Source organism: Apodemus sylvaticus, chromosome 21, assembly GCF_947179515.1.
Source record: "Apodemus sylvaticus chromosome 21, mApoSyl1.1, whole genome shotgun sequence".
In the NCBI taxonomy this organism is placed as follows: domain Eukaryota; kingdom Metazoa; phylum Chordata; class Mammalia; order Rodentia; family Muridae; genus Apodemus; species Apodemus sylvaticus.
In genome coordinates, this window is record NC_067492.1 from 4300871 (window position 1) to 4361818 (window position 60948).

Below are 60948 nucleotides of genomic sequence, written 5' to 3' on the forward strand. Positions count from 1 at the left end.
AGCACACATACACACACATACACACTACCATCAAAGGGAAAGGACAATCTTTTGCCAGTTTGAAATGCAACTAAGAGACAGGCAGTGGTGGCACATGCCTTTAATCCCAGCACTTGGGAGGCAGAGGCAGGCAGATTTCTGAGTTCAAAGCCAGCCTGGTCTACAGAGTGAGTTCCAGGACAGCCAGGGCTACACAGAGAAACCCTGTCTCGAAAAACAAAAAGTAACAAAGACTACACCATGTATGGGGCAAAAACAGTTTTGTCATGAAGCTGAGGCTTTCTCCTTGACAGGAGAACTTGAGAAGCACATGTGTCCCAGGTCATATCCTGTGACTCTGGAATATCGTTTATATCACTAGGGAACATACCTCACCCATACTGACACAGGAGTGAGCCCTGGAAGTGAAATAGTTCTCAGATAACCTAGAGAGCTATGCCAGCCAGCATTTCCAAGAAGCAAGATGAGAGTTCATATCAACAACTGCCCCCCCCCATGTAAGGCTTACATATAATAAATAGAGCCATTTCACTGTGCATACAGCGTCATGCCTAGAGCTCACAACACTACCATAAACAACGTTTCCTCAGAGGGTAGATTTTGTGATATGAGTGCACCAATAGAAAAAAAGCACTGGCAGGGCCAGTGAGATGGCTCAGCAGGTAAAGAGGGCTTGCTGCGAAATCTTGAGGACCTGAGTTCAATCCCTGGAGCCCACATAAAGGTAGAAGGAGAGAACTGATTCCACAGAGTTGTCCTTTGACCTTCACACATGTGCTACAACATGCATAACTGTATACTCTCATTCTCCCAATAAAAAACTTTACAAGGAATTGATTCAACAATACCAATAACAACAAAGGGGTCAGGCGGAAACTCAGGGAGGAGATGGGGCTGATGGTGGTGACTTCACAGGTGTATAAGCATCCCCAACTCATCAGATGTGTGCACTAACATACAACTTTGCATGTGTGAGGCATGTATGTGTGTGTGTTTATACATGTCTCCGTATGTGGACATGGGAGTCCAGGTACACTGGACCCTAGATCGCATTCCACTCTACTGACTGAGCCCGGCTGGCTTGCTGACCCCCAAGCTTGCTGACCTGGTCTAGCTACCCAGCTTTCCCTGGGGATCCTCTGTCTCCCTCTCCTGAGAGCTGGGGTGTGGGTGTGATGAGATTAGCACCTCAGCTGTGATCTCCACACTTGCACATTAGCTGTGGCAGGTACACTACCCACTGAGCCATCGTCCCAGCCACATACAGGGTTGCATACCAATCCTCCCCAAGGAAGCTATACTCAGGGTGAAAGAGGACTGTCTTCCTGAGACTTCTCTGTGGCCCCAGCCTCCTGTCCTAGACTCCCATCACAGACCTAAGACAGCGAGTGAGAGCATCTCTCTCCCTTCTGCTTGAGCCCGGTGTCTGCCTCAGCCTCTGGCACCTTAACAGTCAGAGGATGGGCACCCCCCCCCTTCCTGACTCTCTCTGCTTCTCTTGGTTTCTTTCCTCTGCAGCACGCTGGGAGTTGCTAAAAACATGCGAGACCAAGTCACGAGCCTAAAAGCCAGTGGACGGCCTCTCCGCTGACACCGATTGTCACACTTTATTTATGTGCTAGGGAAAAGATTCCATGCCCTTTAATCAGATTAGCTCTAGAATTTGCCAGCGTTCTATGAGCGTTCCATCTGTCTCTCCTTGTTAGCCCGCCCCTTAAAGATTCCCCTGGAGAGATTAATGGAGTGCAGGTTTTCCTCCTTCCAGCCGAAGTCACATGACACAAGATGGTAGATATTCTTCTATAAGACTCGAGAGTGACTCATTGTGCTGGACCTTGGACAACGGAGTGTGAAGAGCTCAGGGGTTATGGGCAGTGATGACCCTGGACAGAGCAGACAGAATGTCTCATGTTAGTACCAAAACTATGCTTTGCACTGAAGAGACCTGGTACTCAGACAAGGGAGATGGGGTCTGCAACCTCTCACCCGACACAGACCTGTCTCCTCTCTGGAAACTGATGGTCTCCTCTTTGGAGCTCAAGGGGGTGTGGCACTAGCAGAAACCTCCTGATGGGGGGGGGGAGGGCACGCACTGGCAATCTGAGGTTTGTAAACTTCCTCAGGAAAGTGAGAAGGACATTCACCTGGAGAATCTGTTGGGGGCTACAGCTTCCCAGACAGACTCTCACAGAAGCCTGGCCATTCCCCTCACAGAACGGGCTTCTGCAGGAAGGCTTGGCATGATTAGCCTGCAGCTGACAGAGGAGAAAGCATAGAGGAAGATGGCTCTGTGTGACCTTAGGGAATGCTATTAAGCAGCTTTTCCCGTTGCTGTGATCAAAGACCTGACAAGAAACAACCTAAGAGAAGGCAAGGGTACTCTGGCCCAGGGTTTGAGAGCACAAGTCTTCCCCTGGAAGCCTCCAGAGATCATCAGCTCGCCTCTGGAACCTCTTCGGTGAGCTCCCTGCATCCCCAGAACCCAGTTTAGCATCCTCAGACTCCCCAACTTTACTGATGCCCTCTTCTTTCCATTAGAAACCCCTACAATTACTTTGATAAACCCAGGTGATCTGAGACACACCCAAAAAATGATAGGTTTAGACTTAACCACATCTACCCTTCCTGCTCCTCCAAGCCATGTATACAGATGCCAGGGCTTTGGACACAAGCGTCTATGGGGAACCATTGTTCTGACTCCTGAAACTATCTTTGGGAGAAGGGGGAGGGGAGAGGGGGGATGAAAAAAGAGGGGGATGATTCAGAAGTTAAGATCACTGACTGCTATTCCAGAGGTCCTGAGTTCAATTCCCAGCAACCACATCTATACTCACAACCATCTGTAATGAGATCTGGTGCCCTCTTCTGGTCTGCAGGTGTACATGCAGGCAGAACGCTATATACATCAAATAAATACATAAATCTTAAAATAAAAAAAATACCCTGACTAAAAGCAAATGAGGGGAAGAAAGGGTTTATTCCTCAGGTTATCATTGAGGGAAGTCAGGGCAGAAATTCAAACAAAAACTTGATGCAGAAATCATGGCAGAAGGTGACGGCTGGCTGGCTGGCTCACAGGCTCATGCTAACTAACTTTCTTATATAAGCCAGACCATCTGCCTAGGGAATGGTGCCACCCACGGTGGGCTGGGACTACCCACAACAGTTAACAATCATGTCAGTCCTTCACAGGCACACCACGGGCCGGTCTGAGTTAGGCAATCCCTCACTTGAGACTCCCTTCTCAGGTGACAGTTACAGTAGACCAGGACAGGCACAGCCCATCAAACAGGCAAGGAAGGGTGGCAGGAGCTTGGGCAGCTGGTCACATGGCATCCACAGTCAGGAATCTGAGAGAGATGAACACTAGTGCTCAGCTTGATGTCTCCTGCCTGGGCAGCCTGCATCCCCAGACCATGGAATGGCAGTGTTTACAGGTAAGGCGATTCCACAACTTCCAAACCTAAAAAAAACATCTATAGGCTTGTCTCTTCTCTTCAGTGATTCTAGATACCACCAAGTTGACAATCAATATTCACCATCGCAGATATTTTTCTGTTTGATTCCTGTAGTGTCACCGCAGGCATGCCAAGGTTGGCAGTCAGATGGCAGAGGCTTATATCTCAGCAGTCAGATGGCAGAGGTGTAAATGTGACAACACACCCTGGAGCACGGTGAGCTCACATGACATGCCCTCCAGGACCCTATGCCAGCTGAGCCAACGATGTCACTTTCCCATGTTAATACACCCCTGCTGCCACATAGGGACCATCAGCCAAATCCCAAATGCTACCTTTCAGGAGACGACGTCCCTGGACTGAGAAATTAGAATATCTGGGGCCACATGCCCCATCCCATGGAACCTCACTGGCATAGTCCCAGACTGTGGCCCACCTTGACTATGTGACGTCGCCTTATATTGTCTACTGTCACCCCCGTGACAGTTTTATAAAGCAAGCATGCCGTGCTCAGCACATGGACAGAGGTTAGAATCAAATAGCTCGTCCCCCACCCACACAGCTAGTGAGTGACAGGGGCTGGCGGAGACTTGGAATCTAGTCATCTCTCCTCAATAGTCCTGGCAAAGTGCTGACTATGAGGCCAGCTTTGTATAGATTGTATGGTCATCCCTAAAAGCACAAGGACGCTAGCTGGGGCTCTTCCCTTTCATTGCTGGGAGAACTTGGACAGAAAGTCCCCTGGCCCGGAAACGCTACTGTTCAGTTTGTTTGTATGCTAGTTGCTGCCTCATTCAAAGAGGGGTGGGGGCAGACCATGGCTAGGTCTGAGGGGACAATGGGAGCGCATGGCTGCTCTGAAGCCAGCATTTCCTGTGGGTCTTCTGTGGCCGAAACAAGAAGCCCTTTGACTGTGGCTCCTGTGGGGTTCCAGGAAGCAAGCTGGCCTTTTCTGCACTGAGAGGCCTTTGACAATGCGGAAGGAACACCCTGAGCATGGGCCAAGTGGGCTGTCCTGTGGCCGGTGTCACAGAAGTGGTAACAGTTCGCAAGCAGCAGCTCCAAAATTTTACCCAGAGCCTGCGGGGCTCTGAGGGAAGGCAAAGGCGGCGCGCCTCAGTCCCAGGGTTGGGCTGCGAGCTTTAAGTAGTGGTTTTATTGAGTACCTTCAAAATGTGATCACTTCTCACCCTGTAGCAGCAAGTCTTCTTCGGGGTCAGGGCGCCCTCTGTAGGTAGGAAGTTGCACCTGCAAGAATGCTCTGCCAGGAGAAGCCGGCTTGTTGGTCCCGTGGAGAAACCAAACACAAACACGGTGTCCTAGCAGAGGGCCTTGTACAGACGCGACTGCACGGAGATGAAAGCTACACTCTGCTGATGCTGGGGTCTCCACGAGACCAGTGCAGGCTGCACGCGAAGACCTCGGTTTGTGTGGTCAACCTACCCCATCACCACCTGGACCAGTGACTTGCAACGCTGAGATAATGCCACTAGCCAAAAACTTCTTCACAGAACTGTTGCTGCTGGCCGCTCTGTTGCATTCAAAGGAAACTCCATTTCTCCACGTTCTGGTGGTTAAACAAAAGCCAGCATTCCCCAGGAGCTCCTGCAGACCCTCTACCAAAGGGGCCATTTCCATTTTCCCTGGCAGAAGGATAGAGGGCATTCAACACCCTTCTTTAGGCTCCACACACATGCGCAAGTATATACATTCAAACATACATGTGCATATACACATTCATACACACAAACCCACACATACACACTCACAAGCATATACATCCAAATATACATGTATATACACACACATTCACATACACACACATTCGCATACAAACACACATGCACACCTATATCTTCTCTCCTTCCAAGATGGTCCCAAGGGAAAAGAGCCTGTGACAACCCCCGCCCACATGCCACAGTAAACAATAAGGAGGCCAGAGGGCAGCTTCCAGTATTTGGGGGCCAGCGTATAGGCTTACCTAAGAATCTGGCAAAGAATATCAGTCTTGCTTAATCCACCCCTAAGGGCAGTCTTCAGGGTGCTCCATTTTTAAATATGCCGCCATGGGCAGCAGAGAGTACCAGGCACCTCCAACCTTTCGACTCGCAACACAATCTCATCATCTGTGATGCTCACTCCTGAGAAACACACAACTGACATGCTCCTCCTTCCAAAAGCAATCCTTACAGTGTTTTAAATATGTTCAACAATTTATATCGTGATGCACTCATAGCTGTCCTTGGCTGCATGGAGCCCAAGGGACACAGGTCAGACACACCTGCATGACAACAGTCAAGTAGGTGTCCTTGAATACAGGAATGAACGCAGAGGAAGTCATGGGGGCAGTGTTGTCTTTAGGAGGAGACATGATAAAACAGAGGGGTCAATAAAGATGAGGTAACTTAAAATCCTTCACGGATTGTTTAAACTGAGTGTGTATTGTCCGTCCCAAGCACAGCAGTGGACACTTCTGTCTTTGCACTCCACCTGGCTGTGATACCAAGAGCTAGAGAAATATTAACAACAGCCAAATGTGCAAGATTATTCTTCAGAGGTCCTATGCTCACAAAGCAGCGTTCATGGTCCTAAGTTCCCAGATATAAGAGAAGCCAAATTTATATCTGTATGTTGCCTTAGCTGATCACTGGAAGGTCTTCCTCCCCATTGCTACTTAAGTGAGGTGCTTTAATTACAAAGGCAACATATGTGCATACACACATGCACACACATGCTCACACACACATGCACACACATACATGCACACACAGACACACATGCACACACAGACACACATGCTTGAACACACATACACATGCACACACATACATGCACACACATACAAACACATGCACATACTCACCTGCACATGTACACACATACATGCATGTATAAATGAACACACATACACATTCATGCACACAAACACATGCACACACATACACAGACACACACAGACAGACACAAACATGCTTAAACACATATACATGCACAAATATATGCACACATACATGAACACACATGCACACAAATGCATGCACACACATACACATACATGCTTAGACACACATACACATACACAGATATACATGCACACATACATGAACACACATGCGCACATGTGTGCATGAACACACACACACACATGTCCCTGGTTTGATTCTGCCCCTTGTCCTATCCATCCATTCACAAGTCAGGAGGGTAACAAGTGTAAAAGGGAACAGTTAGGTCCGAGTGCCATGGAATAAAATTTCAATTCTAGTTCCACAGTCAGGACACAGTTTGTTCACTGCACTGTGGAAATCTCACCCTCTGGCCTCTGAAAGCATCCACACTCTCCACAAAGCCACCCATCCGCAAGCCCGCACTGTGACGCCCGCACGTTTGTCTGCCTGGGTAAGCATGGTCATGCTCAGGATTAATATCAGTCCCAGATGCTACGATCCCAGAGCTGAAGTGGGTGCTTGGCTTTCAGACTGGAACCACGAGGACGGCAAAAGGAAGCATCATGTGACAAGGAGACGGTAAATGCTCACAGCGGCTGAACCCCTGCTCCTCCAGGACATCAATCACAGGGAGCCAGGGAAGGTCCTGGGAAGCATCCCACACAGCCTTCCTCCCCAGAACAGTCCTTCCCTTACACCCTCCCAAGGCAGCTACCGCGCTCACAGTCCTTCAAGCTACCCCACTGCATGAGAAAACAACCACTAGCAAGTTTTCCACCAGCACGGCGGATCTCAGCCGTCCTAAAACAGTTCCTTACATTGTGGTGACCCCCCCCCCAACCATAAGGTTATTTTTGTTGCTACTTCACTACTGTAACTTTGCTATGTGTTATACATCATAATATGAACGCCTGTGTTTTCCGGTAGGTGACCCCTGTGAAAGGGTCATTCAGCTCCCAGAGGAGTCACAACCCTAAAGTTGAGAACTACTGCTCTAAATGAAGCTGCAAAGCTGATGTCTTCTGATCTGTGAGTGTAAATCTATTCAGATTAGAAATCAAGTAGATACTCTGAATGTTACATCAACGAGTAAAGAATGAACAGAGGCATCCTTTGGTTTGGCCATGGTTTTGTCTTTGAGACAAGATTCCACTCTATAGTCCAGGTTGGCCTTGAACTCACAATCCTCCTGACTCAGCCTTCTAAGTGCTGGGACAACTGTGCCAGAACAACCACACATACAAAGACATATGCAGACATGCACGCAGACACACACACACACGCACACACACACACATACACCCAGACTCCATGAATTTAAGTGGTGGCACACGCCTTTAATCCCAGCACTTGGGAGGCAGAGGCAAGTGAATCTCTGAGTTCAAGGCCAGCCTGGACTACAGAGTTCCAGGACAGCCAGGGCTATACAGAGAAACCCTGTCTCGAAAAAACAAAAACAAAAGAACCTACGCCTTGTCAAACAGTGTTGGTGTATGCCTTTAATCCCAGCCCTCGGGAAGCAGAGGCAGGCCAATCTTTGATGGACCCACAGCTGAAGTTAGTTATACACCTGAGGTCACTGAAAACTTAAGACTACTCCCTACTGTGTACTCAGCCTGATCGTTTAATCTGCTTTTAGGAAAACAATTTAACAATCCGCCTTACTTGCCTTGGATTTCCCGTGTAATCAACTTTTACAACCTAAGCTAATGCATAGCTGTAATCTTAAGTCGTGTGCTCTTCCATGCCCAAGACCCAGACAAAGCCTGGGCATTGTTTGCTGAAAGCAGTCTTCTAAAACGAACATGCAGTTGTGGATATCGACTGAGAAGCAGAGATGCCTGTACTGTGTGCCCTGTGATACGGCTGGGGGTCATGTGGCGCCGATGACCTAATCCTTGAAAAACATAAAGATTTCAGTCCTCAAGTAACGCTTTCTGTGCCGTTCAATAGAGACACAACAACGTCCTCTGTTAGGAACACACATACGCAGGGACAGACACATGAGGAGAGGGGTGGGAGGGAAGGAGGAGAGGAGGAAGAGAGGGAGGGAGATAGAAAGAGGTGGGGAGAGAGACAGAGACAGAGAGACAGAGAGAGAAGACAATTCCCAAGACGGCCTCTAGGCAAGCAGAGATTCAGACTTACTTGACAAAGCTACCGGAAGCATGCAGATGATAATTTGAATCTGGACTCTCTCTTGGTTAAATGACTCCAAGGGCGAGTGCTTTTCTTTCTTTCCTTAATGTAATATTGATGCATTATTGGTGACTCAGAGTTAATCATGAATGCATTTAATATATGCAGAAGGGCTGCAGTTTCCTCCCCTAATCAGATATCTAGACTCATAGTTCTTAATGTGGGGTACAGTGGGGTATACCTTACTCAACCGGTACTGTAGACACTCGGGAAACTGAGTCAGGAAGATCGTGAGTCCAAAAGCAGGTTCGCTTACATAGAAAGATGGTCACACTCACAGTTTCTCTTGCACATACAGACACACACACTCACTTTTATCTGTAGCTCTACTTGTTGAATGAGGACAACATAGGCTTTCCTACCAGGACACAAGAAACTTAATGTATGTGGAATTGTGTGTCTGTGTGTGTGTGTGTGTGTAAATGTGTATATATGTGTCTGTGTGTGCATGTGTGTATATGTATGTGTATGTGTGCGTAAATGTATGTGTATATATGTGTCTGTGTTTGTGTGTATATGCATGTATGTGTATGTGTATATGTGTTCTGTGAGTATATGTGTGTGTGCATGTACATGTATGTGTGTGTCTGTGTGTATGTGTCTCTGTGTGTGCATGTACGTGTGTATATATATGTGTGTGTCTGTGTGTATGTGTCTCTGTGTGTGCATGTACGTGTGTGTATATATGTGTATGTCTGTGTGTATATGTGTATGTATCTGTGTGTGTATGTGTTTTTGTGTGTCTGTGTATATGTGTCTGTGTGTACATATGTCTGTGTATGTGTGTATGTGTGTATGCATGTATCTGTGTGCATATGTGTGTCTGTGTCTGTGTGTGTCTGTGTGTCTATGTGTGTATGTGTTTATGTATCTGTGTGTATGTGTGTGTGCATGTATATATATATATGTATGTGTGTATGTATAATGTGTGTATGTATATGTCTATCTATGTATGTATGTGTGTGTATGTGTATATGTGTATCTGTGTATGTATGTGTGTATGTATGTGTGTGGGGTGAGGTTGCAAGTGTTCATGCATGTGTGTGCAGGGCAAGCAGTTGCCACCAGGTGACTGTCATACTGCACCTTGTTTTCTGAGGCAGGAACTCACTGAACAGGGAGCTCAGTGGTTCAACTAGGCAGCCGGACCAGCGAGCACCAGAGACCCTCACGTCCCTGCCTCACCAGTGCTGGAGTTACAAGGATGCACAGCCACTCCTGGCTTTTTCTTTTAACATATCTTCTGGGGGATCAAGCAAAGGGCTTTGTGCAAATACAGTAAGCACTTTAGCAAGTGAGCTATATACCAGCCCGACAGTTGAAAGCTCTGTTCAGCAGGGAGCTGAAGATTTCTGGTTACTACCGTCGATGGACAGGGATCCGAAATCTTAGGGAAGACACACCCATTTCCTGAACTATGACAAGAGGCAAGTCACCAAAAGAGATGGCAGTGGGAAGAGAGACTTTAGTGAGCCCCTGACCACCTCCCAAAGCCAAATACCAGCATCTCACTGGAGAAGTTGCCCCGGCTTCCCTGCCCTGCCCTCCTCTGCTTACTGAGAAAGGTGAGAGCTGGCCACACACCTGCAGCTGGCCACACACCTGCAGCTGGCCACACACCTGCAGCTGGCCACAGACCTGCAGCTGGCCACACACCTGCAGCTGGCCACACACCTGCAGCTGGCCACAGACCTGCAGCTGGCCACACACCTGCAGCTGGCCGCAGACCTGCAGCTGGCCACACACCTGCAGCTGGGGGCTCTGACTCTGAAAGAAGACACGCATTCTGAATGGCTACAGCATCAGGTTTAGAAAGGATGCAGAGAGGCTGTCCCCACAGCGCCACTAGAGTTGAGCCCAAGCAGCAGAGGACTGCCTGGAGCTGAAAGCCGTCCTTACTAAAGGGACAAATGACATCCTTAAGTTCCCAACACAGTGTGACCGCCCAAGGCTTGTGGATGGCATGGCTCAGGCAAGGTTGCATGGGAACAGAACATGTAACATGGATTGTCATCATTATAAAACAAAGAATCTAATTCTTGTCAAGTGGCCCTAACCTAAAATGTCACCCAGTCTCACTCTCTAACGTGGCTACTCCTAAGATTTTTAAGATTTATTTTACTTTATGAATGTGAATTCTCTGTGGCTGTCTTCAGACATACCAGAATTGGACATCAGAGCCCATTTGGTTGTGAGCCACCATTTTTTTTTTTTTTTTTTTTTTTTTTTTTTTTGGTTTTTCGAGACAGGGTTTCTCTGTATAGTCCTGTCTGTCCTGTAGACCAGGCTGGCCTCGAACTCAGAAATCCACCTGCCTCTGTCTTGAAAGTGCTGGGATTACAGGTGTGCACCACCACACCCAGCGGGTTGCTGGGAATTGAACCCAGGACCTCTGGAAGAGCAGTCAGTGTTCTTAACCACTGAGCCATCTCTCCAGCCCCCTTGAGACCTTCCAATGTCAATGTTACCCATTAGTTCTTTGTTCTGAAGGTTAAATTGAAACCATAAATCCTGACATCTACAACTGAAAGTCTATTGGTTTTTCATTCAGAATGTTAAGATTGTTTTTAGGGGCTGCAAAGGTGGCTCTGCAGTTAAGAAAATGTGCTGATCTTCCAGGGGACCTGAATTCAGTTCCCAGAACCCATACGAGGTGGCTTTGAACACCCTACAACTCCAGCCCCACGAGATCTGATGCCTCCTTGGACATGTGCACGCATATACACGCATTCACAGTTGTTTTTAATTAATTAGTAACAATATTTTTAATGAGCGCAGGAAGTTGGCTTTGTCCTATATAAATATCTTCATGCTTGAGCAATGAGCAAGTATCACTTTCATCACTTAACAAAAGCAGTAATAGCGTGCTTCCCATTTTTGAAACACACATGAATCGTGGATATAACACAGAAAGAGACACAGGGACAGAGGCCTCAGCCTGTCTGCTCTGCTCTGGTGAGCCCATGGCTTTAATGCTCAGTTTCTCTTGTTGAACTATATCTAGTTCAGAGGAACTAGGAATTCATTTTGAAACAAAGCCCCAGCCTGAGCTCTCCTCTCTGAGACTCCCTCCCTTCATCTTGGGTAGCACTGAGGTCCCTTAGTCCATGCTAGGGCTCTAAACACTGCAAAGTGACTGACTGGCCAAAAATCTCCCCCTCACAGGTTACCCTCCCGCCTCCAGCAAGATCACATGTTAAAATCGAGCGTCCACTAGACCGAACTTTGAGATTTGGATGAAGATCTCATAATGCATTCTTTCAAAGTTTAATACCATTTTACTTAAAAATTTTTATAATTCATTGTTCTTCTGCAAGAAGATATCACAAAATAGAACTTTATAAAATAAAGATGAAATTAAAGTATTCCCAAAGTTCTTTCTGCAGGAGGCAGAAGGGGTGGGGAGCTCGGTTTCCTTTAATGGACTAGCCGCTGGGAGTGTGGCCATGCTCCAGTGAGTGTCTGAGAAACACGAATTGAACTTGGTGATATTTGTTTGTTGGGGGCAGGGAGGCACAAGGGTGGGAGGGTGGACCTGGGAGCAATAGGAAGGGAGTGGTGTGGGCCACATTGTATTTGTATGTAATTCTCAAATAATTAATAAAAGTATTACATTGAGGGAAAAATCAAAGTTCTTTCTGTGATTTACTCTTACTTTTTTAGGGTCTACAAATATGAAAAATGCCAGCTAAAGGTTTGACTGAGTGCTGAAGTGTTTGCCAAGCACCACACAAAGCCCTGGGTTTAATCCCTAGTACTGCTGGTAGGTAGGTAGGTAAGCAGATGGCTGGAGATAGATAGATAGATAGATAGATAGATAGATAGATAGATAGATAGATAGATAGATAGATAGATGATAGGAAACAGGTAATATATAGATGATAGATAAGAAGGTAGATAGATAGATAGGTAGATAGGTAGGTAGATAGGTAGATAGATAGGTAGATAGGTAGATAGATAGATAGATAGGTAGATAGATGATAAGTAGATAGATAGATAGATAGATAGATAGATAGATAGATAGATAGATAGATAGATGAAAAATAGGTATAAAAGGCAGAAATAGACCAGGTATTACCTTTGACCAGACAAAGGTCCACCCTCAACCTGGGCTCCACCTGATGCTGTCCCTTCAGCCAGTGATTGGAGACACCTGCACCTGGTTTCTGAGCCTCAGTCCTTGTTTAACAACCAGGGCCACAGGCAGGTGACTCCAACCTTTGCCACATCCAAGGGAGGATGAGGATAGTAGCACCAGCCCCTCACAGGGTGAGGAGGACTTCATTGAAGGGCAGAAGCAGGTGCCCGTCCCATGCGCCCTCTGCAAAGGTGGCACCTGTTGTGTGCAGGCTGTCACCAGCCCCAGTTTCAGATGTTCTGCCTGCCATCCTAGCACAACACTCTCAGTGCAAAAGGTAACACTTACAGCCCAGGTGCTTTCTCTTTCTTGTAAACAGAAAACAAGGGCGTGGAGAGAGAGCTCAGAAAGCAAGTTTCTCATCCAGGGTTCTCTTTGCTGTGGGCAGAGTCCTGGCTGAACCTCAATGGTCTCCATGTCAGATGTCTTTTCGAATACCCTGTAATTCAGATGCTAACCAACTCACTGCCATTCCTGTATTGCCCACAATTATTTAGATCTTGCAAGGTCAAAATAATACTTAAGGACCTGTGCATAGTGGAACACATCTGTAATCCCAGCACCTGGGAGGCCAAGGCTAGCCAATTGGAGACCAACCTGGGGTATGCAGCAGATTTAAGGCTAGCTTAGGCAACTAAGAATTTTGAGAATTTGCTATGTATACCAGACATTTGGCCAGGAGTTTCATGTCCTCCTACCACATTAAATCCCTTTAAACAAACAAACAACAAAAACTCAGCTGAGTAAGGAGGAAAATCAGCTTCATTTTACAAGTTGAAAAACTGAGGCATGCGCACGTCTGGGATGCAGGTGCAGGAGACGCTCACCCTACGCCTACCCACCAACCCTGTATTTTCCAACTCCCAATTGCAACGAATGCCTTCATAGAACCTAGTTAAGGAGACAGGAAAGCTAGTGATTAGGGTTCCTTTCACAGACGGGTAGACTGAGGCCCCAACAGCTAAAAGAAGTGCCTAGATCCTTTGCCTTCTCTCCTTCAGCACAGCATGCTGAAGCAAACTGCAAAGCCCTGTCTGGAGCAGGGCTCTGTGCTTATTTTATTTTTCGTTGTTCTGTTTTGATTTTGGTTTTGAGATAAGAATCCCATTATTGTAGCCTAGGCTGTATTAGAAAGTCCCTGCAAGCCTCCTGTTTCAGTCTCTTGAGTGCGCCATCACGTTCATTTCCTCGGTTTTTCTGACAGTGAGTTGGGGAGGTCATTGTTGAATAGTGGCCACCCACTTAACTCGATGTCATCACCAGGGTTGGTAGGTGGCCCAAGCTAACGGGAAATGGAGTGGGTCCCTTCACCCTGCCCTGCCCTGCGCGTCACAGCCCACACTCGGAAGCAGGCGGCAAGCAGCCCCACGGGAGGTGCGGGCTGCAGTTCCCACACCTCTCCCAACCTCGCCCTGCGTCCACGCAGGGTCCGCGCCGGTCACCCGAGAGAGTCCCGGGACCCAGCCGCACTCGTGCGCCGCGGATGCCTGCTGTGGCCAACCGGGACCCCGCGGGGAAGGAGTGCGGGCGCGCCCTCCGCCAACTGCGCCTCAGGGCGGCAGGGCTCCCAGGGCGGGGACGCGCTTGGACAGGAGCTGCAGTGGCAGCTGGAGACGCGACCGCCCTCACCCTGCACGCTCCGCTCACTGCCTCGGTTTCCCTCCCCTGAACTGGGATGCGCCCGGATCTCGGCAGGCCGCGCTCGCCCTCCTCCAGACCCCAGGGCCCTACCTGCGCCGTGGCTCGGACCGTGGATCGGAGCGCCCCGCGGACCCCCGCCCTGCATCGTGTGGCCGGCTGTGCCCGGACGGCGGTGACTGTGGTGATGGTGGTGGCGGCGGCCTTGGAGGCGGCGGGAAACGGGCAGGGGGCCGAGCCGAGGGCTGGCTCCTTCCTCCTGCCCAGGACCGCCGCTTCCTCTCCAGCCTCGGCCCCTCGCACACGCGCGCCGCCCCTCGCGGCTCCCAGACCGCAGCGCAGAAAGTTTTGCTTTTCCCTTGGAGGAAACCAAGGAGGGGAAGTGCGATGGGGCAGTGTGACCGGGGACCGAAAGACTGGGCGCTTCCCAGACCCTGGGAGTGAAAAGCAGGGTGGACAAGAGAGGGACTTCTTCCTACCAAGTCGGGTGAAGCGGGGAAGGAAAGTGACAGATGACAGGTTGGGGGTTGGGAGCAGCTGTTAAAAATGACTTGAGAATCGCTGGCAGAGCTGGGCTGGCCAGGAGCACACAAGCCCTGGCCTGTGCCAAGCTCCTGGCAGCTGGCTCACCTCCACCATCCCTTCCCTTTGGCTGCTTCAGTTAGCACCTGCCACAGGACAGTGGGTACAGGAAGTGCCACTCAGGGGCCAGGCCCATCATATCCTCCCCTCTGGACCCGGAGGCAAAAACAAACCTACAAAACTGAACTGCATGGTGTAGTCAGCCCGAGGCCCGGAGGCCTGGCTGTGGGTGGAGCATGGCACAGTGGGAAGAAGCATGGGAGAGTTTCTGCAGGAAGGGAAGAACCTGTGACCATGAGAAGAGAGACAAGGCACTGGAGAGGTGGGACAGGGCAGTTGCTTCTTACCAGGAACCTTCCGGGTCAGCACAGGTGGATGCAGCTGAAGTTGATAGAGACACGGGCAGACAGAGTCTGGATTTAGTGCAGTGGGTAGCAGGGTTGAAAAAGGCGCTGTGTTGGTGTCCTAGTTAGCTCTACCTGTCAGTGTGACCTAGCCTAGGGTAACGGGAGAAGAGGACTTTAGTCCACCATTGCCTGGATCAGATTGGCCTGTATCAGTCTCTAAGAAATGGCTGGACAGTTAGCAGGCCTTTGAAGACCCAGCCCACTGTGGGTGGTACCATTACCCAGGTCTTGAACTCTCCAGGAAAGCTAACTGTGCTGCAGCCCATGTACCAGCCGGCTGGTAAACAACATCCTCTGTGGTTCCTGCAGTACCTGCTTGGCAGTGCAGAGAGCTCTTGGTTGGAGGTTAACGCTGTGTGCTATAGCAAGCAGGCCTGCCTTAGGTTCCTGCCTTGCCTCCCCTCAGTGATGGCCTGGGATCTGAAGTGGGGGGCCAAAATTAACCCTCTCCTCCCCAAGAAGTATTCCATAGTACATACAGCTAAATCGGCCGGCCTGCCATAGGACACTCTCAGGCCTATCTGACTCACACTCAAGGACAGCTAGGAATACCCCTGAATACATAACATAAGCTGTCTTAAAAGGGGGGCTGGAAAGCTGGCCCGACAGCTAAGAGCACATGCTGTTCTTGCAGAGGACCAGAGTTCAGTTTCACAGTCTCAACCCTGAGCAGCTCATGGCCACCTGTAATGGCAGCTCAGAGGACCAGACACCCTCTGCCTTTTTTTTTTTTTTTTTTTTTTTGGTTTTTTCTAGAAAGGGTTTCTCTGTGTAGACCAGGCTGGCCTCGAACTCAGAAATCTGCCTGCCTCTGCCTCCCAAGTGCTTGGACACCCTCTTCTGGTTATCAGTATCAACACACACACACACACACACACACACACACAGAGAGAGAGAGAGAGAGAGAGAGAGAGAGAGAGAGAGAGAGAAAGAGACAGACAGACAGACAGATGGACAGACACATACACAGAGACAGAGAGAAAGACAGAGAGAGACAGAGACAGAGGCAGACAGAGACAGACAGACAGACACATACACAAAATGAAAATAAATGTTTTAAAATTTACAATACTGGGGGCTGGAGAGATAGCTCAGTGGTTAAGAGCACTGACTGCCCTTCCAGAGGTCCTGAGTTCAATTCCCAGCAACCTTGTAGCATCTGTAGTGGGATCCGACGCCCTCTTCTGGTGTGATGGAAGACAGCGGTGGTGCACACACATACATAAAAGTAAATAAATAAATCTTTAAAAACAAACAAATAAAAACAGCCGGGCAGTAGTGGTGCACGCCTGTAATCCCAGCACTCTGGGAGGCAGAGGCAGGCGGATTTCTGAGTTCAAGGCCAGCCTGGTCTACAGAGTGAGTTCCAGGACAGCCAGGACTACACAGAGAAACCCTGTCTGAAAAAAACCCAAAAAAAAAAAAACAACAACAAAAAAAAAAACAAAAAAAAAAACACCTTACAATATTATCAGAATCAGATTTTTTAAAAAGATTTATTTATTATTATTATATATAAGTACACTGTAGCTGTCTTCAGAGGCACCAGAAGAGGGTGTCTGATCTCATTGAGGATGGTTGTGAACCACCATGTGGTTGCTGGGATTTGAACTCAGGACCTTTGGAAGAGCACTCAGTGCTCCTAAGTGCTGAGCCATCTCTCCAGCCCCCAGAATCAGATTTTTTAAACTCAGTTACTTGCCACTTTGTTCTTAAGGCCTGTACACATGCGTGCTCACAAAAGTGAAGGTAGTTTTGTCTCCTGTGAGTGCTCACCAGGAGGTGACCTCAGAGAGGGTGGCATGGTCTGAGGACCGCAGCCAGCCTCTTTCTCCAGCTGCCCTGTTGTTGCCCTCATGGGTTCGTGAACACGGTGGCCAGGGCAGGTAGGGATGGATGTGGCTGTGAGCTCGGCAAACTAGACCTTTATCCACCCAAGCCCACCCAGCCCAGGCAGCAGTCGCTCTGCCAGCAGGAAAGAAAGACCAACGCAGAGACTCGACACAGCACTGCTCCCTGGTGGCCAGCCAGCTTCCTGGTGGCTGCCTCCTTCCTTCCTTCCATCAGCAAAGGGGCAGAGCTGGGACCTTATATGTTCTCTCACAGTACATTCATGCTAAATCCCATGGTCCCTGGTTCGTGCCTTGTAATCCCAGTACTTGGGAGACTTACTGCCACAAGTTCAAGGCCAGCCTGGACTGCAATTATTTGTATGTTTTAAAATAAGTTAGCTGGTTGAGACCATGGATATCTGAGGCCTTGCAGAGGTCCCTGTCCACAGTCACAGTGTGCCACACTCCTCTGCTCCCAGAGTGGGAGTGTCACAGTAGAGCACCGTGGCGACGGGCCACACTCACAACAGTCCCATCATGCTGACGTTGGTGACAGTAGGATGCCCTTCTAGAATCTCCATTACAGCCTTAGGCTGGTGCTCTGCCAAGACCTGAGCCAGTCTGAGGACGCCAGAGGCCCCAGCAGCCGTATCCATGTTGCTTTTCTGGTGACTCCTGCTTCTCGTCACTCCTGACCTCACAGGTGTCTAACCCAGCCACATGGAGACTCACTTGGAGCCAACTCCAGACCTCCAGGAATGAGATCCTGTGGGCCCAGTGGAAGTCAGAGCCTACAAACCATGTCTCCATGGTACCTAGCACAGGGGTGAGGGCTCTCTGTGAGCAGGGCAGCCATCCTAAAATGCATCTATACTAAATGTCATGGTGAGGACCAGCTTGTTACTTGCAAATAAACAAGGGACGCCTTTAGTTTTGTCTGTTTTGGACGCATGTTCTGGATGCTGAGTTGTGTAAATGTCTCCACACAAAGGCTTACTGAGCACACAAAAAGGAGATCATTGCTCTATCAATAATTTAAATATTACTGGGAAGCTCTTTTCCTTTCTTCATGAGAACACAGATAAGACAGCCTCAAAGAACTGGATGATATGTAAGGCCCAGAGTCTGTATCATCACTGGCCAAATCTGCAGTTGCTCTGTGTATAGAAATAGTAAATCATATTTGCAGGGACTGAGCATATTAAAATCTATGGCATGCATCTGAAGCCAGAAGCCAGGAGCTTAGAAGACAAAAACGTAAAACTCCTCTTCTCCAACTCAATGAATTTTGAAAATCATGATAGAGAATACAGGACTCTCTTAGGCGTTATTAGATAGCAGGTTGCCCTTGCTGAGTACCTCCTGCAAGCCAGGTACAGCTTGCTCTACCCGGATCAAACTTGTAGAATTTGTTTCACCTTTACAGACAACTGGGGCAGGGGCCTAGAGCTTGCTGGAGGTCTTGTAAGAGTCAGAGCAGCATGTGTCAGCATGTGTGCCCGGAGAGTACGGACAGGAGAAGAAGAGCCGGGAAGGGCCTATGAAGGGAGCCAGAAACTCCTCCCACCTACACACCACATGACCAACAGAATGTGTGCTGACAACAAGACATGTGAGTCGTCACATAGAAAGCATGGCCTAGGAACAGTCGTGAGCATCACAGCTGCCGCTTTTCTTCAGTTTGTCCCCATTTTCACGGGTATGCTGTCTTTCCTCTGTTTCTTTTCATTCATTCATTCATTCATTCATTTGTTCATTCGTTCATTCATTTTGGGGATGTCAGGGCACGTACATGCTGCAACATGCATGTGGAGGTCAGAGAACAACTCTCAGGAGACAGTTCTCTTCTGACAGGAAGACAGTTCTTCTCTCAGGAGACAGTTACCAACTGCCTGCCTCTCCGGGCATAAACCATCTCTACGATTCCGTTTGTTCCTGGTGCAGCCCTTTGTCCTGAAGCACAAGCACCTGGAAACTTCAGCAGGTGCCCCTGGCTTCAGATCAGTCCCTGTAACCCAGAGCTTCAGACGCAGGCAATCAGGCTGCGGAAGTTAGGTGCCCAGCCGGCAGGACACACTGGAGAGCGAGCAACAATGGTGTCTTGTATTTGCTTCTCTATAGTGAGACCTATAGGCTATACGTCAGTCACACAGATCCTGCATTTTCCTATAGAGCATCCCCTCCCCGTAGCTGTGCCCCACCCACCCTGGTGCGAGGAGACAAGGCGGGTGGCGAGAGCCAGGCCTGGCAGGTGATAAATTCACTTTCCTCCTGGGGTCTAAACTCTGTGAGAAGCCTTTCGCCCTCTTCATCCCCGCAGCCTCCAGCTGAAGCCCGCAGGGGTGTGCTAGCTAAATTGGGATTGTTATCGGAGACAGATTTATTATCCCTCAAGGGTCCTGTGCATCCTCAGTCCAGCAAGCACAGATAGCCCGGGGCATTCCCAGCTCACGGCCTGGCTGGTGGAAAGAAAGCTCCTCACGGAGAAAAATAGCAAAGGCCTAGACACAGTTCTGGGGAATTTAACCATTAAAGGAGATCGTTTCTTTTTTAAAAAATAAAATAAGATAAACTTGAATGAGTTGGAGAAGAGTAATCTATCCTCAACCCAGGAAACAGCACAGACAACAAGAGGACTCTTATCTGATAACACCCGGAAGGAGGAAGTGCTTAGAACACATCCGACAAAGACACACCAAAGGACACCGCACCCACGGGAGCGAACACAGCACCGAAACAGCTGTCCCATAGCGTTGTCAGAAATCTGTCTTAGAAAGACGAACATGGCCAAGTGGTGGTGGCACACACCTGTAATCCCAGCACTCTCGGAGGCAGAGGCAGGCAGATTTCTGAGTTCGAGACCAGCCTGGTCTACAGAGTGAGTTCCAGGACAGCCAGGGCTATACAGAGAAACCCTGTCTCAAAAAAACCAAATCCAAAAAACCAAAAAAAGAAAAAAGAAGAGAAGAGAAGAAAGAGAAGAGAAGAGAAGAGAAGAGAAAAGAAAAGAAAAGAAAAGAAAAGAAAAGAAAAGAAAAGAAAAGAAAAGAAAAGAAAAGAAAAGAAAAGGAAGATGAATGTGTCACCCTGAGGAGGCTGTGGGACTCCCAGGCACCCACTCCACTTCCACGTGCAGGCTCATCCCCTGGCTCTGCCCGACACCATCAATTGGCTGAGGCTGCTGGGGAAGGATTTCTCAGATTTTTTGTTTTTTCTCAAGATAGGGTAAAATTACAGTAAAGGGTACTACATACAATGAGAAAGGGTAAGGAGACATTTAAAGTGATTGTTGTTAGACAACCTTATCTAACTCAGAAGATACATAAAACTAAAGATCCACTTCCCAGACTTTTTTGTTTTGTTTTGTTTTTTGTTTTTCCAAGACAGGGTTTCTCTGTGTAGCCCTGGCTGTCCTGGAACTCACTCTGTAAGACCAGGCTGGCCTCAAACTCAGAAATCTGCGTGCCTCTGCCTCCCAGTGCCACCACTGCCCAGCTTCAAAGCAGCATCTTACCCTATTAACCCAGGCTGGCTTAGATCTCATCATGTTTCCCAAGGTGGTCCGCTGTTACAGTCCACAGTGGCCTTGCTTCCTACACCTGGGACTAAAACACAAGCACATTCTTATAATATTCTGTGTGTGTGTGTGTGTGTGTGTGTGTGTGTGTGTGTTTTATGAAACAAAAATCCCAGAATTCTTTAAAAATGTCACTATATAAGTCTGATGATCTGAGTTCGATTTGAACTCAAAGCAATTCTCCTGCCTCAGCACCCCAAGCACAAAGATGAAGTTTCTATGTGTACTTTTAAGTTTTTTGCTTTTTTTCTTCTTTTCTTCATGCAGTGCTGGGGTCAAGTGTGTGCATGAGTGTGTGTGTGTGTGTGTGTGTGTGTGTGTGTTATGGTGAGTGTATGTGCATATGTGCATTATATATATGTGTATATATGCATGGAGTGTGTATATGTGTATATGTGTGTATGTATGTATATCTATGTGTATGTGTGAGTGTGTGTATATGTGTGTATGTGTATATGGGTATGTGTATGTGAGTATGTTATGGGGTGTATATGTGTATAAATGTGTATGTGTATGTGGGTGGATGTATGTGTGTATATGTGTGTGTGTGTATGGGGTATGTGTATGTGTATGGTGTGACATGTGTATGTGAGTATGTGTATGTGTGTATGTGTGTGCATGTGTGAATGTATATGTGTATGTGTGTAGGGTGTATATGTGTGTATTGTGTGTATGTGCAAGTGTGTGTATATGTGTGTATGTGTATATGTAAGTGTGCATGTGTAATTTTTTACGTTTATTTTATCTGTAGGGTTGGGCCTGTGTGCTATAGAACTAATGTGGAGAGGAGGTAAATTTGCCAGGGATCAAACTCAGGTCATCAGATTTATATAGTGACATTTTTAAAGAATTCTGAGGTTTTGGTTTCATAAACCACAAACACACACACACACACACACAGAAATATGGAAGTGTGGCTGCTTCGGACTGTAACAGTGGACCATGATCTGCCTTGTGCACTAGCAGAAGAATGCATTTGCCGACTGCAGATAGTTTCTGCCATTGTGTGGTGTTTGGAATTCTTGGTACTTTACAAAGGATACAGAAATGCTAGGGCTCCCTAGAGGTGTGGTCGGAGGTTATTGGTGATCTAGGGGGTTGGTTGAGGTTTGTCAGTAGTTGTTGTCAAGGAAAAAGTCAAAAGGAAGGAAATCAGATTCAGGGATTTTCCTAATTCCTCCCTCTCCTCTACCCTTGTTCCTCCCCTATCCAGTGTTAGCAGTAAAACGAGGGGCAGGTGGATAAAGGGTGGGACAAGAAGAATCCACAAAATAGCTACAGATTCAAAGACTTGAACAACAACTGACTTTGCCACTAAGTCAGTTCATCAGCCCCTTCTATCTTCATATAGGACTCTTTAAAGTTGTTAATGTTTAAATGCATATTATAATAGTATCATCTTATGACACTAACAGGACAAAACCATGAGTTTTTGTTTTGTTTGGGTTGGGCTTTTGTTGTTGTTTTGTTTTGTTTTGAGACAGTGTTTCTCACTGTGTAGCCTGCCTGTCTTGGAACTCACTCTGTAAACCAGGCTCAGAGATTCCCCTGCCTGCCTCCCAAGCACTGAAATAAAATGCCCGGCCCTAGAAAGTGAAGAGACACAGTGGGAGAAAACTGGAACTGACCTGCTGTTAGTTCTCACACTCAGCGCAGGTCTGTTTTATTTGGGGGGTGTGGAGGGTGGTCTCGAACCCACAGAAGTCCATCTGCTTATGCTTCCATGTGTTGGACCTAAGAGAGTCGAGCTACTACACTCAGATATTATTTTCAAAATTCAAATAAGGCAGAAGACAGACTAAAACGTAAGTGCCTGCCCCAGAAGCCATCCTGAAGGGTGTTGTTTTCCTCTTAACATTTTAAAAGAAAACATGAATTAACAAATAAATTTTTATAAAAGGGACATGGTTTCTCAAAAGTAGCCACAAGGAGGCAGAAGTTGACTAAAAATTCCTGCATCAGGCAGTGTTCTCCGTGGTGACCTTTCCTTACAGGAGTTGCTGGGAGATTGTAGTGACAATTTTGAAATTTTTGGTTTTATTTTAAAAACACAGAACTACTGTAAGAACATGTTTTTTTTTTTTAATCCCAGGCATGGGATGTGGGACTACTTCAGATTGTCCACAGCAACTGACTGTGATTTGCCTTGTGCTCTAGAAGGGGTGCGATTTTGTCAGATGCATAGTTTTGGAGACTGAGTGACATTTGGGATTCTGGAGACTTTTCAGAGAGTATATAAATGCTAGGGTCAGAAAGGCAGGCTGGGTTGTTGGTCTGTTGGTGGTGGCTGGGGTTTGTTAAGTAGTTGTGCACGAAGAAGAAACAAGAAAAAATTAGATATCCTGGCATGGAAGACCAAACTTGCCCCAAGGAACTCGATGCCCCTAATCACGACGAGGAAGCAGTCTAATTATGATGCTACCCCTTTCTGACCCCTGACTTTTATCAGGGATCTCTCTCCTTTCCTCTGTATCCTTTTTTTTTTTTTCTTTCTCTTCTCCAGTGTTAGGGCATTGAAATGGCGAAAGAAAAGGGAGTGGAGAAAGATGCAAAAAAGAACCCACAAAGTGGCAGAAGATCAGCTGCAGGAGATCATGACTTTCCTGGGCCCTCTCCCGAAGCCCAGCCCCCGCCTCCAGACCTCTGCGTGCACTGCTTGGCTCTCTCAGCCTGTGCCGACCGGGCCTCAGCATCAGTGTCTCACCTTCCTGGGGGGCAGGCTGAGGATGTAGGCAAACAGTTGGTAATGAAGGCTCGGATAAGTAGAGAGGCCTCAGACTCTGACTCGTACCACAAACAAAGGAGACAACTGGGAGAGAGAGGCCTGGCTCTCCCTCCAGAGCAGGACAATGTGGACCCATCTCTAGTCCAGGAAAGAGAAGCTAGCCAACTTCTGCACCAGAGGGATTAGAAAGTCACTTTGGGGGTCTCTTTTGCACATTAGTCTGAGCCATAGTATACAATAGATGCTCAAAAAAGACCTATGAACTCAACATGTTGCCAGATCCACATTCACCAAGTGGGCAAAAAGAAACTTCCAGTCCTTAGATATTCCTTGAGCAGACACACCAGGGGAAACTCTTTTTTGTTGTTGTTGTTGTTTTTTGTTTTTTTTTTTGTTTGTTTGTTTTTTTATTTTTCGAGACAGGGTTTCTCTGTGTAGCCCTGGCTGTCCTGGAACTCACTCTGTAGACCAGGCTGGCCTCGAACTCAGAAATCTGCCTGCCTCTGCCTCCCAAGTGCTGGGACTAAAGGCGTGTGCCACCACTGCCCGGCTTAAGGGGAAACTCTTAAAGGAAACAAAACCAGGCAGGCTCAGGGGTGGCATACAGGTGCAGGGAGATTTTTGAGGTCCTGGCCATCCTGGGATGCTTAGGGAGACACGGGGAAAATAAAGACAGGTAAATGCATATTCACACTTCCTGCTAGGACACAGTGTCTCATGAATGAAAACATGGAGACCAAAACAAGCAAGCAAGAAAAAGAAGGCATTAAGTCAGGGGAGCAAACAGCAGCGGCCCAGAAGGAATTTCTTCCTGGAATCTGAGAAAATTGAGCGTGCGTGTGCGCGTGTGCATGTGTGTATGTGTGTGTGTGCGCGCGCGCGTGTGGTTTAGAGGTCAACATTGTGTGTCTTCCTCAAATACTCTCAACTTTATTGTTTATTTATGTGTTGTTTTTGTTCTGTTTTGTTTTGTGTTTGAGACAGGGTCTCACTGTGTAGCCCTGGCTGTCCTAGAACTCTCTGTAGACCAGGCCGACCTGAAACTCACAGAGATCCCCCTGCCTCTGTCTTCCAAGTGCTGAGATTACAAGCATGTGCCACTATACCCAGCACAATTCTTCTTTCTTTGTTTTTTGTTTTGTTTTTGAGACACCATTTCTGTGTATCCCTGGCTGTCCTGGAACTCAATATATAGCCCAGGTTGGCCAGCAAGCCACCAGAATCCTCCTGTCTCCACCTTTCCCATGCTGGGATTACGGAAGCTCATTACTGGGAGCTTTTACAGTGGTGCTAGAAGGTGAACTCAGGTTGCCATATTTTGCCAACTGAGCTGTATCTCCCTTAGACTGCTGAGAAAACATTTTAATGGAAATCCCCAAACCCACGAAAGTAGAAATGCAACCCTAAATACTTGATTAAGTAGCAATTATAATGTGCCAATCTAAAGATTAGATCACTACCAATACTAAAAAGCCTTTGAAAACTGGCTACATGAGAAAATCAGGGCTGGCGGGCTGACTCAGCAGTTGAGAGTGCTGCCCTCCTCGTGCCAGACTGAAGCCGCTCCTTGAACCCACACGAAGACAGCTGTAGTCCTATCTGCAGGCCTCCTCTGGGCTCCTGCACTTATGCGCACCTACCCACACACGGGCACACACACAACTTCTTTTAGGCGAGAAAGTTTCTGGCATTTTTAGATAAGAATATCAGGCTCATTGTAGGAAAGAGACCAAGCAGAATATTGCTCTTCTACTGATGTGTGTTAATATGAAATCTAGAAACAAGTAAATGGTGCTTTTAGGACCTTTACTAAGACTTCAACTCTCAGTTAACATGCCCGCTACAAACATAGCCCAGGACCCACTTGGGCCTTGGGTTTGTTTTGCTCTGTTTTTCTATCAGAGCCTCTGGACCTTACAGTTGCCACTACAGGAAAAAAATGTTTCCAAATGAATTATTAAAATTTCATTCATTAACTAAAGATCGCTGCTTGTTAGGTGACTCTCACCTGTCATCCCAGCCCTCAGGAAACTGAGGCAGAGGGATTGCTGAAAGCTGAGCTCAGTTACTGCATCAAAACCTGTTTTGAATCAAAACCAAACAATAAAAATTATTTGATGGGCTGGAGAGATCTCTCAGCCATTAAGAGCACTGACTGCTCTTCCAAAGGTCCTGAATTAAAATCCTGGACAACTACATTGTGGCTCACAACCATCTGTAACAAGATCTGACTCCCTCTTCTGGAGTGTCTGAAGATAGCTACAGTGTACTTACATATAACAAATAAATCTTAAAAAAATAAAAATAATAAAAAATAAAGATTGAGAGTGAAGGGATGGCTCAGTGGTTAAGGCCACCGGCTGCCCTTGCCGGGGACTCAGTTCAAATCCCAGCTCCCCATGGTGACTCACAACCATCTAAAACTCCAGTTCCAGGGTTCCAATGCCCTCTTTTGACTATTTGAGTACCAGTCACGTTTGTGGTATGCATATATACATACAGAAAAAAAAACCCATGGAATAAAATAATTCTAAACATTTTTATAAGATAACTTGTTTATAACAAAAGTCACAATGTTTATATTTTGTTTCAGAACTTAGGTCTGTAATAAAATGTTCATGAATACATAAATGTCCTTCCACAAGACAGGAGGCCGTTGCCATGGGAGCCCCCATTCTTGACAGTCCAGCTTCCTAAGACTTTGCAAACCATCCTTTCTAGTAGAAACCTGCCTGTCTAGTAGAAAATAAAAAAAGAGAATTAAAAATAAAATTAGAAATAAAATAATAACTGGGCAGTGGTGGCGCACGCCTTTAATTCCAGCACTTGGGAGGCAGAGGCAGGCAGATTTCTGAGTTCGAGGCCAGCCTGGTCTACAGAGTGAGTTCCAGGACAGCCAGGACTACACAGAGAAACCCTGTCTCGGAAAAAAAAAACAACAACAACAACAAAAGAAATAATAATAATAATTATTATTATAAATAAAAATAACAAAAAATAAAATAAATTAAAAAATAAAAACTTTCTAGAAACCTGCCTAGTAGAGAATAAAAAAAATAAAAGGTGTCCTCCCTCTCCTGTTGTGCACGTGGACCCTCAGACAGGGTCCAGAACCGAGACCAGGAGCTGGTGAAGATCAGGGCAGGGCGGTGGCTTCCTGCAGCTCTGTGTGTACAGAGCACGGAGGATGGTGTGCAAGCCCCAGGAACAGCTCGTCGTTCGAGGGTCCCCTGCACCTCTCCTGACAGGGTGGATGGCTGACCCGGCTTCGAGGACCCAAATGACCCAAGCTCTTAACGGAAGTCCCTCCGCCTCCCCCCAGTGCGCTTGGCTTTGATATATTGAGGTAGAGCAGACTGGGAGTAACTTACACCTACCATCCCAGCACTTGGGAGGCTGAAACAGGAGGATTGCCATAAGTTGGGGGCCACCCTGGGCTACATAGCAAGTACCAGCCAGAGCTACATAGCAATATCTAGTCTCTTTCACCTAAGACCATGAAGGCTAGAAGATCCTGGGCAGATCTCAAGCAGACTCTAAGAGAACACAAATGCCAGCCAAAACTACTATATCCAGCAAAACTCTCAATCACCATAGATGGAGAAACTAAGATATTCCATGACAAAACCAAATTTACACAATATCTATCCACAAACCCAGCCCTACAAAGGATAATAGGAGGAAAACACCAATACAAGGAGGGAAACTTCACCCTGGAAAAAGCAAGATAGTAACCTTTCATCAAACTCAAAAGAAGTTAACCAATCAAATTTAAAAAATAACGTCAAAAATGACAGGAAGCAATATCCAGTCTCAAAAACTAACAAGCAGCAGCAAGGTCCATAGAGCGCCCATGACGCTACTCATCCAATCAGAGCACTGTCACCAAGTCTGGTGACCTGAGCTCTGGATCCAGGACCATGTGCTGAAAAGAAGGAAACTGATTTTTTTTAAAAAAGAATTACTTATTTATTTTCTGTACACCGTAGCTGTCTTCAGACACCCCAGAAGAGGGCATCAGATGGCATTACGGATGGTTGTGACCACCATGAGGTTGCTGGGAATTGAGCTCAAGCCCTCTAGGAAGAGCAGTCAGTGCTCTTAATCACTGAGCCATCTCTGCAGCCCCGAAAACTGATTCTTACACGTCGTCCTCTGACCTCCACATGCACACATGGCAGGGACAAACACGCTTACAGAGATCTATTTGACTACTTTTAAAACAGAGATTGCTCACAGGATTATAATAGAGCAAGGGAGAACAAAGTCGAAGTGTGTGTGTGTGTGTGTGTGTGTGTGTGTAATTGTGTGTAATGTGAATATGTGTATGTGATTTGTGTGATTATAATAGAGCAAGGGAGAACAAAGTCGAAGTGTGTATGTGATTTGTGTGTGTGATGTGTGTGGTATGTATGTGTGGTTTGTGTGTGTGGATTATGGTATATGATGTATATGTATGGAGTTTGGGATGTGTGTGGATGTGTGTGGTGTGGTGTGTGTGACTGATGTGTGTGGTGTGGTGTGTGTGAGTGATGTGTGTGGCATGTGTGTGTGGTATGTGTATATGTGCATGTAGTGTGTGTGTGTGGTTTGTGTATGTGGTATGAGTGTGGTATATGGCATGTAATGTGTGTATATGTGGTGTGTGTGGTTTATGGTATGTGATGTGTATGTGTGGTGTGTGGGATGTGTGTGCACGTGTTTATGTGTTTGTTTGATGTGAGATGTGTGATGTCTATGGTTTTTGAACCAGAGTTTCCCACTGAACTCACCACTCACCACTTGGCTGGACCGGCTGGCAAGGGAAGCACTCACCACTCACTCTCCCTCAGCGCTAGGATACAGACACTTGGCTTTTTAGGTGGGTGTTGAGGATCCACACTCAGGATTCTCGTGTTTGTGTGGCAGACACTTCACTCACAAAACTCCCTCCCAGTGCTAAGTCACATGCTGATCTTTCCAAGAAAAGTGAGAATATACTGATAATTTTAAATTAATGCTTTACCTTTTTACCTTTAATAATACATATGTGTGTGTGTGTATATATATATTCCCTCTGTCTTCCTCTCAGTCTCTGTCTCTCTGTCTCTGTCTCTGTCTCTGTCTCTCTCTCTCTCTCTCTCTCACACACACACACATACACACAGTTCTTGAATGATACCTAGACCAGCCTTGAAGTCACAAACCTGCCTCAGCATCTTGAACTGAGATTACAGGTACAAGTCACCATGAGTGACTTTACCGTATCCTTAAATACAACAAAAAGATAAGGACACAGAAAATATGTTAAAACTGGGCAAGAAATTTGAGGGCTTTTTTTGTTTTGTTTTGTTTGTTTTGTTGGTTTTTTTTAAGCAACCGTGTTAATTTGGAGGGAAATGCGTGTGATCACACACTTCCTTCCAAAGAGGCTGGAGAGCAGTGAGCAGCTGGTTTTAGGGGCATGGGTCGCACAGTGATGGAGGAACCCCCCAGGGCTCTCGAGGGCTGGTCTAAGATGTCAAGGGCTTCGAGAACGTGAAGAAACAGGTCTCCATTCCAGGAAAGAGGTCTCAGCATGGAAAACACAAGGGCCTGTGTGCAAAGAAATGATACCCAAATTAAATAGAGAGGCCACAGCTTGGCAACTGGAACAAAGAAAATTTGACATCAAAACTCTTTGGCCTTTTTTCCTAAAGTAAATTTGGAGCTAACCAGCTTTCAAGACTTTTCCGGGTTTTTTTTTTCCACAGTGATGAGACAAAGGAACACACTTAAGATAAAAACCAGATGTGAACATTTGCTGGTCTCTTGTCCATGTGCTTCTTAATTATAGCCGTGATTCAGCATCCGGGGAGCTGGGGGGCGGGGGTGGGGGGGCACTGGTGATTCCCCGTGGCTTGATGTTGGTATTTGAGGCTCAGCCATGAGTCCAGCTGGATCCTTCCCCAGCCTAATGCAGTTCACTGCGCTGAGTATTCCTGACTTGTGGATGCTTTGGCTGCTCTCACAATATGTTAGAAAACAATTTTGTTAAAAAAAAAAAAATTAAAACTCACAGGGCTGCAGAAATTCCATCAGACCTTTTAGGTTGATACTGGGTCTGCCCTTGTGGGTGCCACAATCCCTCTTCTGACAGGCCAGGGCTGTTCCTCTGCGCTTGGCTTCTGGAACTGCAGAGGAAATCACTTCTATCTGTCCCCTATGGCTGTGACATCAGGAGGCGCACAGGGATAAGCAGGACACACCCATGTTCCTTCGGGATCTTCATCTTACTGTGAGGATCTTGAACTCGTGTTTGTGGTCTGTTGGTTGCTGAATGATACATTTAAAGCTACACAGTAACCAGAAAATGCAGAGAAGAAAAGGGTTGGTGGCTCAGGAGGCTGGTCAGACTTAGTCAAGACCCCAAGGAGAGAGGCAGCATTTGGGAAAGGCAGAGGATAGAATTAGAAGTAAATTTATGTTCTCCTAAATACATTCATTTTCTGTTCTTCCTTACTCAAAAAAGTTAACTGCAGGGTGATTAAAAATTAACTGCAGGGTAATTAAAAGCACCATCAGACATCTCTGAATCATTTATACCTTCGGGTTTGGGTGGTTTTTTTTTTTTTTTTTTTTGGAGGAGGGGGGGTTATGTTTGTTGTAGTTTGTTTTAGACAAGGTCTCAATATAGAAGGTCTAACATAGAACTAACTATATAGACCGGGGTGGCCTCTCCAATTCATAGGGATCCTCCTGCTTCTGCCTCCCACGTGCTGGGATTAAAAGTGTGAATTGCCACACACAGCTATTTCCTGGTTTTTATACAAATAGTGCTTCCCTTTCATGACTAGCTGGGGGACTATGGGGGAAGGGGGATGAGGAGAGGGGGAGGGGCAGGAGCAGTGGAACTGGTTCTATTAGTAAAGTGCTTACTGTGCAGGCATGTTGACCTCAGTTTGACGCCCCCAGAGCCATGTTAAAACAAAACAACAATAACAACAACAACAACAAAAACCCACACCAATCTTGTTGGCCACACTTGTAATCCTACTGTGCCAACAGACAGTGGCTCTATCTTCTAGGTAGCCTAGCCTACCTCTCCAGCCCCAGGTCAGTGAAGAATCTTATCTCAACAACAAAACAACAACAACAACAACAACAACAAAAATAACACAAGGGCCTAAACCAGAGGTGGTGCTGCAGTCTTTAATCTCTACACTCAAGGATTTCTGTGAGCTCCAGACAATCTTGGTGTAATAGTGAGTTCCAGGACAGCCAGGACTACATAGTAAGACCCTGTCTCAATAAAGATAAATAAAACAAGAAACAAAGGTTCCAAGAACCATCTCTGGCTGACTCATCTGTATCTACACATATGAACACATATGCATAAACACTCACATGCTCACATATACTAAATGAACAGAATCTGGGTGTGGGTGTCCATGCCTATACTCCCAGCATTCAAAAAACTGAGGCAGCTGGATTGTGACTCTGACTGTACTGGTTTTGTGTGTCAACTTGACACAGGCTGGAGTTATCACAGAGAAAGGAGTTTCAGTTGGGGAAGTGCTTCCATGAGATTCATCTGTGGGGCATTTTCTCAATTAGTGATCAAGGGGGAGGGCCCCTTGTGGGTGGTACCATCCCTGGGCTGGTAGTCTTGGGTTCTGTAAGAAAACAAGCTGAGCAAGCCAGTAAGGAACATCCCTCCATGGCCTCTGCATCAGCTCCTGCTTCCTGACCTGCTTGAGTTCCAGTCCTGGCTCCCTTTGGTGATGAACAGCAGTGTGGAAGTGTAATCGGAATAAACCCTTTCCTCCCCAACTTGCTTCTTGGTCATGATGTTTGTGCAGGAATAGAAACCCTGACTAAGACATTGACTTAAAAAAATATCACACATACATACACACATACATACATATACACACATACACACATATATACACACACATACACACACACATACACATACCACATACACACACACACACACACACACATACCGGTCAGGCCTCTAGATATTTCTGTAGTAAAAAATCTGCACAAGCATCAGACTTCCGTGTCTTAAGAGTATTTGAGGAAGCTTTTTGTCCAGGTCAGTATCTCCTCAGGAGTCTCCCTAGAACTCCACATTTACCAAATCTGCAAAAGTTAAACTTGGTCACGTTAACTGGTGACCATTCCATAACCATCTTTGGGGGTCAATGTTCTACAGTCTCTTCTTGGAGACTCACTGAGTAGGAATTTATCTAGCATCTACAAAGCTAGGCTCTAACTCGCTCACACCACAATTCTCAAGTTTATTCTTCTGGTCTTGTTAAAAATCGTTCATTCTCAGAAGTCACAATCAGGACTGCTGATTTGGGCAAGCACTCGGGCATGCCCCACACAGAAGTTCATCTGCATGTAGCTACACCACAGAGATTACACAGGATGCTGTCCCCTGGGATCTGAACAAAACCACCCCCGGGCTGTTCCTGGGAGCCCAGTGGGTGGACCTGCCTCCATACAACACTCTGGCTGTGGAACACAGGCTTGCACCACAACTGGGGACCAGGTGCTAAAATCACGAAGGATGAAGCCCTTGCTCCCTGGAGGTGGCTTTTGGGAACCCAGCTGTCCTTCCCCAGCAGCTTCTAAAGACCTTTGATTAAAATAAATCTGAATGTCTTTAACTAGTGCCAATCCTTGAGTGAGCCATTTTGTTTGGATTCTTAATATGCAAGTGACAGGAGGAGGCAGGGAGGCATTCCCAACATGGGAGTCAGTGCGCTGAGGGAAGCTGGGGATGGGGCCCGGCCGTGAAAAGACAGGCTCTGAGGGCAACGGCTTCCTGCAAACCTTGCCCAGTAGGCGTGCCCTCTCTCCCTCTGTATGATGAAAATCTGTATCTGCCTAATCTGAAACAGTCCTTCCTGGACAGTTAAGGCAGAATGTCTATTTGATAAGACTTAGCACCTTAAAACTGTCTGAGTGGGGAAACACAGGTACCTGAAGCCACAGGTCAGCCAGAATTGATGACATGATGAGTTCCAGACCAAATGAAAGGTCCTGTGGTGTGACTATCCGACACTAGGAAACGCTTTGCTGTCCTTTGGGCAAGCAGCCTCATGATGAGGAAGTGTCCTTGCCAGCACCGGCACAGGCTAGTTATTATCCACAGGTTTGTTTTGTGTGTGCCATAGGCCTTCCCCACCATTTCTGCCCGTGCCGGGCTCCCCCATACCCATTCACTGTGATCTGAACAGTGTTTGTCTCTATTTGGGATGCATCTGCATACTGACGATCCTAGTTCTGAGACCCAGGCTAGCTCAGGATGAAGAGTGTGCATGGAGGGGGAAGCTGGGGCCCAAGGAAGGAAAGAGACCCATTCTCCAGTGTCTGCCTCCAGCAAGCACAAAGCCAGTGACAGTGGCAGCCGTGGCGGGGGTGGCATGCTCAGTGTAGTAGCCTCGGGCTGACCTCTGTGTCAGCTTCGTGGAGATAGGATTCTTTGGTGTGTGTCTTAGTCAGGGTCACTGTTGCTGTGATGAAACAGCTTGACCCAAAGCAACTTGGAGAGGAAAGGGTTTATTTATATTTCATATAACAACAGTCACATCACCAAACACATTGAAGGCAGGAATTCACTTGAGGCAGGAACCTGGAGGCGGGAGCTGATGCAGAGGCCATTGGAGGAGTGCAGCACACCACCAGATGATTTCGGTACGTTTCTCCCTATGGAGTCCTGACAACTGCAGCTCAGTTACACAATGTAAGGTGGACCAACACACGCATGTCATTAGCGAAGAATCCTTCGTCACGTGTCCTTTCATGTGTTTGCTTTAGCAGAACATCCTCTCTCCTCTGTCTGCTTCAGTGAAATGTTCCTTCATGAGTCTGCCTTAAGTCTTTCACCTATGTGTACTTCAAGAAAACATTCCTTTACATGTTTGCCCCAGCAAAACACCATCTAACACAACTGACTTTGCAAAGAGCCCTTAAGTTTCCACTTCATCCCCGTCCATTGAACAAGCAAACAAAACAAAGATAAAGTGGTGAGAATAAGTGAGGTAAAGTAGAGAGATCTCACTGAGAGTAAACATACGTGTTCAGTCTAACATGATAAGAGACATGGATCGTGGTGTGTAATGTCTCGTGTTGCCTCGGCGGAGCTTCTCCTCTGGACAGACGCCTGTTGGTATCCTCTCCTTAACTCCAAGATTCATCATGAAACCCTCTCCATCCCCATCTCTACGCAACGTAAAGGAGGCACCTTTTATACAGTTGAGCGAAGTCTACAACGTGAGAAGTCCAAGGATACTCACAAGCCTAACAAGTTCAACAAGCAGGCAGCGCCTGCTCTCCTGGGCAATCTGCTGCTTGCTCGTGAGGATTTGCACATGTTTTATTTCTGTGAGGCCGTATGTGTACTGCATGCGCTATACGGATGATATGAATATCAGAGGCTAACTTCTGGAAATCGGTTCTCTGTCCACTATGTGTGTACTGCTGAGCCAGCCCAAAAATTACCTGTCTGTCTGTCTGTCTCTCCCGTTTTTTGTTTGTTTGTTGTTGTTGTTTCTACATACCTCCGGCTGTCCTGGAACTCGTTCTGTAGACCAAGCTGGCCTCAAACTCACAGCCTGACTCTGCCTCCCAAGTTCTGGGACTAAAGGTATATGTTACTAAGCCCAGCAAGATCTCTCCCTTTAACTTTTAAAGTTGTTAACTGTACAGCATTTGGTGGTGTCTCCTCCTAGATGCAGGAACATGGGTTATCTGAAAGTAGATGCATGCCCAAAAATAATTGCAATGGAAATGCCACAAGACATCCAGCACAATGTGGACAACTTGATGAGGAGCTTTTCTCATGTTTCCTGTCAAGGCTTTTAAGCTAGAGAGTTTTAAGCTATTAATTTTACATTAAGAGAGAACACCACAAAATGCATGAACACACCAATTCCATTTTACGGGCTTCTGGTGTCGGGTATGCCGTGTATGGAGCACAAGGCTGAAGCACTCACTGTTCACGACCGTTGGCCCACGCCAGGAGGGTTCTGTGCTTCAGTTCTAATGACCCCCGTGGTGATGCTGTCAGCTGATACTGTGCTGATGAAGATTAAGTATTCCACATCTGTTAATGTCATACTGCTCTAGTCAGGATGGGGCTGGGCGCTGGCGAACGGGGCCTATAGTCCGAGACACACGCTCTGTGCCCCATGTTGGAAAGCAATCACGAGGAGCCTTTCTCCTCCAGAGCACGTACTGATGCTTCAGAGCACGTGGGATGCTTCCCATTGGTGGTGATAGGGTTGACTGACTGGGGAGTTGCTGGCACCTCACAGCCACAGCAGGGAGAAGCTGCAGGGCGGTGCCCACAGCTCTGGGAAGAGACGATCACTTGTAAACACTTAGCTAGGGAACAATGACTCTAAAAGAGGGAATCTGGCTCATAAGTGTTCAGAAGAAATCCAAGTTTTTAGTTAGGTAACAAAAACATTCGTGCCGCCTGGCTATTTGTCTTTCAGTGACTTACGCCAAGAAAATAAGGTCAGATGCAGTTGTGAGAGTGTCTGTGTCAGCGTTGTTTACAATAATACAGATTTTTTATTAATTATGTTTGTTTGTTCTAGACAAGGTCTCATTCTCTAGCCTGGGCTGGCATCAGATTCATAGTAATCCTCCTGCTTCCTCCTCCTAAGCGCAGGGATTAAAGGCATGAGCCACAATACCCAGCGAACGAACAATTTTGTATAACCCTTAAGCACACTATAAAAGATCCAGCTGCTGCTTCACAGCACCTGGGGTATTAAACATCAGCTGTATAAGCACACTGATTACCATGTAAATTAATCTATCTGTGATTCTGTTCTGATGGCACCATCCAAGAAAATATAAATTAGTACAAAATCCTAGTCCTTAATTAGCAATAACTATTTCTGTGTACAACTGTGCGTGTGCATACACGGTTTACATGTATGTAAATACAGCAGTATATATATGTGGGGGTGAAGGAGGATGGTCTAATCAGAAAACTGCTGGAAAGAGGGCAGACTTCTGGGATAATGGTGGGTTAGAGAAGCCTTGAGAGACACTGTGAGAAAAATCAGGTTAACGACAGTCTATTCTTAAGACTCAGAAACAGGCTGTGCTTGTCATCATGACGACTTGTCTCATTTATGGTATATGTGTATATGTATATCTGCATATGTATATCATGTATGTTAAATGTGTATGTTCATGTGTCTATGTATATATACTAATGTGTAAATGTGTATCATGTTTGTGTATATGTGTACATGTATGTATAAATGTATACATGTCTGCATCTATGTATTTATATGTATATTTGTGTGTGTGTGTGTGTGTGTGTGTTTCAAAATCTCAATATCCTCAATAACTTTCTCACCCCCGATGCTGGATGCTGGCTTTCTTACACAGGTCTTGAGGTGACACCCGGCCTGTTCGTATCCTGTTTGAAGTCACCATTATTCAAGTTGGCTTTTGATTTCTTTGGCATTTCAACTGGGAAATGTGCTCAATAGTATGCAGACAGCGTGAGGGTCCTGTGCTCCACAGGGTGCAGACGGTCAGTGTGAGGTCAGGTAAGCTGTTTTCTGCATGTGGCCACCCCGACGTGAAGATGGAAACAGACCTGGAGTACCCACTGAGAGCCCGTTTTCTCACATCTTTGTGGCCTTCTTGAACATCAAGTCTTGGCCCACTTGATACAGGGACGCCAAATCCTGAAATCTGCATCTTCCTGGTTATGCCTAAGACCATTTGTATTTCTAGTCTGACAAGGGCAGCCTGCTGTCACGTTCACTTAGGAAAACAGAAAGCACTTTGGGTAGCCCGCTCAGGAAAGGACTTAACACAGGTGCTTCCAAACAGCGGAAGGGCTGGAGGAAGGGAAGGTTGGGATCACAGCCAGCAAGTGCAGGAAGTCAGGGGGTTGCAGGAATTGCAGGAACCCAGGTCATGACTTCTGCTGCCTGAATCCTGCGCAGGTGAGCAGCAGAATACAGAGGCTCCTGCAAACCCTCACGTATGCCATCTGCTCATGCCAGCCCTTGTTGTGCATCTAGGGTCCCTTTGTTCCAATGCAGGTAAAACACTGAAGGCAAGCGAGTCACACAGCTGTGTCCCCAAGACTCGAGCCTCCTTAGCAAGAGCTGGAAGGGGCTAAAACCAACCAACAGACGCCACTGCACAGTCTACCAATTTGGTCTTTTGTGCTCACACCCTTGGTGCACAGTGGAGCTTCTAAATATCATTCTGTGTTTACACATGAGGTCCGCACCTGTCCTTGATGCAATGGGGGGGATAAAGGAGGACAAGAAGGGGATCTCTACCTGGTAGGTCCATTTCTATGGTGCCCACTCCTCCTTCAAGGCAATAGTTTGCCTTTGACACCCAACAATTTGAATCTAAATGAAAATGTCATACCCTATCATGACAGAGTTAAAAGAACACACACCCTAATTTATAAAATATATACATTACAAAGTGAGGGGGGAAATGTGCTATTCCTAAAGCCCTTGTCCCCTGAGCAACTCTTAGGGTAATTATTAGAGCTCACTGTGCGTCCCTCACCTGCTCCACAACCACAACCACAACCACAACCCCAATTGGTTGGTTCTAAACGATGGTGGCCCAGCTCTTCCTTCCTGACGAATCCACACCATCAGGATTCTGCCACTTGAAGTGGTTGCTCTTTGGTCATACATACGTGGACATATTAATAGGTGTCCCAGAGAAACGTTCTGTGTGTATGTATGCGTGTGTGATTGCATATGTTATGTGCTTTATGAACACACGCCTGTGTTAGGCAGACAAGGCAGGCAGAGATATGGAAGAAATTATCGGACTCCCATGGTTCATGTTTCCTGGGCACTGTTCTGTCATGGTTTTAGTTTCTTGGTTTCCTGAACCTTGGGCCTTTTGCGTGCTAAGCAGTAGCTCTACCTGGGCTATTTCCTCAGTCCCACAATATTTAATTCACCTCCAGTTGTGCTCTTAACTGCTGCACCAGCTCTCGGCAGGCTTTTTAAAGCGACACATACAATGTCAAGGGTGCAACTTTTTTTTTCAGGATTACTGAGAAAAGCTACAAATTAAGACTTCTTCCAGAAAAAAACAAAAACAAACAAACAAACAAAACCCTTTAACCTGAATGCCAAGATGGCACAGACTTGGGCCTCACTCGACCCACGTTTTGAGAAGCGTCAAGGGGCAGTGTTGCCATTGTGTACAATTTGCTTATAAACCCAGACGACACCAGTAGTAGGTGGATATTCTATGGGATCCTGTACAATATGTCCCTGACCATTATGATGGTAAATTATGAACTACAAAATACATTTCTACTGAAACATAGACTCTGCATATCCAGAGAATAACCAATTCCTAATCTCGAAATTAAAAAGTGATTCTGTTAATGAAGCAAAGGACACAATGGGAAACATTTGCTCAGTGGGATTTATATGTCTTAACTGTAAGGCGGGACATGGTGGTGTAAAAACTCCCCCATAGTTTAGAAGAGGCAAAAGGATCATGAGTTTGTGGCCAGTCTGGACTACATAGGCCACTACATGCGTGTACATATGCACCTGCATACGCACTCACAGACAGACAGACAGACAGACAGACACACACACACACACTACTTATTAGCATTTTTCTTTTTAGGTGTTCTATAACTATTGGATTGAACTTATCATAAAATGCTATTCTTTATTTGCAGCAAAATAAAAATCAGGCCTATTGTATCAGCTATCAGAGATCAATCAGATCCTCTGCTGGTTCCTGTTTGCATGGATTGTCTTTCCTACCCTTTTCCTTCAACCTACTTCGACTCTAACATGAGTCTCTTTAGCTGGAAAGGAGCGTGGAGCCATTCTGCCAACCTCTCCTTAAGTACTGATCTTCTTTGAGGGTGACCGAAGATCTGAGATGCTCTGTGAAAATCATGCATTTAAGTGACACAAGAAATCACAACTAAAAAGAAATAATCCACTTTCATTTCAAAATTCAGTCACCACTTTGCCATGAGACCCTGACTTGCTTTCTCCTATGCCTTTTTTTTTTTAAATTACGTTTGTATTTATTTTGTTTTCGCGGCTGGGGAGTTGGGGGAAGGGGACTTGCCATGGTGCCTGTGACCAGTTTTCCTCTCGCCACCATGTGGGTCTCAGGGATCAGATACTGGTGGTGAAGTTCCATCCTGCCAGTCCTTGAACCCGTTCCTCTTTGTGATTAAACAGAAAGTCCACTAAAACAGATGGTGCTGTCACACACAATTTAAACTGAGCTCCCGACCTGCCCACCGCACAAAGCACAGTAGGCGCAGTGGCGCTTGGTCGCCTGCAGGAGGCGCTGCTGATTACGCCATAGGCCATTTCTCTGCTCCTCTGACAGTCTGGCTTTCTAGCGTTTCTGTTATCCCCAGAAAAATCATTCAGGGTGTTAGGCTAGTATTATCTTTCCTTCCAGGAACTGGCTTAAAGAGATGGCGCTATCACCTAGTCTGAGTGCGTGCTGTGAAGGACGGCTTTCTTGTGAGTACAGGGAGCTAGCTCACATTTAACCAGAGCGAACACGAGGAGGCACACTTCTGAAGTATCCCTACCATGTCTGAAAACCAGGCAACCCCAGGGGAGTCACTGAGGGAGAATGAAGACCACAGAGACAGAGGGACGTCCCTGACTACATTTCAGGTTGAGTCATACCACTTGGATATCTCCTCATCTCGGGGCTTAAGGGGAAAAAAAGACCTCCACATTGCAGAGTCTGTCTGAGGTTTCCCATTTTACCCAAAAAATTACATTATTAGATTTACTACATATTTCTAAATGCTATCAAAGCAATAGTCTTGGAGCTACAGGGAGAGCTTAGCTGGGATGGGAAGGCCCTTATCACCCAGCCTGACAACCCAAGTGTGTCCCCAGCACCCACACGGTAGAAGGAAAAGTCCAGTCTGCACGAGTTGTCTCTGACATCTACACACACTGCTGTGCACAATATATAATGTAACTTAAAAGTTTAAACCAGCAAGAGCTTCTGTAGTTTAATATTTTATTTAAAATTTGCTTTAAATTTCTGTAAAACAGTCTTCAATTATTTTAACATTATAAATTCCACTTGAAGTAGCTGAAAACACAAACCGACAGAGCGGGTAACAGGACTGACTACAGTCAACAGTCTCTCTCACTACAGGGAGGCAACGCCTCACCATCACCAGGACAAACACATCTAACTTATCAGGCATGTACACATCTTATTTTCCTTTTGGTGATAATTTTTGGGAAATTACACTTTCAAAGAACCAGCCTTACAAATAGATATTCTTTCCAAAAATAAAACCCAGTATCTAAGCTGTGAAAACTCACAGAGCTAGTTGAAAGCAAGTGGTGGTGCCAGCTGCAGGCCACGCTCAAGCCAAGGCGCTCACCACAGATGACTGACTGACCGGGGAGGCGAGCTCACGCCAACGCTGCCGCCTGTGTTGGCAATTGCCTTATTGCTGAATTATACACAATTCGTTTTCTTTGGCAACATCACTAGCTAACACTGAGGGACAAGTGTAAGGGACTGGGTTGTCCGCACTCCAAGCACTGTGGCTGCTCCTCTGTGGGTCCCAGGACACCTGGGATAGGAAAGCGGACCACACCTAAGACAAGACAAGGGGCCTGGCTGCTCACAGCCTACACACGAGTGTGGACTTAGTTACTCAGCATCACCAGTGAAGACCAGTATCAGCTCCTTCCCACATGTGTGAGAAGGGAAAAGATGAAGTGGAGAAATGAACATCCAGATACCCATCAATTCTACAGGAAAGCTGCTTCATATGAATTCAAAATGGCCAAAATTTTAAGTGAATTCTCATTATAATACCACCAAAACTTGCACTTAAAGAAACATTGCTAGATTACGTATTTAAATGGTTGTCTTGAGTATTAGCCCACTTTCGAGGCTTGCCAGGATGCTGTTGAGGAACTTAAGCAGGAAGCTCGCTCCAGAAGGCTCACTACGCTGTTTCTCCATATCCAGAATCACCCACTTAAGAGACTTCCTTCCACCCAAAATGTCACTCCAAGTTCAAAGTGAACTAAAGTAGGTGTGGCAGAAAGTGCAATCGGAAGCATGTTCACACAGTAGAGCAAGCACACATACAAACACTGTACGCAAATGTGCGTGAGTGTAAGAAACGTCCCTGTGGACAAACTTATATACAGATGTATACAACTTCAAACTAGTACAACTGGAAACACCTACAGAAGTCACGATTAAGTCAAATGCACACTCAGAACAGTCCCACCAACTGGTCTCCAGGGACCTCCTTAGAGAACAGAGTGGGGCAGCTTAAGAAATGCTCTCTTCCTGATCAATCATCTCTGCTTTAACTGAAAACACATCTGCCAGCATGTGCTTAGGAATCTCGGAGCCCCGGACTTTCAGGGCATAGCAAGCATTCTCCACTTTGGCCAGGCTCTGTTTCAAGGTGTACAGCTTCTTAGAGACCTCGTAGGGCCCAGTGTTGCCAATGAACGAGAACCCATCGTAAACCTGGCGTAAAAACTGGCTCACTTCAAAGGGGGTGTCAATGTCCCCATTCCCCACGCTGTTGATACACATCCGCATCAACTCTCCAGTTAGGTCGGCCACTCCCAGCAGGTAGTCAACAGGTGTGATCTTCAGTCTCCATGTAACCAGCTGCTTATCTGGTCCGTCTGAGGGAGGCTGGCAAAAAACAAACAAGAAAGCCACACACATACATAAAGAAAACACTGTGACAACGTGAATAAATATATCAGGCATCACAACCGTAAAGTACTGAAATCAACACAGGTCAAGCATATAGATCTTTCCCATGTTGACCACATGCTGGGTAAGGAGCTGAGCCAGGTGGCTTGGATGTATTAGAATAATCAAATACCACCAATGTAAGGCCAGCTGTGTCCAACCTCGCCTGCCAAGCACAGTAGACACATGTAAGGCAGGCGTGCCCCGCCCCCACTGTGTGCTGATCACTACCACTCAGCCATCACAGCCCCTCCTTGCTCAGCCGCCTTCTCCTTCCCTGCCCTGCCCTGCCCATAGTTTGCACCTGTGCCCAGCTCCTGCCAGCACCTCCATCTCCGATGACTCATCCTGTCAGTGCTGAGGTCTCCATGTCAGCTCTACAATGAACAGCAGAGTCCCCGTGAGCTAGGAGCAGTAACCACAGCTGTCTCCAGACTGCGGAGTCTGGTCTGCAGCACGGTGTCACAGTCACCTGTCACCTTAGTCAGGCTGCAGTGGTTTTGTTTATGGTTTTGTGTATGGATGTGCTTTCGTGTTTGTCTGTGTACCAGGTTCATGCCTGGAGCCTGTGGAGGCCAGAAGGCATCAGAGCTGGAGTTACAGATGGTTGTGAACCTCCATGCGGGAGCTAGGAACTGAAGTGTGAAGCGCAGCCTGTTCCACCTCTCCAGGCCCCTCCTCACACAGAGCAGTTCTCCCTCCTATGCCTTTCAGTGCAGCCTCTTCAAACACGCCAAGCTTCCTGCACTCTCTCCTGTGCCCTACTCAATCCCCAAACTCTTCAGTTTCAGGGAACAATCTAGCTTACTTTGCAGATCCAGTCATCTGTCAATCACCGTGCACTGCCTCTGTGGCTGTTACCACTACCAAAGCAACCTCACCTTATTACAGCCACACCCATCTTCGCCTTCTATCCTCCAGTGACAAATGACAAATTATCTCTTCTTGTATGAACTTAACTTCTAAATGACCTTGACTCCCTCTCCTAGGACTTTGCACAGTTTTTCTCTCTCTCTAACGCTCATTTCCTCCTCTGTAAACAGAATTATGTTACCTACCACAGAAGTCTTTTATGGATTAAATAAGACAATATCCATTGAATTCTTGAAATACTGTGCAACCCAAGAAGCACTCTGTAAATGCCAGCTGCTGTCCATCTGCATCTCTCTCCATCAGCTTCTTTCTAGCAGTGAAGCGTGAGGTGTGAGGACTGTGTGTGGACTGCGGCTAGGGGAAGCTCTAAGCACACTCTGGGCAGTGGGCCTGCAAAGGCATCCGGGAAAGAACCATGCGGTGTTTGAGGAGCTGATGGAGTCATGGTAAGAATAGTACAGGCTGAGACTGGAGAGACAGGCAGGCAGGAGACCACACACAAGTCTGCACTTCCCTTCCAGGCTGTGGGGTCTCTGAGAATTAATTAAGGAAGTAGCAGGGTAGATTTTCTTTCCTTTTTTGTTTGTTTGTTTGTTTGTTTGGGTTTTTTGGGGTTTTTTTGGGGGGGTTTTTTTTTTTTTTTTTGGTTTTTAGTTTTTGTTTTTTTGGCTTTTTGGATTTTGGTTTTTCGAGACAGGGTTTCTCTGTGTAGCCCTGGCTGTCCTGGAACTCACTCTGTAGACCAGGCTGGCCTCAAACTCAGAAATCCGCCTCCCAGAGTGCTGGGATTACAGGCGTGTGCCACCACTACCTGGCTTCATTTCTTACTTTGGCTACTGTGCATCCACAGCACAAATCTTAGACCTGCTCCAGACCCTCCAAAGACCCTGAGACCCAGCAGTCCATGAGGAGAAACAAGGAAGGCCTGATACACAGCGAGGGCCAAAGAGCTGCTTAGGGACAGACAGGAAGCCCCGGGCCTGCTCCACAATGCTGGTGCTCCAGAAAGCCATCATAAAGGAGTCTGGGCTTCTGTGAGTCAAGCCCAGGAGACACACGTGTGTATACAGCAAACGATAGGCTGTGGGAGATGGGGGATATATGTGTGTATATATAGTAAACGGTAGGCTGTGAGAGATGGGGGATATATGTGTGTATACAGCAAACGATAGGCTGTGGGAGATGGGGGATATATGTGTGTATATAGAGTGAACCGTAGGCTGTGGGAGATGGGGGATATATGTGTGTATACAGCAAACGATAGGCTGTGGGAGATGGGGGATATATGTGTGTATACAGCAAACGATAGGCTGTGGGAGATGGGGGATATATGTGTGTATATACAGCAAACGGTAGGCTGTGGGAGATGGGGGATATATGCGTGTATATAGAGTGAACCGTAGGCTGTGGGAGATGGGGGATTTATGTGTGTGTATACAGCAAACGGTAGGCTATGAGAGATGGGGGATATATGTGTGTATATAGAATAAACGGTAGGCTATGGGAGATGGGGGATATATGTGTGTATATAAACGGTAGGCTGTGGGAGATGGGGGATATATGTGTGTATATAGAGTAAATGGTAGGCTGTGGGAGATGGGGGATATATGTGTGTATATATAGTAAACGGTAGGCTGTGGGAGATGGGGGATATATGTGTGTATATATAGTAAACGGTAGGCTGTGGGAGATGGGGGATATATGTGTGTATATATAGTAAACGGTAGGCTGTGAGAGATGGGGGATATATGTGTGTATACAATAAACGGTAGGCTGTGGGAGATGGGGGATATATGTGTGTATACAATAAACGGTAGGCTGTGGGAGATGGGGGATATATGTGTGTATACAGAGTAAACGGTAGGCTGTGGGAGATGGGGGAATATATGTGTGTATATAGAGTAAACGGTAGGCTGCGGGAGATGGGGGATATATGTGGGTATATATAGTAAACGGTAGGCTGTGGGAGATGGGGGATATATGTGTGTATGTATAGTAAACTGTAGGCTGTGGGAGATGGGACACACACATGTGTATACAGCAAACAGTAGACTGTGGGGGATGGGAGACACACATTTCAAATGCCACTTAAAAGGATATATTTCACAAAATAATGGTATTTGTTATTACACAAAGGGGTAATGGTTATAAGTTGATTTTACAGAAACAGGCATAAACAAATTTAAAGTAAAATTTGTAACAATAAATTCTCCTTTCTGAGAATTATTAGTAAGGAAAAATTAATTAGCTTACAAAACAAGTTTTGAGATGGACACTTGAGTGTTTACGAGGATGACATCGATAAGGCACTTTCAAATGGTTTAGCAGAACTACTTGGATGAGGCGAATACAGGGAACGCTAACTCCTGCTCCCTGATCTAAGTCCTGGTACATGAGCTAATGAACTACCAGGTAGCATCCCCTCTACTTTTCTAGGTCTGAAACTGTCATCGTGTTTATTAAAATGATTTTGGCAATATTCTCACAAGCCAAGTTAAAAAGAAAATGATCATATTCTCAGTATTTTCAGCACTAAGAATCTAGTGCTTAACGTAAAGTTCTTTGTGAACACAGGCTCAGCTTATGTGAGACGTGTGTCTGGGTCACAATCTCCAACGTCTGAAACAGCACACACTCAGCCTGCCTTCTCCCCACTGTCTCTCTCGTGATCCAGAGAGGAGCTGCGCATGGAGCAGGACGCAGCTGGCCACTTCTCGCTGTGATGCCACCGTGACTAGAACCGAAGCCACGATAGCCTGTGTCTGTGCCACTACCGCATGGAGAGCGAGGAGAAAGCTGAGCAGACAGGGTTGTTGGAGGAGCTTTTTCCTGTCGTGCCAAATCAAGTTTTTTGGCAATTCTAACATTTTATTTCACATTCGTGTCATTGTGACTTCTAACAGTTTCTCTGTCTACCTCTCCTGACTCTAATTCATATTTTTAAAAATAGAATGAAAAAAATGGAAAAATAGTATTTATCCTAATATATGTCAGAGAAGAGATCAAAAGCCCACCCGGTTGCCTGAATGTTATATTTTCAAATGTAAAAGGGGAAAAGAAGTACTTCTTAAAAGACAAAATGCAACAGGGTTTCTCTCCTCCATTCTGCAGAGCTGGGCAATTGTTAGTAGTTTACATAAATGATAAAATGGCTCTCTCCATGTGACAACTACTTTAACAATGAACCCGGTTAAGCAAGCACTGCTTCATTAAAAACCTTTGTAAGTCCAACTCTTCCATAAAGTCCTCTGAGGTAGGCGGGCACACCCAGGGTCCCTGTACATACCCAAGCAACACTGGGGACGCCAAGTGCACAGAGCAGATTCCCAACCCTCGGATGCAATGTGCTGACCTCCTCACTGTCTGAAGCCATGCCTCTGGCCCTGTCACCATGGAGACACTTAGACCTCGCCTCCCAGGGGAGCCCTAGCAAAGCCAGCTTCAGGGAGGCTGCCCGTCATTGTGCTGTTGTATAAACCGTACAGTGAAACTGAAACATGACTTTAAATTCTCACCGTCTTGCTCTCTTTCCCACTGTCTTCTGTTGTAAATGTCAGCTGCTTGTTAATCTCATCCATACTGATGAGGGAACGAGTTTTGATGAAGTGTTGAAAAGAGACAGCCTCCACATATTCCTGCAGTCCTGAGAAAAAGAACAAGGAAGGTTACCAGGAACAAGCACTAAACTACAAGAGTGTCACCATAAAACACGGGAAGCTGACATCAGCTCGCAGGGTAAGCATGTGACGACACCCATGCAGACTGTGTGTGTCAGCTGAGGCAGGGCACACCAGCACTCTGGGGACTGCGCACCAGGGCTCAGGGTGTCTGTCATCAGCCCCTTTCTATACAGTCAGGATGGTGACCTGGGGCACACGTCCTAATCACTACTATGTGCTTTGGATGTAACAAGCATAAAATAATTAAATGAGGAACTTCCCTTTATAAACATTACAGAATAATTAAGAACTGGGTTTTGGGAAAGACATACAACAAATAAGAATATGGCGGAAAGGCACAAACCACAAGGTATAGTTTCTCGATGGAAGGCAGCCAGGATGACAGCTCCACAACACCATGAACACAGCAGTGTCAAACACATACAAATGGCTGAACAGGTCAATCTCACACCTGGATCCCATGCCCAAGCACCATGCCCACTAAGTCCCCACAGCACGCTCTGTGCTGCACCCCTGGGCCGCCATTGCTGAGTTTTCTTTCAAAGGCCAGCTCTTTTGTAAAACTTGAAAAATCAGGAGATCTCCTAGGCATGCATGATGGCTCGCGAGTGTCACTCCAACAATCTGTAGTCTAAGGCAGGACGCCCCAAATTCTTATCCAGCCCCGACCATACCCATATACAAGCCTTATCAATATATAAGTTCAGGCCAGCCTGGATTACAAAACTGTCTCAATCAAAAAAGAAAACTAATGAAACCTGTCACAGCTGGGCACAGGGCACAGGCCAGTGTTCTTTGCACTTCGGAGACTGAGGCAAGAGAATCAGAAGTTCAAAGCCAGACTCAGCTATATCTTGAGTTTGAGGTCAGCCTGAACTACATGAGACTCACTCTCCAAAAAAAATTTTAATTAATTAATTAATTAAGGTTTGTGCTATCTCACAAAGAGTTCAAGGACACCTGGCCCCAGACACTGAGCATGGTTCTCATGTAGGTAAAAGGGTGTTTAAACAAGTTATGTTTCAACTTGATGAAAAGGACATCCGTTATTTTCAGTGTATAATCCCCAAGGTGAAAATTTTCAGCCTACTGCTGTACTCCAAACAATGCCTTCCCTGAGCGTCCACCTTGGAGGAAATCCAAAAGGAATTATTTACAGATCCTGCTTCCAGTAAGAGGGAACTCTGGAGGTTGCTTTTATGTAATGTGTTCTCTTTCATTTCATCCCGTTAGAACATACACAGGGAACCCAGCTAACGGCTCTGCTTCCTTACTGTCATTCTCATTGTGCCTGAGCCACGCATATTCCACCTGATTTCACACCAAACCTCGTCCAAGAGTGAACACTCGAGAGAGCTCAACTTGCTTTGCAGGATGTTAATTTTCTTAGAAAGTTGTTTACCACAGGTCTAAGTCCCAGGGACTGGGCTATGCCCATACAAGGACTCGCTGGCAGATGTAAACAGGAGCATCCCCCACAAGAACCAACGGCAGAAATACTCCAGCAGGCAGCACCTGAGAGGCAGGCAGATGTGGCTTATCTGTTCCTGATCACACCATAGCAAACTGCTGGTGCACGCTCCCACCCAGAGAAACCCTAAACCCACCACCTGCATGAAAGACATTGCACAATCCTGTTTGTGTGAGATGAGTTGACTCCAAAGAGTCAGTGAATTCCTGGCTGCTGGGGGTTTCCTTCAGAACCAGTGTCATTCAACACAAAGTTACAGTTCAGAATGAAATGTCAACTTTCTGAAGCAGGATTTCAGAAAAGCACAGGAATGTCTAGAAACGAAAGAGAAAGTAGACTAAAACATCCTCCTGCGGGTGGGCATCCACTAATGCACACCAGACACCCATCTAGAAAACCTAACTCCTTGGCTTTTGGTAGAAATGCTTAAGCACAAAATGATAACGAAGGTCTTCTAAAGCACGTAGTAGTTACAACTGAAGTTTGTAGTATGGAACAGTCTTACTAAACTGTGATTAAACAATCCCTGTCGTGGTCTGCATGTGCTTGGCCCAGGGAGTGGCACTATTAGGAGGTGTAGTCTTGTTGTAGTGGGTGTGTCACTGTGGGTGTGGGCTTTAAGACCCTCATCCTAGCAGCCTGGAAGCCAGTCTTAGCTGCCTTAGGAATAAGAGGCGGAACTCTCAGCCCCTCCTGCACCACGCCTGCCTGGACACTGTCATGCTTCCAGCCTTGATGATAATGGACGGAACCTCTGAACCTGTAAGCCAGCCCCAGTTAAACTGTCATTTATAAGAGTTGCCCTAGTCTCTTCACAGCAATGAAACTCTACTAAGACAGTCCCTGGAGTGTTCACTGTATCATCTCTCATTTAAACACAATTTTAAATTGTAGCTATTTTACTCCCAGGTTGAGGCTGGCCTCAGGGAGTGTTAGTCCTGTGCTGGGTTTTAATGCTCAAGTCAGCAGGTTAAACTGAATCTGGAAGAAAAGAGACCAAAGTTGTCAAAGAGACCAATGTGAACTTTATCAAAACTCTTCTGAAGCCTCTTCTGAAGTGGTAAAAAAAAATAATCTAGGGGAACACAAAAGCAAAAGCTGTGGCTATAAGAATGACTCTGTAAAGAATCTCCAGATTGGCACACACTGCTGAGGCAGGAGAATGGACACTTTGTACCCACTTCAAGGCTAGGCAAGCAGTGTAGACAATTATCTATTTTAGAAAACAACAAGCCGGGCAGTGGTGGCACACACCTTTAATCCCAGCACTTGGAAGGCAAAGGCAGGCGGATTTCTGGGTTCGAGGCCAGCCTGGTCTACAAAGTGAGTTCCAGGACAGCCAGGGCTACACAGAGAAACCCTGTCTCGAAAAATACCAAAAACAAACAAAAAAAAAGAAAACAACATCCAGCTGACCAGACATTCATCTAACCTACCATTCACATGCTTGAATAATTACAACATTACTATAATTACAACATTACTTAGGAGCTAAGCAATTTATTTTACATACGTAAACATCTCAAATCACGGTAAGTATCAGTGATATGGACTAAACTAAAACAATACAAAATTTTTTTTACAGTGCAGGGCATTCCCCAACCTGTTAACTTCTCAACAACAAAAGAAGTCATGGAAATGTCTTAAGTCGCTTATTCCAAGCAGTTAATTGTGCATGACCTTGTCCAACTGTGCCTTTGGACAGTTCAGTCTGCTCTCAGCCAGGGTATGTACTGGTGAACCAGGAGGCTACTGTCTGTGCTCACAGCCCTGTCAGGGAAACACTGTGCCCACTACCAACGCTGTGCTTGATAAGCACAGAATTCCTTTAGTTCAACGCCAGATCTATTTTATCTTCAAGTCAAAAGAACAGCCTTTTGGAGAAATTACCAATCATATCAGCAGCTCCTCATGGCATCCTACTGCCCCGTCCACACTGGAACTATAAATACGTTTATCTTCCTAAGTGCAACTGATGCAACTTTGTCAGTCACAGTTGCAGCTCCATGTGGCTCTGCACCCAGAGCTTGAGAATGGGCACCACTGCTTCTGCTCAACGCGTCACTGCGTCACCGTAGCCAGGCGAGGCACTGCGCACTGGCCATGCCTCGCTGGCACTGGAAGGACAGAGAGGTCAAAGCCGACCTCAGCTGTGACTGACTCTGAGACCAGACTGAGCTATGAGACCATGAGAACGTCTCTTTAAAGTTCTTCACACGGAGGCAGCAGGTGGCTCAGTGGGTAGAGCACCTGCCCCCAAGCCTATGTCCTAAGTTCAATCACAAAGGCCCATGTGGTGGAAGGAGAAAACCGGTTCCCACAAATTGTTCTCTACCTCAGCACATGGCCACAGCATGCACACAGGTGCACACACACAGATGTAGTGTCAATACAGACTGACACACTGCACATGCGCTCCTTTAAACTCACCTGTGGTGACAGCTCGATGGAACTGGTGCATGTCTTCTCCCGAGAGCTCTTGGGCTACCTGTAGTATTTTCTGTCTGACACCATCCAGCTTACTTTCTGATTCAGTCAGTATTTCCTCCATATCAGGAGCACTATAAAAAGGTTAGGAACCTTGAAAACATCAGCCTTGTGATCAAAACAATAAGAAAAATTGTATTCATAACAATCAGCCTCTGGACTTGGCTTCTTCCACCTAAAACAACTCAAAAAAATGTAATAGAGTGTGCAAACAATGGTTTCAAACACTGCACTCAAGCACACAGCATCAGACAGGACAACAATCAGGGTCGTGAAGACACACCCATGTCCATCTCAAGGCTCGTAAGAGTTTCCTCGGAACAAATAGGAAGGAAGAAAGAACCTAGGCAGAGCCAAAGTCCTGAGTTGAAAAGTTGAAAGTTTAAGGAGGTCATGAGCTAAGGTTGTGACCTAAACATGCAGGGCAGAGAGCAAGAGAAAGTCGCAGAGCAGACAGTGCTTGAGAGCTCTGCACTGTACGGGGAACTTCCCCAAGTCTGCAACTGAGTACAGGTCACTGCAGACAAGCACAAACCATGTGTCCGGGTGCTCGAGGCCACAGAAGAACCCAGAGAGGGCAGGAAGAACAATCCCCACAGCCTACAGCAGCCGGAAGAACCGCCTCATCGGCACTGCACTACAGATGTGTGAACGGAAGTTCCTCAGGCACAAAGAAAATTATTCCAGATGGAAACCGGAACCCATGTGCCAAATAGTAAAGACATTAGAGATGGCAACCGCAGGGGCGAGAGCACAGTCTGCTCCTGTTTCACACTGTTTGAAATGAAAACAGTGTCCTGCAGATTTAATACGGAGGTCACAGGAACTACCCCAGTGCACAGAAAGCTGGGCTAGTGGAAAAGGATCCTCCTACACACAAAAGCTGCCCACCTGCCTGCCTGCCCGCCTGGCCTGTGGTGAAGTGCCAGGTGAGCAGCCCTTATTTTCCAATGCACTCCAAGAGCTGACAGGCACATCCACACAGACCTGCATTCACCATGTTAACTGCCACACGTGAGGAACTGTGAGTCTGCTGTCCATAAGTTTCAGTTAGCCCAGCACTACCTGAGAGAGATGATCTAGACTGCTGAGACACACAGGCATGCGCTCAAGAAAGAGAGAGAGAGAGAGAGAAGGAGGGAGGGAGGAGCAGGTATATCTAAGAGAATAAAAAAGTACTCAGTCCAGGGCCATTGATGGCTGAGGGAGTGAGGCGCAGGCTATGCAAGCCTAAATACCTGAGGTTGGATCCCTGCACCCTAATAAAAGTCCAGCCATGGTGCTGCACATCTCTAACTCCAACACTATGGTCAGAGGAGCCACACAGATAACTAGAGCTCACTGGCCAGTTTGGGCAAAGCAGCAAGCTCTAGGTTCAGTGAAAACCCTGTCACAAGAGAAGACTAAGTCAGAGAACAGGTATCAGAAGAAACACCACCCTCCCTCCATGTGCACCTGCGAACACACTTACATGCAAACACACTTACATACAAACACACGCACTTGATCCAGAATGGCAGTATGGCAGTACACACCTACAGTGAGTTCAGCCTGGACTACAGAGACTATGGCTCTAAAGGCGACAAAGAGCTGGAAAGAAGGTTCAGATGGTAATGGCCAGGATCACAACAAAAGGACAAGGGACCAAAAACAAACAAAGCAAGAAAAGAAAAAAAGAAAAGAGAACCAAGACCAACTATTAAACATAAACAATCTTATAAGCACCCCCACTAGCTGTAATAAATTGCCAGAATTGATTCTTTTTTTTTTTTAAAGATTTATTTATTGTTATATGTAAGTACACTGTAGCTGTCTTCAGACACACCAGAAGAGGGCGTCTGATTTCATTACAGATGGTTGTGAGCCACCATGTGGTTGCTGGGATTTGAACTCAGGACCTTCGGAAGAGCAGTTAGTGTTCTTACCCACTGAGCCATCTCTCCAGCCCCCAGAATTGATTCTTAAATTGCAAGAGCAACAAGAAATCCAACTTAAAAGCAGATATAGCATTGTTTGGTTTGTTTTTAAAGGAAACCAGTGTGGTTATAATGTCTCTAATCATAGCACTTAGGAGGTGGACACAGGATGGTGAGATGCTGTCTTAAAAAGGAAAACCAATGGACAATGGAGACAACAGCCAGAACTGAAACAGTAGTTAAAATAAGAAAGCACTTGCCAGTATGGGTGAGGTAGGTCCTGGGTCTAATCACCACGCAAAAAAATCAATTTTAAGTTACTGGAACAAGATGCTTCAAAATATTTTGAATACTAAAAATGCAATGAATTGCATCTGTTCTCCCCTAAATGAAGATACATCCACCCCTCTGGAGGGACCTGGAATTCACCCTGGGGAGCTGGAGGGAGACACAGGATGGAGAAGCAGTGGAGCTGATGCAGTAGGAGGAGGCAGAGGAAGTGGAGCTGAGACGCTCTGCTGTGCTGAGCACTCGTGGGTCCTCAGTGCTCTAACCACTGCCTGCTCTGCGCAGGTCAGGGTCACCATGCTCCTCTTTCCTCCAGCCCAGAACCAGAGCCCTCCCTGGAAAACCAGGACAGTGCCCTGGAGAGAGAAATGCAAAGCAAGCAATGCCACAGGCTCAGAAACAATCTGTTCAAGAACTAAGGAGCCAACAGTATTGCACGCTGTAAGAACACAAGCAAACACACTGTTTTATAGTAGGAACAAGAACCAGAAACACACAAGACTGCAATGAGTTGAAAACTGAATGAGAAATTAACTGTATTTTCACATCTAATTTATGTATCAACTGAATCTTTAATGTAATACTCTAAAACATAATCTAAAATTTAACATATTTTCCTCAGACTAACCTTATATATAATATACATAAATATATGTATACATATTATATTATATGTAAATAAATGATCCAAAATCAGTATGAAGTCCTTAGGTAAGATAAAAAAATTTTCCCCCCTATTTTTAAGATGTTGATTTTGGGATTAAAAAGTGCTAGAGAAGCCGGGCGTGGTGGCGCATGCCTTTAATCCCAGCACTCTGGGAGGCAGAGGCAGGCAGATTTCTGAGTTCGAGGCCAGCCTGGTCTACAGAGTGAGTTCCAGAACAGCCAGGGCTACACAGTGAAACCCTTTCTCGGGGGAAAAAAAACAAAAAACAAAAAAACAAAAAAACAACAAAAAAAAAAACCAACAAAAAAAAAAGTGCTAGCAAGGTGACTCAGCACTGAGGAGTATGCATACTACTTTTACAGAGGACCAGAGTTCACTCCCCAGCTCCCATGTGACCCCCTTGTGCAAAAACCCACAGACATACACAAACACATTTAAAAACAAAATTATTTCTAATATTATTTTATATTTATGGATATTTTGCCAGGATTTACATTTCTGCTCCAGCTGTGTGCTTGGTGCTGGTGGAGGCTAGAAGAAGATATCAGAAGCCCTAGAACCAGAGCCACTGTGTGGGTGCTGGGGACTGAGCAGCCAGTGCTCTTAACCACTGAGATACAGCTCCAGCCCAAATCCTAATTTTAAAACTCAGCTGCTAGGATTAGCTGATACTGTTTAAAATTCAAAAGATATTCTAATATCTGTTACTTACTATCTGCTAAGATATAAAGTGTATAAATACAATGTATCAGAAAATCGATTTTAATGTTTTTAATTATATTTATATATGTGTGTATCTGTGTATGTGCATGCTCTGTGTTCCGTTTGTGTGTGCGCGCGTGCTTTCCTGTTCCAGGATGTGTGTGGAGGTAAGAGGCCAACTTTCAGGAATCAGTTTCCTTTTCCTAACACTGGTGCAGAGACCCAGCTCAGGTGGTCACACTTGGCCACAAGCCCCTTGACTCACTGAGCCATCTCAGCAGGCTTTCAAATAACAAATTTCAAGCGTTTACCCACCTTGTAATCCTATGGAGAAGAAAAATTGTCCTCTTGCTTTCAACAGTAATATCCCGGCTTAGTTTCACAAGTCTTTCATATTTGTCGTGCCTCGCATCCAGCTCCTGCTGAAATGCTAGAACATGTCATGATACCATAAGCATACGTGTTCTTTACTCAGGCCAGCCGAGCAACAGAAAGAGCACATGACACAACGCAGGCGCAGTTGTCACCTGCCTCCACAAAAGGCTTAGCAGGCAGAACTCAGTGGTCAGGACACTAATTCTCAAAACAGAGTAACTGCACACTATCCTATCCATGATGCACAAAACCACAGAACTTTGGAATCCCTGGGGGTTTTCAAAAACTGTAAACTGTTTTAAAGTGACACTGGTTTGTAAATGAATACAGCGAACCACCTCACTATCATCTTCACAGTAACACTATCAGTGTTTAGTTTCCTCCTACTAACACCAGCACCACAGGGCTGGGCTAGAGCTCATTCGGTTCTCGCTAGCCATGCACTAACTCTGGCCTCAGTGCTCAGCACTGCATCAAAAACAATCCCCGGAAGATGTACTTGGAAGGTCACTGGTTCTCTCTGTCCCTCTTCCCAATGGGGGCACACTGAGTAATCTTTTCTGCTTTTCCCCAGATAAAAGGGCATGGTGGCATAGAGGTCTCCAAGCTCCAACACTCAAAATCGGGCTGGACGATGAGGAGTTCAGGGTCATCCTCAAGAGACTAGTCTGGGCTAATATAGCCCTACCTCAGTAATAATAACACTGATGATGACGATGATCATCATCATCTTTATCTTTGGATTTTGTCTGATATAATAAATGCAAAGTTGGATGAAACAGAGTTGCTAGCTTCAAAGACACACAGGTATAAATAATGAGTAATTAAATAAAATATGGCAATGATATAATAAATACATAGGGAAGGGTTAAAGGAAAGAGTGAATGGATGGGAAGTGAATGAATGGAACCGTTATATCCAGGGAGACACTTGAGCTGGGTTTCAAAAATATGGTCCACTGGGCTGGTAATGAAAGTACAAAGTCAAAAGCAAATCCAAGCTCAGAGAACTATCTGAGAAAGAAACAGGAAAACATCAAATAGCTGGAAACGACCAGCTTGTTTCTTTCATTCAGTATTCAGCCATGTCAATATTCCCTCCACTCGATTAAACCTGCTTTCCTCACACTTATGAAGACCACAGTGGATGCTGTGTTCTTTTAAAGCTGTCCACACATTATCTGGGACCCTTCTGTCTGTCTGTCTGTCTGTCTGTCTATGCCTCTCTCTCTCTCTCTCTCTCTCTCTCTCTCTCTCTCTCGTTTTTTTTTTTTTTTTTTTTTTTTTTGCATTTGGATTTTTCAAGACAGGGTTTCTCTGTAGCCCTGGCTGTCCTGGAACTCACTCTGTAGACCAGGCTGACCTCAAACTCAGAAATCCACCTGCCTCTGCCTCCGAGAGTGCTGGGATTACAGGCGTGCGCCGCCACCACTCTCCCCCCCCCCCCCCCCCCCCCCCGCTGACCCTTCTCTTTTTACAAGAAGCAACCTAATTCTTTCTTCCTAAATTTGAAGCAGTTTTCACTTTGCCTTTTAACAAATGCAATGCGGCAAACAGTTATACCCCAAAGGCCTTGACTAGGATGGCTTATGGAGATATCAACATTAGTAAACAGTAAACAGTTTCACATAAGCATTAAGAGTGAATTAATATGGAAGTATACCACATTCTTAGCAACTGTATGTAACATCATCTTCACACTTACTATTTACTAACACATATATTTATATTTAGTGTGTGTTCGGTTGGTTACTAGACTGGCAACTTATTTTGAGGTAGCACTTTGCACAGAACAGAAACCATTAGTAAATCTTGTAGACACATGTACCCTGGTATTCTTGGTCTATTAACTTGGTCAAGTTGATCCTGATATATGAACAGTTAGAATACAGATTTTTTTTTCCCCAAGGCAGGCCTAGCATCAACGCAAACCATTCAGGAAAACTAAGCTTTGCCTCAGCATGGCCCATGGGACCCCCACCCCACCTCATCGCCAAAGACTTCGGCGACACGATTGTTAGGGTTCTAATTCTCCTTACAGAAACTTACATTTGAAGGCGAGCATCACTGGTGAAGACAAGCTGGCCTCCTTCCCTTCTCTCCTTTGGTTATGTGGGAAGTTGTCATGCTTCCTCTTCCTGAACCCTCCTGGTCCTTAGGTAGAAAAGAGCTGGATGGTGCCTTTGCCATGACGTGCTAGCACAGCCCAGGTTACCCCTTCGTCCCCCGGTACCCGCAGGGCCCGACCTCCCGAGCCACACATAGGTCCCCAAACTTGTGCACTGGTGCAGGGGTTGCACAAACCGCGGATCGAGACCCCAGGAATCGGGCTGCGCTCGGGGTCGGTCCGCAGAGCACTCCGGGGAATGCAGTGGCCCGGTGACAGCAGAGCACAAGCGCCAGGCCCAGCCAGCCCCTCCCCTCCACGCGCCAGCCCCGCACCTTCTTTGCCGTTCATGACCGCGGGGCCTCGGCTTGCACGCGCAGGGATCTCAGCCGCCGGGCCAGCTCAGCGAAAGGCCGTGGCCGGACGCCGTGGAGCGCGGACAGAGCCCTTGGGTGACAGCGCAGACCACCTTAGTCGCAGCAGGCCGCCGCCGGAAGCGGAGCCTTCACGCAACCTCAGCCGGGAGCTCCGTCCGCCGCGAAGTCCCCTCGGCCGCGCACACTTCCGGTCCGTGCCCCAGCGCCGCGGCGGCGGCGGGCATGCGGGCCGGTGCGCTCGCGCACGTTTCCGGCCCCGTTCCCAGCGCGCTCCCCGTGCCTCACACTTCCGGTCTGTGTCCCGGCTTCTCACACGACCTTGTACGTACACGGCGCGCTTCCTCAGCCTTGCATGCTTCCAGTGTGCCAGGTTGTGGTGCGAGCCGTTGAGTGCCCACCTGCGCTGTGTGGTTCCGGCGCCGGCAGTGGCTGGAGCCCAGCTGGCAGGCTGCAGGTCTCCACGCACGCCTCTGAGCAGCCTGCTGCGCACATGCATGCCCGCAGCATATGGTGGGTGCATGGCTTTTGCTTCAGTTTTCCCCCTCTGCCAAATTATGGTGGTCTTGTGTGCCTCGGAAGGTCTTTAAAGAGAAGCATTTTTGGAGTAGATGGAAAGTTTGGTCACACTGTGAAGCCCTGAGGTTGTTGTTAGAGCAGATGCTACCTCACCTACCACGGACCCTGGTACCACTGCCTCGAGGCTTCCCGCAGCCCCTTATTAAGAAGCCATGCTCAACTAAGATTAGTCATTGAACACAAGCCCAGCATCTTGAGTGAGTTGAGCATGTGCATGCTACAGACATTTAGCCATGCCGTCCGGTCTTCTCATTAACTTAGGAACAGAGACAGTACAGGAAATGATATACCTAGAATTAGGCAGTGATGTCAAGGCCACAATAGCGTCACAGAAGGGTTTTCTGACCTCAGTAGCCTCCAAAGTGTCGTCTAGCTTGGAAAAACAAAACAAAACACCAGACCATAAGATGCCACCATGCAATCAACAAAAAGCTAAATGCATTGGGCAGAGTCCTGCGTGCAATGGCTGCTGGGAACAGCAATGGATGGATGTTGGACACAACTATCTTGTGTTTCTTTGACTTCTGAGCCTGTTCACATTTACCAGGTGTCTCAGTCAGGGTTTCTATTCCTACACAGAACATCATGACCAAGAAGTAAGTTGGGGAGGAAAGGTTTTATTCAGCTTATATGACAGGAAGTCACACAGGGTAGGAACTTGGAGGCAAGAGGCCTGGAAGGATGACCCTTACGACTTGCTTCCCTGGCTTGCTCAGCCTGCTCTCTTATAGAATCCAAGAGCACCAGCCCAGGGATGGCTCCACCCACACGGGGCCCTCCCACCTTAATCACTAATTGAGAAAATGGCCCACAGCTGGATCTGATGGAGACACTTCCCCAGCTGAAGCTCCTTTCTCTATGACAACTCCAGCCTGTGTCAAGTTGGCACACAAAGCCAGCCGGTGCTCCAGGATTCCACTGCTTTTTGATGGACGGTGAAGTGGGGCTACAGGGGTTGCTCTGTAGGTGAAGTACTTGCCCTGCAGGCAAGAGGGACCGAAGTAGCACCCAGAACCCACATAGAACATCGCGGGGGAGATGGAGGCCAGCAGGTTGTTGGTTCCGAGCCAGTGAGAGACCTGTCCAAAAAACTGAAAGGTGGCCGAGCGGCGGTGGAGCACGCCTTTAATCCCAGCACTTGGGAGTTTACAAAATGAGTTCCAGGACAGCCAGGTCTACACAGAGAAACCCTGTCTCGAAAAAAACAAAAAACAAAAAACTGAAAGGTGAAGAGCACCTGGAGAACACTATCTGCGATTACTCTCATACACACACACACACACACACATACCACACCACACACCATACACACACACATACCACACATACCACACACACACACATACCACACACACACACCACACATATCACACCACACACACACCATACATAACACACACATAACACACACATATAACACACACACATAACACACACACACCACACATACCACACCACACACATACCACACCACACATACGACACATACCACACCACACACACACACACACACATACCACACATACCACACCACACACATACACATACCACACCACACATACCACACACACATACCACAACACACCACACACATACCACACATACTACATATACCACACACACCACACCACATACATACACACATACCACACACACACACCACACATACCACACCACACACACACATACCACATATACACACACATACCACACACACCACACCACATACACATACACACCACACACACACACATACCACACATACCACACCACACACACACACCACACATACCACACCACATACACACACACACACATACCACACACACATACCACACCACACACACATACCACACCGCACACACACACACACACATGCATACCACACACACCACACCACATACACACAGATACCACACACCACACACACACACACACACACACACACACACACGCATACCACACACACCACACCACATACACACACACATACCACACACACACACAGACACTGTGGGGAACGGAGGAGTGAACAAGTGAGCAGCACTCTTGCCTGACACCCGTGTAAATGCCAGGTGGGTACAGCTGCCCACCTGAAATTTCTGGAAAAGCAGAGATGAGATCCCTGGGACAAAACTCGCCAACCTGCTCCAGGTTCACAGGAGAGACCCTGCCACAGTTACTAGGTAGTGAGATGTTTTTAAAAAGATAGAGAGGAGGATAGCGGGTGAGGGGTGGGGAAGCAGGTGCCGCAGCGGACCCACCGTGCTGAAGCATCCTCCCTTGAGGGACCAGGGAAGATAAGGGATGAATAGTTAATGAAGGGCATGGGAGGGGAGCTAAGAGGTAGTAGAGGCAGAGAGTGGAGAAGTGGAGGCTGGCCGTGAGCACATGGAGGAGGGGAGGGAATGGGGAGAGCGCGGGAGCCGAAGGCAAGAGCAGGAGCAAGGCAGGAGCAAGAGGTTGCAGCCCTCTCTACCGTGGGCCCCTACCTGGCTGTTGCCAGGTAACTGCGGGGCGGAGCTTAGACAGAAAGCTAACAGTGAGTGATCAAAGATGATATATTGTGATCCCTCTGGCTTGAACACACGCACACATACTCAATACATGCATGCATGAGACACGTGCATAAGAGAAAAAAAACCCAAAAAACAGAAGGCGACCTGAGCATGCTTTATTTCCGTCCTCCGGGATTCAAGGACGGCAGACCCGTCACACCGTTCGTACTGATTTACCGTACACCGGGAAGTGTACACTTTCTAACTCCCGACACAGCTCCCAAGGCTTCTCTCGGGACCTGACTCATGCTCGTCCTTCTGCAGCCCTCCCTGCTTCAGCTCTGCCACCTGAACGTGTTTTTCCACGGCGTCCCATAGAGCAAAGGTTTCATCACTTTTAATGATGACCTCTCAAAAAAAATAATAATGACCTCTCAGCGTTTTTAATGGCGGTGAATCCCCTGGGCATTTTCCCAGCACTTATTTACATACGTTCTTAACCCTGGCTTCCTCGGGGAAACCTCTTTCAGCTTCTGTGGCACCATGCTGGGAGGATCCTTCCCAGAATCCTTGCCCTCTCTCCTTCTGGTTTTATTGTTTCAATCACAAACATAAAGTGTCGGTACAAGTGTTGGTAAAACAGTTTTTGTTTTTAAAGGATCATTTCCACCCCAAGTCAGGGAGACGAGGATTTCTCTGGCTTAAATCTGGAGTACGGCCCCTCCCTGTTGCCCTGTCTCTCCCTCTGACTAAAGTCTTTTGGAGGCACCTGCTATTCTTCTGTGTAATCCTCACCCTGCTCACCTTTATAGGGGACATATCAGATATCAAGTAGTTTTAGGTGCTGGGGAATCACAAAGCAGGTGCTCAGGGGCCACCTGCTTCTCCTTCACATAGCTGTTCCGTAAACTAGAGATGGGACTGTGGCAAATTACCAGAATCTTGAGTGATAATTTGGGGTTGGGTTTGGGAGCTTGGGGAGTCAGGTTTTGCTCAGTTTAACAGTATCGTATTTTGAGATGGAGGCTCTCGTATAGCCCAGGCCTCAAACTCGCTGTACAGCTGAGAAATCCCTTGAACCAATCTTTCGTTCTTACCTCTACCTCCTGGTATCACAGCCGTGAGTGTGACAGCGCTGGCAGGCAGCTCAGTTGTTGTTGTTGTTGATTCTGTTTTTTCGTTTTGTTTTGTTTTAGGAAGGATCTTAATATGTAGCACAAGCTGGCCCCAAACTTGCCATGTAGGAATGAACTTGGGAGGCAGAGACAGGTGGATTTCTGAGTTCGAGGCCAGCCTGGGCTACAGAGTGAGTTCCAGGACAGCCAGGGCTACACAGAGAAACCCTGTCTCAAAAAAAAAAAAAAAAAAACAAATAACAAAAAAAAAAAAAAAAAGGCTGAGCTTAAATATTCCTGTTGCCTTAGCCTCTTGTAGTGCTAATATTACAGATGTTCACCCCTGGCCTGACTCCGTGCTTCCTGTTGAGTTACCCATTTAACTTCTTTCTCTTCTGGAGACTGAGCCAATGGGCTTCACACCTGCTAACACAGCATTCTGCCACTGAGCCACATCCCTGACCTTTGAACTGTAACAAGGTACTCACAGGATCCGAAGTGTATTCCAGGCATGCACCTACCCACCAGCTCACAGACTTAACTCTCAAGCAATGCTAGGAGG

At 46.7% G+C, this 60948-nt stretch overlaps 2 protein-coding genes across 3 annotated transcripts in view; both read right to left on the bottom strand.

Moving 5' to 3' along the window:
* The window catches only part of Disc1 (DISC1 scaffold protein), a 211066-nt gene extending 196222 nt beyond the window's left edge, over nt 1–14844 (bottom strand). The window contains exon 1 of one of the 2 annotated variants that reach the window (XM_052166730.1): nt 14472–14843. In XM_052166730.1, the coding sequence (XP_052022690.1) occupies nt 14472–14526 (55 nt within the window). In that variant the 5' untranslated portion in view covers nt 14527–14843. Of the gene's footprint in view, nt 1–14471 lie in introns of both variants that reach the window. The other variant, XM_052166729.1, reaches the window with a different exon arrangement.
* Nucleotides 14845–39510: 24666 nt separating this feature from the next.
* On the bottom strand, nt 39511–56435 carry Tsnax (translin associated factor X). Its single transcript, XM_052166491.1, has 6 exons — nt 56156–56435; nt 55763–55867; nt 53655–53769; nt 49710–49840; nt 45644–45771; nt 39511–41192 (listed from the first exon to the last, which is right to left on the bottom strand). Exons 1-6 carry the CDS (start codon nt 56169–56171, stop codon nt 40815–40817), a joined length of 873 nt encoding a protein of 290 aa, XP_052022451.1. The 5' UTR covers nt 56172–56435; the 3' UTR covers nt 39511–40814.
* Nucleotides 56436–60948: the final 4513 nt, after the last annotated feature.

Coding starts and splice junctions, on each gene's coding strand:
- Tsnax (XM_052166491.1), bottom strand. Junction 53,770..55,762: donor AGTGATGCTCGCCTTCAAAT/GTAAGTTTCTGT, acceptor GACATGTTCTAG/CATTTCAGCAGGAGCTGGAT. Junction 45,772..49,709: donor CCATCGAGCTGTCACCACAG/GTGAGTTTAAAG, acceptor TCTTTTTCTCAG/GACTGCAGGAATATGTGGAG.